This window comes from Pinus tabuliformis, chromosome 1_2 (genome assembly GCF_031772625.1).
Source record: "Pinus tabuliformis cultivar Carrire ecotype Pingquan chromosome 1_2, CPIR1, whole genome shotgun sequence".
NCBI classification, from domain to species: domain Eukaryota; kingdom Viridiplantae; phylum Streptophyta; class Pinopsida; order Pinales; family Pinaceae; genus Pinus; species Pinus tabuliformis.
This window is the reverse complement of record NC_142298.1, coordinates 94431006-94503094: the sequence shown is the minus strand read 5'-3', so window position 1 is coordinate 94503094 and position 72089 is coordinate 94431006. Positions and strand designations below refer to the sequence as shown.

Sequence of the window (72089 nt, the reverse complement as noted above, 5' to 3'; positions counted from 1 at the left end):
TGAAACAAGCCTAAGAACAATACCTATAAACCCTAAAACACTAACAGGATAAAAAATGAAAAGATGAGCATGTAGAGGTGCTTCTTAGGCTAGAGAAGATGTTGTAACAATCACTGATATGAAACCATAGTTGCTTGTTGCACTGTGAAACAATAAACCTTGGCAATATGTCAATGTTATGATGCCATAGATATCATTATCTCATATTGTGGCTTGTAGTCATCGGGGGAGAGAAAAATGCATGGAGTGGAGAGAATGAGTGAATTTGACTCCTCTGGTGGGTCAAAGAGACAAACTTGCGAGTTTGACTCTGTTGATGAAAAACACCTTTCAGAGATGATCTAATCCATACTCACAATTCAGAATGTCTGGAACACAACACTTGTTTCATTGCCTTATACATTAGGCTTTTGCATTATGGCAAGACTACCTTATACATTAGACTTTCGCATTATGGCAAGACTAGACTTTAGCATTATTTTGACAAAAATATCAAGCCTGTGTGTTTGATAGAAATATCAGGCTAATGTGTTTTGACTCAGATGCTCTGGTATTTTTGTCTTTGTTGGGCATGATTGATTTTTTGTCTCTAATGACTTAGATGCGATGATTTTTTGTGTGCAATTTCACATACAAAAGCCGAATTTCACATAGAGAAGCTAAATTACATGTTGGGCATGATTAATTTGTTTTTTGTTGACTAAGAAGCTATGGGTTTTTCACTGCAATTTCACACACATAAGCTAAATTGCACACACAATTTTTTCATATGGTAAATTAATGGAAGATTTGGAAGATTAAAAATAATAGAAAGAAATAAAGGGAAAAAATTGAAGTTTATACCGTAAATTAATGGAAGATTTAAAAAATAGAAAGAAAATACTTGAATTATTCAAACATGATTAAAATTTGCACAGTATTTGATGGAGTGTATCAAGGTGTAGATGAGTAGAATGAAATTTTATGAAGCAATTGTGAGGTGGTTTTATAGATTGTTGTTGAATTTAATTGGAAGGGAGGATTGATATGGAATTTTTTTTCCAAATTCAAATGCGCGTTGTGGATTGATTTGGATGTCATCCAATGGTTGATCCTTGTGCTTTCCTTTGTGTTCTCTTGTGTTTAATTCCTGAATCCTGTGTTTTGGTGCCATTTATTGCTTTGAGCAGGTTGCATTGATGAACATATATGCAGTTATGGCTGACACATACATTTTCTATTCTTGTGCAAGTAGCAATGAACCTTGGTCATAGCTGCTCCATTTTATATTTTTTGGGGTTGGTTAGATGTAATGTGTCCTATTGGATAACATGAGATGAAAGTTTTGCTCATTAATTTTGTCTTGTTTTCTAAATCAGATCTGGAGGTACTTGGGACAGAATGTCTTGTCAAATTGTGATACTAAAAGCTACAATTAGACAATTGTGAACCCAATCAATATATAGGTTCATTTTAGACATATTTAAATAACTTATATTATCTATTTATATTTTAATTATAAATATTTTTTTTTGTCATTATAATTAATGTGTGGTACCAATACTATAACGACTGTAACAACTACTGGTCACACTGGAAACCTCTCCCTAGTAAGCTCTTACCAGAAAGATTCATAGCACGAGTGGTTGACTTTTCGTCCAAGAAAAAATATTTCGATTCGGGCCCAGGTGCGCGTTCGAGGTTGGGTTTGTGCCAATGGAGAGTGTGTTTTTCAAGTATTTGAAGGCCACGCTGCCCTTGCCGGTAGGTATATACGTGGGGGTTCGGTCTCTAGGGGAAATCTCGAACACGCGACGGAATAGTTTTTTCTGTGTAATATGTTCACGTGTGCATGTCACTTACCTATAAAACTCGAACTCGCGACCGAGTGTCTAGTTTTTTCTGTGTGTAATATGTTCGCCTCTACACATCACTTATTTTGCAGTTAGCTCTCTGTAAATATTTTCTCTGTGAGGTTCTGTCCGAACTCTGACTGCAAATTGTGTGGTGTGGGACACTGGCTCTACATAATGTAAATTCCTTAATTCTAGTGTTTGAAAGAAGACAGTGCTCTTCAAGAATGTATCTTGTCACCGAAGAACGGTTCAGAAACTAATTGAACTACGGTACCGACCATTCATACGAGATTATATAATGTTATGTAGAGTAAGCATATGACTGTAGTCTGTAATCTTTATAATACATAATTACAAACAAAAACTGGCAATACGAACAAGTTAAGACATGAAGAAAAGCCTGATGTAAGTCATTTTTTTGATCCATTGGTCTTTGTGTAGGCTTACACCAACCACGTTCTTAAAGATAGTCCCTAGATAAGAATTTATGTGTGCGTCTTCATTATTTTCCTTTGTCGTTGTGGCCCCGCTCTGGCAATTTGCAAGTCGGACCCGACTATGCTGTCGGAGGTCGGCCTTGTCTCTTCCTATAACACCCGTGTACACTAGCTAACGTTGCCACCCGACTATGATAACCTGGAGGTCGGTCCGACTATGAGGTCAGAGGTCACAACGGACTCAAATTTCCATGTCGCTTCACTCCACTCCGAATTAGCTCTTCCCTGTCTTGGGCTCCCTGTAATTTAACCGGTTTCATAAAACACTCTCTAAAATGATTAAGAAATTTGCGTTAATGCCCATGCATTCACACTGGGACTTCAAAATTTACTCGATTTCAACAAACCTTCACCGCTTCTTTGGCGACCTTCTTTCCTCCTAACTTTTCCTTAGATTTAAATCATTATCTCCTTCCTTTCGATTAGAGCGGTGATGCTTGGGCCTTCTACTCTGGTCGAGATGATTCTTCCTCAAAACTTATCCTTTATGCATCCTCTCGAACTCATATTCTACCAATGGTTTTGAAAGTGAAGTCGAAGCCAGTACATTTTTACACTAAACAAGTCATTGAGTCACTCGCCCCTATATTTTTACAATCAATCGATATCTTTTGCTTTTTATTAATTTATATCTTCAGTTTGCTCTTTATTAATTTTAATGAATTTAAAATGTTAATAATTTTTATATTAATGTTAGATAGTTTGCATTGCAAATAGGTTTACAAATTTCATGATGAATGCATTGGTTGGTTCAGTATATATATGTTAATACGGAAAATACAATTACGTCAATGTTAATCAGTATACAATATTAATAGTGTTGGGTTAATGTTAAATAACTTGTATTGTAACTAGTTTGGTATTTCATTATTTGTATATTTCCAGAGAAACTCATGTGTTTTGGATAGCTGTCTTTGCACAATAAAATCTTTATTTGGGAGAATTTTTTTCTAAGAGGCTTTATCATTTGTGCCCTCCGTATGAAGAATTTGAAGGATTTTTTTTCACTTTTTATTGAGGTGCCTAATTGCTTCTGAAGTCTAGAACACAGTCCTTTACACCTTAGAGATTGAGGCAGTTTCGAATGAGGTTTCACTAGAGACATGTCTTAAACATTGGTTTGAGACACATAAGGATTTCTATACATTACCCTTTTACATCTTCTTGGGCATTTGGCGATGTAGGAATCAAAATATATTAGAACATATAGGGGTGGATGTAAGGATTACAATGTTGGAATTGTGGCATATTTCTCAGAAATTGGTCCCAAGAAAATTGATCAGAAACTGAAGAAGATAAAAGCCCAAATGTTTAGCAAAAGTTCTAGGTTGGTGTTTTAGATGGTGCTTTCTCTAATAGACAATGTGGTTGTGACACTCACATAGTCACCTTACTATCATTTTTTATGGGAAGGAGGTAGGACTACCATCAACCAGGGAAAAATCATAGCATTATGGAGTGTTCTCTTCACTGCAAAATGGCTCAACATTAACGATCTATAACTTTATGGGGATTCGAAAAGCTCCAATGATTGAGTAGAGGGCTGTCCTGATTCCACCCTGCCTTGCTAGCAAACTGTATGAAGCGAACATACCTTTCAACATATCTCCTACAATCACATCTACAAGGAGCATAATCCCATCGCGGATATACTCTCGAAAAGAGGATTTGATTCAGCTCCACGGATCATACACTATGTTGCATACAATCATGACGGGTCATACACTATGTTGCCTACAATCATGACTTCAGGATTGATTCAAACAACATATTCACAAATTAGTTCCTTCTCTCTCTGTTTTTTTCTTCAGATTTTGAAGACAAGCATCTCTATTTTTCTTCAGATTTTGAAGACAAGCATCTCTATTTTTCTTCCTCTATTCCACATTTTATGTTTATCTACACTAGCTTTGGTAGACCTGTATTTATTAAAGGATTAGCATTTTGATAGATAAGGATATTTTTCTATGACCTATATTTGCAAAATTTCGATATGAAAAGATATACATGTATTTTCTTGGGGCAATATGAATTGAACTGAAAAAAAACTATGTAACATGTACTATGTTTTATATATAAAAGTTAGTGTTTTCTTCTTCTAGAAAAACAAATTAATAACATTAATTTCATGACTGAATTTATGATGAAAATACAGTTAAAAGTTTGATATAATATATGTACATTTAATCAATTTTGAATTTACCATGTACAATATCAAAATTGGCTCTTAATGCCTCAAATTATATAAAAATGAGTAATTTATATGCCAATGAATAGAATGTACCCAAATATAAACAACTAAACTCTAAAATTTATAATTGAACTTCATTGAACTTCAAAATCTAACATTGGATCGATTAATATAAATCTATCACAACACAACATAAATATATCTATCTATATATATATATATATAAATAAATAATCACGCTAATCCTTAAGCCATGTAATATATTAAAAAATTATATGTATCCTCTTTAAGTCTATGAGGTGACTGGTTATTTTGCGGTAGTGTGGATTTCTTTTGAGGCCTGCGCTCCCTTTGGGTTTTTCCCATTTGTTGTCATGCAGTTTGTAAAAATTGAAGAATTTATGATTAATATATATGTATTATGATGAAGTACTCGATACTTTAGTTAGCATGGACCTAAGTCTTTAAATTTTCAATTATAAAATAATTGATAATTTAACTAAGAGCTGGACATATTCTTTAATATTTATTAAGTAAATGGTATTTGTTTCGGTAAGAAGATTTTGTTACGCCCACTTAAAATAACAAGTAAGCACATAAAGGTTTTGACTCAGAGTTAGTGTGAGAAAACCCAATATGGAAAACAACCATTTCACAAGAGAGCCTTTTGACTCAATGAGAGAGCCTTTTGACTCAATGAGTATTGTTAAACCTAGTAACCTCATATCTAATATCAAGGGCCGTAAACCCTTCATCAAAATCATTTTCTTTAATAAACTCAACTGTTGTCATTAAATTTGATTCGTTGAATGATGATTAACATCTCTCCACCTTAACTTGATGTTTTAAATGGTTAAAAGCAATATGCCTCCCCATACAATTACACTGGTGTTTTAACTATGTGATTATCATTTAATTTAGAAAGCGTTTATCATTGTTCAAGCCTAGGGAATTTTTCCGATACTTAATTTTCATTTCACCATGTTTCTCCGGTTATGGGATACTTCTGTAAAATTTAGGGCGGTTCACGAAGCAAAAAGCTAAGAATTCCCTACCTCAAAAGTTAAAAACCATTTCGACATCGTTAAACAATTCTTAATTTTCGGCTGTCAATACTCTAGAAAATGAGTTGTTGATTGCACAAACATCAAATAAATAAAACTGCTACTTTCCAGGTCATCCATTTCCAGGAACTGCTCCACAGATGATGAATTATTTGTTCAACATTAAGGTATTTTCAATATTTTTTAGGTTTAAAATCATTTTTCTTAATTCACTTGAGAATCTAATCCCAATCACTGGTTAGGTTTCTCCCAGTGTTCAGTTCAGTTTCAGTGCAATTTCAGTTAAGTCCAATTTAGTCGAATTTAAATGTTTTCAATGTAATTTTATTTAAGTAATTTGTAATACTGAGAAAAGAAAAATTCCTCTTCTCCACATTTTATTCTCTTCAATATTTTTGATGATATCAGAGCTCAGCCTGTGTAAGACTCATTGAGAGCAACAGAGAGAAAGAGTTTCGTCAATGAAGAGAAAGCGTAAACCTTTTTGAAAGAGTAGCAACGTCAGTGAAGAAAATTCAATTTGAAGTCTGATTTTTTTTTCAGAAATTTTTGGCGTATACCCTGCATCATTGAAGAGAACGCATTAATGCAGCGCAGAAATTGGTAGAATGCGTTAGCGTTACTAACGCTCAACAGCACAGCAAGAAAACGCCCCTACATCATTGAAGAGAACATATTAATGCAGCGCAGAAATTGGTAGAATAAGTTAGCGCTACTAACGCTCAACAGCACAGCAAGAAAACGCTCCTACATCATTGAAGAGAACGTATTAATGCAGCGCAGAAATTGGTAGTATAGCACAGCGAGAAAACGCGTTAGCTTCAAAAAAAACTTACAGCGTTTTCTCTCACACGCGGCCTTTGCTCATCCCACAGAGCGTTAAGGGAAACACAAATCGTACAGTTCCTTCGTAAGAGACCGCAGCGGATTGGGGCAACTATTTCATTGAAAAGTCAGTAAGTTTGAAGAAGTTCGTAAAAGACCGCAACAGCAATGTCCAGTTCCTTCCGTCGGCTCGAAAGAAAGACCGACCTCTGTCCAGAAGAACGTTGACGGCATTCCAACCAACAAGCGACGAGCCTGGAGTCGAAGCTTCATCATCGTGAAAAGGAAAAGCGGCACCCTCCGAACTGCTGACAACTGCTGACAGTGCGTTATTGTAATTCTTAAAAAAAGAAAAGCGGCTGCAGAGTCTATGGACCCAATGGTCTACATAGACTTCTAATTTTGAAGCCGAGTCTTCATACGGAAGGAGCTTTCCAATCGGGAGCACAAAAGAAAAGGTCAAAGGAGTATGATCGTATTTTTTTAAATGGGCTTATTTCAATTCTTTAATGCTTTTTTGAATTCGAATGTGAGATAAGATTCATATTATTTATAAACTGTGGAGGCAATCTTTTAAAATAGGCTCCACGTGATTTGGAAAAGGGACTATACTTTTATATAAAGGAGGTGCATGTAATGTTAAAAGGGCATTATATTGTGTAAAAAATGTTTAAAAGGGCATTATATTGTGTAAATGAAGTTTTTTTAAAAAGAGAGAATTAAAAGGCAGTTATATTTTTTGGTTAAAAAATGTAATTAAAAAATGGGAGTTACATTTTTTTTTGGTTAAAAATTGATTAAGAAATGGGAAAAACTAAAAAGTTGAGAAAGTCAAAACGAAGATGTTTGAAATATTTTTAGATCTAGAAGTGAAGAGGCAAAAGGATGCCTTTGTATTGAAATGCATAAAAGAATCTGTGGATGACAACATTCTTCCCTTGATTTCAGAAGCCAAGGCAACCAAGGAGGCCTGGGATACCCTTGAGAGGTGTTTTGGTCCAAGGGGGAGTATTGAAGTTGAAGATGAAGGTGGATCTATAGTAGTAGATCTACATCTAGATGAATGGATTGTTGAAACCCACTGTGCTTAGTCACACGTGGATGATGTTTGTGAAGAAGTCGCAGAAGAAAGAGAGAAGGAGCACGTAGATGCTCAAGAACCCCACTGTGCACAGCCATAGGTGAAGGCAAATTTGGTGATTCTAGCAACAGAGCTTGCTGATGAAAGTTTAGTGACTCCAGTAACAAATCTTGTTGAGGACAATGAAACTACCATTGTAGCAATCAATGCTATGGTGAATACATCAATTAATATTCTGATGTAACTTTTGATGAAGAATTGTTGGGTAATGATGAATGGTTGCAGTTGATGCAATAGAAACATCATATTGACATGATGTTGTTTGGTGAGACAATTGAAGACAACCTGTTTGCAGAAACACAGGTTAATACAAAAGTCAAAAAGACAGATAGAGGCAAAAGCAAAGAAGGAAGCCTAGAAAGAGAAAATAGAGACAGATGTAGAAGCAGCAACTGAGAAAGAAGCGCAACAGGAAAAAACTCTCATTGCAGAGCAGAAAGAACAGAACCAATGTGGTTCTACAAATGTTTTCACTTACAATTGATTTCAAATGTGCAGGTACACAGAATAATTTTGAAGAACGGTTAAATTTTCTTGAAACATGGCTTGCAACACCATGTCTAGATGAGGTTTGCATAGAAGCTGCAGAAATGAATGTTGAAGACAACATCAATAATGAGAAAATCAATGAAATTTTCAAGTATTGGAGTCTTGAAGAAATATTATTCTATTATAATCTTATGTTGCAACAGATTGATGATGAAAAGTGCAATACAGAAAATAATATGTGGGAGCAGCCCACATACAACTTGGTTTTTGAAAAAGTCCAGGATATTCTTAGAAAGCCTAGAAGAATGGAAGACCTGCACCAGCAAATGAAGAAACTGAGGTTTGAAGGATACAACAAAAATAAAAAGTTGAAACAATTTAGAGGCTATAGGATCTAGAAAAAGAGAAGAAGAAAAGTTGAAGTCATTTTTTTTAAATTGTATACCTAGCTAAGACATAGACCAGCAGGTATCTTAATTGAATTTTTATGTAAGTCGAGTTTAGTCGAGTTTGACTCCAGTCATTTATGACTGATGTTTCCAATGTAATCTTTTTTAAGTGATTTATAATACTGGGAAGAGTAAGGAGAGAAATTCCTCCGCTCCACATTTTGTTTTCTTCAACTTTTGTCATGGTATCAAAGCTCTATCAACTTATTTAGTTCCCTCCAATATCATTGTGGTTACAACATTTTTGGTTTTGCCAAATTACTATACTAAAATCACGAGAAACAATACAAAAATACTCTCCTATATGCAATTATGCTTAATCATACTCAATAATAATAAAAACCTCTAAATTGATTACCACACAATGAAACAAACTATCAAACATAGCATAAAATGAACCTAGCTATAAAATATGTAAAGACGCTCTGTTTTTTTTACAAATCACAACCAATTCCAAGAATTGATATTCATTAAGAAATAACATAAAATAAATCCATTAAGATTCGAATTGTATACTAAGATCACGAGAAACAATACAAAAATACTCTCCTATATGCAATTATGCTTAATCATACTCAATAATAATAAAAACCTCTAAATTGATTACCACAAAATGAAGCAAACTATTAAACATAGGATAAAACGAACCTACCTATCAAATATGTAAAGAAGGTATGTTTTTTTTAAAAATCACAACTAGTTCCAAGAATTGATATTCATTAAGAAGTAACATAAAATAAATCCATTAAGGTTCGAATTGTTTAGTATGTAAAAAATTCAGCACAAAGAGATAAGTAACGTAAAATAAATCCATTAAGGTTCGAATTGTATACTAAAATAACGAGAAACAATACAAAAATACTCTCCTATATGCAATTATGCTTAATCATACTCAATAATAATAAAAACATTTAAATTGATTACTACACAATAAAACAAACTATTAAACATAGCATAAAATGAACCTAGCTATCAAATATGTAAAGAAGCTCTGCCTTTTTTACAAATCACAACCAGTTTCAAGAATTGATATTCATTAAGAAGTAACCTAAAATAAATCCATTAGGGTTCGAATTGTATACTAAAATAAGGAGAAACAATACAAAAATACTCTCCTATATGCAATTATACTTAATCATACTCAATAATAATAAAAACCTCTAAATTGATTACCACACAATGAAACAAACTATTAAACATAGCATTAAATGAACCAAGCTATCAAATATGTAAAGGTCTATTTTTTTCACAAATCACAACGAGTTCCGAGAATTGATATTCATTAAGAAGTAACATAAAATAAATCCATTAAGGTTCGAATTGTTTAGTATGTAAAAAATTCAGCACAAAGAGATAAACAAAGAAATGATTGCAATCAACTAAAATGGTTGTCTTTTTCAGGGTGACGCTGCCATGAATCAAGGTCTTACAGGTAAATGTGCAAATTAAAATTATTAATAATAGATTAAAAAAATCTGCAGGAATGGAGCAATCCAATTCCCCCCATTTGAACACTGAAAATATATAAAATCTTTGGGCCAAGGTCACGTGCATCTTGATGGCGCAAGTCTGGGAGTCTCGATAAGTTGAAGTCAGTGCACAACAAACTTGAAGCAGAGCACTACCAACTGACTGGCCATGTCTGAGTAGGGGGTTGGGCTTCTCCTCCCTAACCTACACCACAAGTCCCCACCTCACACTAGTCCATGTAGTGATTTTCACTTTATTTTTTCCACGATTTGATTTACAAAAATATATAAGCATATAACTAACAAAAACACGTTAATAAATATGGTTGATATCATAGTTACCAAGTTCGAGTTCGAATTCGAATTCAATATCAATCCATAAAAATTCGGATAAACAAATTTCAATTTGGAAAATTTTTGACAGTGTACATTTTGAACATTCATATATATATATATATATATATATATATTCATGTAACTCCAATACTTGATGTTTATTTTCTTTCCATTCATTTTGAAATTTAAATAATTTTAATCAATATAAATAATTTTAAAACTACAATTTACAAACCAAAACCACAACCACACTTTTAAGCTATCTTCAACATCTATATTCTTTTCAAAGCTCTAAACTATATCTCTATATTCTTATCTAAAATCCTTTGCAATTAATATGTATTTAAAACTTAATATTGAAAACTCAAAACTACAACAAATCTTATTTAAAATATTATATATATATATATATATATATATATATAACCCAAAACTACATCCCTCTTAAATTTCAATTTTTTATCTTTTTTAATTAATAGCTATTTAAAAATTAAATATTCAAAACTTATTCCTCTCCAGGGTTGGAATTTGGATTCTTCTTTACCCGTCATACAATTTTTTTTGACGTTTTAGGTCTTTATGTTGCCCTTCAAGAAACGTTATGTTTAAAATTTTACCCTTCAAGGGTGATGTTTTGATAATAAATTAACCCTTCACTAATAAAGGTTTCATTAAACACACATATCTATCATAATAAAAAAAATAAAATTGACCATAACACAGAAACAACTTATTGAATTCTCAATTTTGTTTGGAAATTGTATGGAACACTCACAATAAAATCTCCATAATTCTGAAATCAAGTGTCCCTTACTCATACATGCCACAAAATTTGTATATATGAGATATTACTAAGGATATCTTATGGGACGTATAAGGTGACCAACAAAGTAAAACTATAAGATGGACTATCCTCTGTATCCTCCCCACGATCATAATCACATGGAATCAATGTGGGTGTCCACCATAGAGAGTTTGTAGTGAATAAAGTGCAATGTATTAAAGTGTTTTAATATTTCATAAGTGGCAGTAGATGTCGTTCTTCATGAGCCATATCTTTCACAACTTTTAAGTGATATGTTGAGAGGCTCGATATATGGTGTAGATTGTAGTCGGAGTGACACTTCAACTATTCCACAGATGACATTGTGACATATGATAACTTTCATAAGTGAGTGGTGAGTCAGTGACACTATGTCAGGCCTCTGGCCCAAATAATCCAATAAAGGTGGATGACCAATACACTCAGGGAGAGCAAGTGGCAACAAGAAAGATGGTGGTCCAAATTTATTATGACAAGGAAGAGGTTTTTTTTTCTTTCAGCTAAGTAGATTCGATATGCACTAACAGACTCATGGATTGGTTGTTTGTCTCATTCAAGTGGAAATTTTAATGTTGTTTGCATAAGAGATATATGTGTATTCATTGGATTTCAAGGAAACTATTTGGACATGGATTCTAATCCAACTTCTCCTGATCAAATGAACGAATTGTGAGTTATTGAATGACATTCCTTCTAAGGAGTATGAAATAGATATGTTTTCTACCCCTTGTCCCTTCTAGGTGACGCCTATGAGAATTCAATCATACTAGATTGAGAATCTGATGAGATCTCATCATGAACAAGACATTTCAAACCAAGCCAAATTTGTTGTTTTGTGAGCATACATATATATATATATGAATGCCATTATTTGATATAAAGTCTCTGTAGACTAGATGCTTATTGATCACTTAGTTTTGTAGATATATATTTAAGGAAACTAGGTAATAACCTTTGTTGAATGGTCTCATATCCATTTTCCATGGTTGTTTTTCCTTAGGCTATAGGTGCTTTTGTGGAAGTTGTAAGTATCTTAATTCCTACTTTAATACAAATATGTTTTTCTTTCTATGTGTGTGCATATCAGAATTCACTCGGGAGCTCTCTTCAGTTGGCATGGTCCACTCACATGCACCATCAACAAGAAAATAAATCAATCAAAGGTGATAAGGGGCCTAAATAGATTTACCCATGGAAAATTGAAAGCTTGCAATATTAATGTCACAAAAAGAAAATAGAGAAAGACTAAGAATGTGAAGCCTAGGAATAAAAATATGCAAAATTGTTATCTATAAGTCTATAGTTTCTATTTGTAATAATTCCTAAAACATAAAAGAGCCAAAGAAAGGTCGTTTCTAGATGGTTTTATCAAAAATGGTTTCCAAGGCAAGATATCTACATTATTTTCATGTTTACAATTGAGTTCTTCAACAACGTTTCTACATTTATTAATTTTAATAAGTTAATAAATAGTTTCGAGTAATGTTTTAGATTCATTTCATTTTGATGGTCAAATTGTACAATTAACAAATTAGATTTTGGTTTATTTGAATGCTTAAGCCACTTAAAGTATTACAAGTATGTGTTTAAGTAACACCCGTGGTTGGTGATAGATAGAGTAAAACATAAACGACAATAATAGTTAAATATATACACATTTCTTACAAATTTTATAAAAGAATTGTGTTTATAAATTGGAATTGTTGACAATTTCCTTTTTTAGTTCTAGAGTATGTCTTAAAATTGCTTTTGTTTGGCTAAGAGTTTGATTTCATGGAATGTAAGGAAATAGGTTAATAGCCCAAATTTATACATTAAAAAAAACTTAATTTAAACCATACAAAACTACAACTTCTTTAAAACATACGATACTTAATTCCAATCCAAAAAAATAATAATTAATAATTATTTTAATATATATATATATATAACACTTTTCAAAATTTAAATTATATATAATAAACGTTTTTTTAAATTTAAATTTTCTATATTCACTGTAAACAAAACAAAATAATAATAAATATATCTATTAATTAAAAAAACCAAAACTAATACTTTTTATAAAATTAATATAAAAAATAACACTTTTTCAATATTAAATTAATAAAAAATTTAATTCTTTTAATAAATATTAAGTAAAATACATTACAAAAAGAGTGTTGTTTAAATTACATAAAATGTAAACGAATTGATTTAAATAGAAATTTATCACAGTGGTGTTTACTCTTCAAAATGTTGGAAGAGTTTATTTATCATAAAAACTGAGCTTCAACTTCAAATGTTAGATTATCACCTTCACTGAAGATCAAAAGCAACTCCTACTCAAAGTATAGAAACAATCATAACTTGTCCTGACGATGAACCACACTGGTTGGTTCGAAACGCGTCGACAAAAGATTGGTTATGTGATTTTGCCGAAGATTATCTAAACAATCATATCTCTATTTTTTCTTCAGGGTCGAGACTTATAATCTATTCGAAGATCGGGAAGTTGCCATGGGCTTATGCCAAAACGCACAGAGTTGTCTTCCATACTAAGAGTCCTCTGGCTATACGCATTATACAACTCCACAAATTTTATGGTTATAACCGCAAGACTAGAATAACTAGGAGTTCCTATACCTATATTTATGAAGATAAAATTACAATGCAAGTCACATCTGATAAGGAAAGCTTTTCAGATTTCAAAATTAAGTGTCTTAGTAGCACTTGGTTTGAATTCCAATGTTTTGTAGTAGGTATTTTAAGATTTTGAAATCTGCAGACCAAGATTCGAAATTAAAGTTTACTGGTCCATAAGATCATTATGGACTTATTAGAGTGTCTGTTCCAGGTTGAAGTGGAAAAATGTCAGTTCGTTAAATAAAATATTAATAACGTTTTCAAAAAGAACCTGGACATCAAAAATAAGTTCTGCAGCCTTCCAAGCACGTCATGCTGGACGGTCATTTAAAAAATTTCAACGTATTTTACGGGCAAAATGACCTCTGACGGGCAAAATGCCCGTCAAATTCCAACTCTGGGTGGGGGCCGTGAATGTGATTGCGGTGTAAAGGAGGAGAGAGCCGTTGTAGATCTCCGTTGTAGTCATTGTGAGACAGAGTAGCTGCGTCTTGACCAGACCGTAGTGTGTTTCGGTTTGGACGGAAGCTCTGGAGCCTTCGTTGGTACAGGCTGTGCAAACAAGGGCACTTAATATTCCAAGGGTAAAGCATACTTATTCCTTGACTGACTTCATAGATCGGTTGCACAATAGTCAAGTCATACTAATCGGAGGAAATCAAAATTGAAGTTTTTTTCTATTCGGTTTTACTCAGAATTAAGTTCATAATTGCTTGTTACCTGGATATTTTACATATTGGGCTATTTACCATAAAAATAAGTCCGTGAATTTCGGCAATCTTTATTGTTAATACAAAGCCCTCATTTTATGCATAGCCTTAAGTTCGAACTTCCGTAAATTATAAACATCGAATGAGGCACCACTTTCAAATTATGTATGACCTACGTTTATGTCCTTGATTGATATAATGACGGAAGGATTTAATGGAAGTAGAAGGATTCTCTATGATCTAGTTTTATTGAGATTTGCTCCAAAGAAATTGTGGGCTTTCTGACATATGGAGCTATGTTAGAATTTTGAAGTGTTTCCTATGTTACTCGATGTTGATCTTTCCAGAGTGTGAGGAATGACGCTTGCAAATAATTTGACATGTGAATCTTCAGAGCTTAAGACACCGGTTTACAGAAATGTAGACTGATATAATTAAGATTTGAGAGTTAGCTTCGTGGAAGAAGTCTCTCTAAATTCATTTGTGGTCACCTGTCCCACATTTAAGTACGAGATGACACTTGCTCGTGAGCTAGTGTTCTCTAGTTGTTGGTGCAGATTTACAATGAAACGAGAAGGAGGTTGGCAGACAAAATCGTGAAGCTTTAAGGCGTGGCTGAGTGTTAGTTCTTGTTCTTGTTGAAAGATTATAGGTGTGTTCTTGCCCAGCGTAAGGAAGTGGACAAATGAGTGGAATAATGTTTGATAGTGATTTTTTTCATAATGTTTTTTCAAAGAGTCCATTTGGAAGTATTTTTGGGCCTCGTAATATTTTTTATTCCGGTAGTATTTTTGAGTCTGAAGAATTATTTGATAAACATAATGGTTTTATTGATGAGCAGTTTATTCCACATGATTCTCCAATCACTCAGGTCAAAACTTTTGAATCTACTTCTAAGATGGTTGCGATAGTGGAGGATACGAATATGGATGTTGTTCAAATGTTGCACATGTTCGAAGATGAGTGCATTTTGGTGGATGATGTTCCATTGGACCAGTTTGTGCCACTTGATCACATACTTTACAAGGCTCCTTCTCATGGAAAGTTGGGAGAGCATGAATTGGATTATTTTTTTCGATGTTGCCTTTCATCCCAATCTAGAAGAGGTTGTTAAGTACGTAAGCAAAGAGGAGTTGGAGTTCAAAAGGAAAGCAAGAAAGGTGAAGATGAAACTGCATCAACAAATGAACAAGCATGGACCCTTTAGCAAGAAGGCGAAAATGAAAGATGTGTTATCAAGCAGTGTGTTGTAGAAAATCTAGATTATGTTGTAAGCGTAGCTGAAACTTAGACCAACAAACATGTCAATTAATAGCATGTTTGTGTCTTAAGTATTGTGCTATAGCGTATTTTGTGTGTTTATCTTATGGTTGGAATTAAGGGGGAGTGTTGGAAAATATTACTAATTCCAACCACGTGCATTAAATGCAGAGTCTAGCTCTTTCTGGAGAATTCAGGAGGAAGTTTCGAGAGTCAGATAGCTTCTTGAAGAAGCCATCGTCATTGACTCTAGAAACTTCTCCACTGTGTATAAAAACCCTCTTTGGCAATCGAATGAGCAAGTTTTCTGTGTGTTTTTGTTCAGTTCTGGTTTTGTGTCTGCGGTCTCTGGTAATTTATCCATATGAATTTTAATATTGAAGGTTTTTTTATTGATCTTAAAGTATTTAGGGGTCTTTGTCATCAAAGTGAGATATGAAACCTATTAAGAGTAAATGTGCACAAAGGAAGGGGTTATAGGCTCTCTAACATTGTCAAATTAGGAAAACAAACTCATAAAGATATTTTTGAATTTCTTGCATTGAAGTTTTTATCCTTGAACCAACATGAGTTTTTTTGTTTATTATTGAATCAACATGAGTTTTTTTAGGATTTGTTTTATAAACCTTTATGTAAGATATAAGTGTGTTGAGTAGGTTTTGTGCATTGGAAATGTGTCTAGATGCCTAAACATGGACAACAAGTTAAATAAGGACCTTACGCTCTAATTAAAACTTCTTAAACTTGTGCACTCTGAATAAAAACTAAACACAATGGTATAAACCCTTGCTATGCGATCTTTTCTTTTATAGTTCGATATTAGTACCATTAGGATGTTTTAGCCAACATATCTAGGTGTGGAGGCCTTAACCATAATTGTGATGGTGTAACAATATCCTACAACCTGTAATAGGAAGGGAAACAATAACCTTGGACCCTAAACATAGTTTTTCAACCTCAATTTATATAAAAAACACTAATATAGGTTAAAGTGCCTTGATATGGTCACGATATGGTCAACATGGGGAGCCCAAGCCCAAGCCCTAGCTAAAATATAATTATTAAAGGAATCCAATTCCAAATACAACATCTCGTACCCCCACAACTAATTTTTAAGCTTTAGGTAATTTGTAGTTCTCAAGGGTCATGAATGATGCCTCAATCCATCATAGATGACTTCTCAAAGGGATCTTTAGCCTTCAAATGGGGATATGGGAATCACCAAGATTTTTTGAGCACTGGGTATGGGTCTTGGGTCCTTAGACGAGATCAAGAGAGGGAACCCACTCCTTAGATCATAATGGATGATTCTAATCATATAGGTCCATTGGTGACATGTTGAACCACCACATAGGACCTTTCCAAGGTATTCTTGGTATCTAGATGGGGATAGGCATCACTATGTATTTTTAAAAATTATGAGTTTATTTACCCTACATATGGTTTAAGAAACAAACCCAAGATTTAGGCCATATAGGAAGCTTATGGTATTTTTTGGCCAAGAATGACACCTTGAACCACCACAAATGACCTAGTGAGGGCATCTTTTTCCTCTAAATGAGCATATAGGTATCACTACAATTTTTGTCAAAAAGTATGGTAATTGAGAACTTGGATATGGATAAGGGAGGAAACTTCAACATTAGTTGCTAAAGGAAGCTTCTAGCCATTGAAGGCTAGGAAGGATGCCTCGAACAAAGGCACATCACCTCTTGAGGATTTTTCTTGACCTATGGATGCAAATGTTGGTACTATTATGTTCTTTTCAGCAATAGATGTGTGTCCTAGGAACCTAGAAATGATATAGGACAGAACATCATGTCTTGGGTCCTAAAATAAAGCTCTGAGGCATCCAATTTTGTGAACATTGCCTCAAAGAACCACACATTGCCTCTAGCGGATATCCTTAGCCTCTAAGAAAGGATGTGAGTTCCCTCAAAAGGTATTGATCATTAGGTATGTGTCGTAAGAACTTGGTATAGTTGAGGTGTCTGTCTCAAGCTCAAGCACAATGCAAAAAAACTAAAATCCATTGTATGAGCCCCTTCTAGGCAACCCTTGATGCACAAGAGGAAAAATTACAATGTTATGAGGTCTTGGGAAACATTGGTGGGTACTAAGTCTATGACCATAGTTTCAAGAAGAAAACAATATCCCTTGGGCCTCAACCTAATATTTTACAATCAAGAAATAAACAAGTCCTCAAATATATACATCTAAGCTCTATTCGTTAATGATCTTCACCAAAGGGTGGTATATGCACCATCATTATTTAAATTATTCTTAAGGAATGTCTAGAGGTCTAAATAAGTTCAAATGAGGATACTAATGGTATTTCCCCCTAAAGGATGCTTATTAGCCTCAAAATCCATGAACAATACCTACCACTCATAAATATTCTATATCCATAGTGATAAACACATCCTCAAACAAGCACAAAATAAAATCATATGACATTTCTAACCCACTAGAGGGATATAAGAGATATGATTAAAAAAAAAAAAACCTTAAATGAGAATGTGTCTTATGCCCAAAACAAAAAACATTCTTGGGGAAATTGATAGCGGTCTTTTGCATTTGAGTGGGATATTCATGTCATAAGTTAGTTTTCTACACTACAAATTAGCTTCAAAGTGTAAACATGGTAAGGGGGTGAATAAGTGACCTTATCCCTAGATGAACCCTATAGAGATTAAGTGTTATCTATTTTTGGGAAAAGAAATTAGGCCTTAGGCCCTAAAAACTATTTTTCTATCTCGATCACCATGAACACAACTTGTTTGTGGTCTTTGGCATGGATATTTAGGTAATTAGGATATTTTGTACATCAAGTAAGGTTTCTAGGGCTTTGAACGTGTTAAAGGTAGGAAGAAAAGCAACTCGAGGTATTGCTGAATCTTTTTGGGTTTAAGGACCTTGAATGAGTCCTTAAACCAACACATGACTCCTATGGAGGCTTCTTTTGTTGGACTTTGTGTCGGATATGAGTATGGCGAGTAGGGTTTGTGATCTAGAAATGGTTCTAATGTTCCGAAACATGGATGAGGTTGTAAACAATGACTTTGATCCCTACTTGAATCTTCCTAATATTAGTCAATAAGAATAAAACTTAAACATAATGGTATGATACCTCACTAGGGTTATTTTCCCTTATAGTTGGATATGGGTGCCATTTAAATGTTTCAAGAAACAAAATTGGGTATGAAGGCCTTGACCACTATCATGGTAAGGAAAAAACATCCTAAGGCCCTTAACATAGGTCAAGGAAGGGAGGCAATTACCTCGCTCCATAAATGTAGCTTCCGAAGCTCTAGTTCCATGAGTAACACCAAAAAGGGTCAAGTTCCTTGATATAGATGAACAGGGGAATCTAAGCCTTAGCCAAAGTAAAAATATTTTAGGAATCTTATATCACTCCCTTGGAACTATTCTTGGGCCCCAAAAGGTGCTACTCTCTCTTAGGCTAACCTCCATAGTCCTATCATGGAAATGGGGTCTTAAAAATTCCCCATTACTCAACTATCTTAAAAATAGAAACTAATACCACCATCGCATCCGACTTGTTGATATCATTTTGGAAATATAAATTTTATCATGATCCAAGCTATAGATCATAAGTTATGTCCATTGAAATTTGACAATTTAACCCTTGGTAAGTCAATGGAGAAAACCACATGACACCCACATGACACTTGTGTGAAACCCATGTGACACCCACATGGCACCCACCTTGTGGCCAGAAGGAAAATCCATGTAATTTGGCATACCCCTGTGGCACATGCCAATTCATTCATTGCGCTACCACTAGACAAGCCCCTCCTTTGCTATGTGGCCACATTATAATCCATATATCTCGCCCATGGACCACCTAACACAAAAAACGCTTTCCAAAGGCTCAAGTTGAGATAAAGATCTTGGCGTTAATTGATAGAGATATTCTCGTCTTAGGTCATGTCAACCTCACCCCTTGCCTACCTTTTCACAATGTGACATGGGTACTCTGATGACCAAGACCCTGAGGTATTGAGTTTTAGTTATTTCCCTTAACCATTAGTAAAATTCACATCTATCTCACCATGTCTCCTCACAGCTCCATGGAGAACACCTCAAAGTCCCAAGTGACATGAATTTGAGGTGAAATTATGCTTTCCATATGGAATACTGTAAGGATACCACATTTCACTCATTGTTGGGTCATTTTGGACTCCAATATGGCGATTTGTATCTACCACGTAGTAGGCTCCTTACACGCCATGTATTCCCTTGATTACACATAACTCTACTCGGACCCCTTTATAGCACTAACATCACACAATTTTTGCCTTCACATAACTCTATTAGGCTCCCTTTGTGGCCTTAACATGGGACAATTTCCCCAAGGGTCCTCTCCATGAAACAATAATGGTAATCCCAAATCAAAAACCCATATTAAAATATGAATCCATTTTTTGTGATGGTACAATTTCAAGGGTATTATGCCTATCAACTGTTAGCACCTTTTACATCATGACACATGTTATTCTCGGCCTTCTTCGAGTCAAGCATATTTCAAATTCTCTAGAAACGTGAATAACACATGTATGTATATTTTGTTAATTATAACACTCTAACATTCAACCATGTACATATATGCATATCAATGTCTCTTGATCTTTGCGTTTACATATATACGTGGTATTAACGAGGTTCCCTCAACACATAGTTAAATAGGGGATATCGTTCCTAAGTTCTCCCTCTCTCTCTCTCTCTACACACACACACACACATTAGAAGAATGACCTCAACACTCTGCCTTAACGACCTATATCTCCCGATAGTTATATATATATATATATATATATATATATGGACAACTCAACACTTAACCTTATTGGCCTATACCTCCTAAGCTTAACAATGCCCTTTATTGACACATATATAATTTGGGTTGTCTCTCCTTAGCTTTAACCCACATATATACATATTTATTTATATAGGGATGTTGTCAATCATCATAACAAAGAATACAACCTCTTAAGAATCTATAGTTGGTTATCATAAACATTGTAGAGTTTTAGAGAGCATCAAACCTCCCACACATGCACATTTATCATTAAATCATTCATACAGTGAATAAGAACATTCATATTAAAAACATATTCCATATGACAACAATATAACATCCTAGTGAAAATTAGGTTCACAATAGCATGAGTAAACTACTTATCTTGTATCATAAACATAGTTACCAATCAAACGAGAACTGTGCTAAGTTTTCACTTTCTCGAAGTAGAAAAAAATCATTTGATTTTGAAAATGTTGATTCAGAATACACATTTCTTTTTCAAGCATATTTATGACATTTTAAATTTTCTTATGTATCAAGAATAAACATTTTTTTTAGTATTACCGATTTTTATGCCGATTTCGAAAAGCTCAACGCCTTTTTTCGGGGGGCTTACCTTTTCACTTTAAATTTTCTAATGTATTAAGTGTGGATAATTATCTTTTAAATTTAACAATTTCTGAAGTAGTCGTCTTCTTCTTGTTCCTTGAGATATTTATTTTTAAGTTCTGTTAGGTTTGCGTTTTTCGTTTTTCCTTTCAAAAATTTTTGTAATGAAATCTTCATTTTTTTTGCATAGTTTTAAAAGAAAAGGTCAATATTTTAAAGTTAGGATTTTCTATATACTTATGTATCATTAATTAATATTTCAATTTACATCAAACAATTGTAACTAAAAAGGAAATAATTTCAAGCATTTGAAAAAAAAATACACATTTAAAGACTTTTTTGATAAAAATGATATGTCAAATAAATGATTTTTATGGGAAATTTTTAACAAAGACTTCTGAAAATAACATTTTTTATGAATTTTATGTCAAAAAATAATAATATTTATAATTGTGCTTTTCGAAAAATAATGATTCACAGAAAAATTAAAGTGAAAATCAAATAATACAAATATTAAACGTATACCAACAATAATTGAATACTTATTCTTCTAAAATTTCCCAAAGACAACATTACAAGTATAACAATTGAACAATTATCAAAATTGAGCTTGATTTGCAAGCATAACGTAAATTTAATCAATAGTATCATATAATCCATGCTCATCATCTTCTAGAGTTTCATTTTTGTCCTCTTCCATAGTATTTTGTGCTTCCGTTTTGTTATTTTCCTCTTCTTATGGATCTTTGATGTCTGCAAATCTCCCAAGATATCCCTTTCCATTCATTCCATCTAATAGGGGTTGAGGTTCCTTTACCTTTCTTTCAACACGATTCATTAAAATCCACTTTCCTCAAAAAAAACTCCTTGCATTACATATGGAATAAATTGAATAACATTGATTTTCTGCTAAATAAAATTGCATTTTAGTGAGACTTTTTCAATGGCTATGCAATTTCTTCCTTTTTCTAGGAAACATACTAGTGTTGTACTTAATCATCAAGGACAAAATAAATAATTAAATAAATTAGTATAAACATATAAAATTAAAAAAGAAATTATTGAAATTCAATTTTATATAATAAACTTACCTGAATGTGAGAACAAATTCAAAACCTAATCTCCTTCATTTGGATATAAATCTATAATATTGTTAATCAATACCTATGGTTTTTGATAAATGTTAATCATCTCTCCTTTTGCATCTTTGTCCTCATATGTTAGTTTTCTTACAACAACATCATGAACCACTTATTGGCTATGACTCTTTCCAACTACTAGATAGCTTATAGCTATCATTTTTTGTCCAAGATTCAACATGAATGAACTCACAATCACTTATAATTGGCAAGTCTTTACAACCAATAAGTTTTGACTTTTTCCTATAACATGAAATATTAAAAGTTCAATTAACTTTTATATAAATAAAAAAGTTAACATTAACCAAAAATACAATTTCAATGTCATACCATGTAAGTTGGATCCTTGAGTTCACTTTTCCTTTAGAGCTTTATAATAACATTGTAAATTCTGTGTCCGAATAAAATGTTGCAAATCTCCAAAGTAGTGATGTTGTGACTTCTTTCAATCCCATAATCACTTTATTTAAATCTTGTGTTTACACCTAATCATTGAGCTTGGGTGAATATATGTAAAATAATATAAATAGTAAATAAGGAGAATAGGAATATGAAGAGACATTGGGAGGTGAAGCTGAGGAGTCTCTCCCTCCATTTATATATCCATGAGAAATCATAATGAAAAATCACAATTCTCATTGTGTAGTTACGTCCTAGCTTCACATGGTATTAGAGCCAACTACATTTTAGCTTTTATGCCCTTGTAACTCCCTCCTGTTCTGCCTATTTTACATAACTAACACCTCTGCCATATCCTTCATTCTTATGCTCTCTTTCCTATGTGTGTTTTATAACCTAGTCTACATCCACATATTTGTTTTTTTATCGCTTCCAATTCACTCCTAGAATAACACTTCTCATTTGCGTATTTCTTCTATCCGGCCTGCGTTGGTTTCACGGGTGTTTGGGCCACTTTCATACCACCATTTGTATCTTATACTTTGTTGCAAATGTTTTATGCTCCTCTCTAATCACTCCAAACTCTCTGGTCCACAATCCTGCATTCGGCTAGATATAGGTTACATGGTGCTGCGTTGTTTGTTTTTGTTATACTATGTTGTTTGGTTTTATTATTTTATGCTCCCACATACCATAACTCCAAACGTTTCCTGCCCACTGTGGTATACCCATCACCGGTCTCGCTGTGTACCACTTCGATCCCCCTCCACATTCACCATTTATGTAGTCTCCCCAACGGTGCACCATACCTCACACCACTCCTCCACACAATTTATACCCTCTGCACAATTTATACCACTTCCATGCTCAATCGCTCTTGTGACGTTCCCTCAACTCTTGGTCACTAGCATCCCCTCGCACCCCTCCCCACTGTGTTGTTGCTGCCATACGTGGCCCCTCCTCCATCCCTCCATACGCTAGCCTCTATCCATATGTTGGTCAGCCAATGTCCTCTCATGACGCTATTTTAATATAACTGCATACATTTTTAATGCGCGTTAATACCTATTGTCATACATTACTATTGTCCGTCCATACACAGTTTATTGCGCTCTCCCCACATACCACCTCCCACAAGTAATAACTCCTCACATACCACTCTCCCCACATACCACCTGCCCCAATTAATAACTCCCCAAAGCATTACCTATGTCCTATATATCAAAGTGAATTGTTTTTACAATTTTACACGAGAATTGCATTTTTTTACCACTAGGAGTGAAATTTTTTTACATATTGGCAATAGAGTGTATCTTTTACACAATACATAGTATTTAAGATGCATTCATTGATATCAATTGTTGGAGTAGGCCTCTCTCTAAAAGAGAACTATCTAGAATGGTCAAGGAAGATTAACACACTCTCATTTTTAATGAGTTGTGGAAAGGAGTTTGTGTAGGAGAAGGAGATGATGAACCTGCAAAGCCCACCTGAGGTAAGGAGATCATCATTTTGGAAAACAAGAAAAGAAACGCCTATGCCTTGATTGAGACATCTATAAATTAAGAGGTGAGTCACCATGTTTCATCATCTTCAAATTGTTTTGAAGCATTACAGAATTTGAAGGAACTCTATGACTCACACTCTAACCTTGAAGTTGTCTAATTGATGATTAAATTTTCTAGTCTTGAATTAAAAAATGATGACCCTCTTGCTTTAGCATAAGAAGTAAGATCTATTACGCATGATATCAAAACCATTGGTGTTCAGATAAACATTCCTATTCTAAATTATTCCAAGGCACTATATTCCACCTATTCAAATTATCTTGAGTCAATGTGCATTAACACCTACTGTCATATAACGTTGTGCTCGCTCCATACACAGTTTATATTGCGCTCTCCCCACATACCACCTCCCACAAGTAATAACTCCTCACATACCACTCTCGCCACATACCGCCTCCTCCAATTAATAACTCCCCAAATTATTACCTCTGACCTATATATCAGAGTGAATTGTTTTTACAATTCTACACGAGAATTGAATTTTTTACCGCTAGGAGTGAATTTTTTTTACATATTGGTAGCAGAGTATACCTTTTACACAATACATAGTATTTAAGATGCATTCACGGATATCAATTGTTGGAGTAGACTCTCTGTAAAAGAGAACTATCCAGAATGGTAAAGGAATATTAAACACACTCTCATTTTTAATGAGCTTTGGAAAGGATTGTGTGTAGGAGAAAGAGATGATGAACCTTCAAAGCCAACCTCAGATAAGGAGATCGTCATTTGGGAAAACAAGAACAACAAGGCCTATGCCTTGATTGTAGCATCTGTAAATTAAGAGGTGAGTCACCATATTTCACCATTTTCAAATGCTTTTGAAGCCTTACAGAAGTTGAAGGAACTCTATGACTCACACGCTGACCTTGAAGTTCTCTAATTGATGATGAAATTGTCCAATCTTGAATTGAAAAATGATGACCCTCTTTCTTTAGCATCAGAAGTAAGATCTATTATGCATGATATCAAAACCATTGGTGTTCAAATATAAATTCCTCTTATAGCTTATGCCAAGGCACTATGTCCCACATATTCAAATTATCTCAAGTCATTGTAAGAAAGTGGAATCCTCAAAGAGATTACCTTGGACTCCCTTAAGTAGAAGTTTGTTGAGAGAGAAAAGGATTTTGGGACGAAGAAAACTCCTCAGTCTTATGAATAATATGTGTGTGTTACACATAGAGAGAAGAATCATGCTCAAGATTATTCTAGAGGAAGAGGTGGTCGAAGAGGAAGAGGAAGAAGAAATTTTATAAGCAAGGTGGGCAGGCATTTCCAAGGAGAAAAATCTGATCTTCATTGGATACGTTGCAATAGATATGGACATGATGCATCTACATGTAAGTTTCCTTGGGACATAATTGGGTGGGAAATAAATGAAACCAAAGGTAAAACCCATGACAAGGGCAAAGGTAAAGCACCTAAACCCACTCACTATGTTGTGGCACATTGTAATATTAAAGTAACTGAAGACTTGTTTAATGCTTCACTTTCTTCTTGGAAAAATGATTGGTTGCTTGATTCAGGAGAAACTTGCGAAATGAATTTTAGAAGATATTTTTTTGGAAAATTTATTGAAAATGTTGATGGAGTAGTATACTTTGCAGACAAATTAAAACGCAAGCCATCAGGGCTTGGCATAATCAAGCTCACATTGCCTGGTCTTCCAGAATTTCTTCTACATGATGTTTTATATCTCCTGGAGTTAAGGACAAACATTTTGTCCTTGGTCCACATCCACCAACAAGGACACTCCATTCATATGTTTGATCTCAAGGTTTAGGTCAGAAAAGAATTAGATCACTCACTTGTCATGATGGGGACAAAAGAAGAAATAATTTTGAGGCTATAAGGTACCTCTGGCTGTGCAACAAAAATCTCACACAGTTCTCATTATGATGAAGATATATTTCCATCAAGTCTTTTATGGCATGCTAGATTTGGACATTTGAACTATGATAACCTTTGTATGTTGAAGAAAAATGGTGTTACTCGTTTGCATACAATTCCTATAAAACTTAAGAAATTTGATGCTTGTATTCTAGGAAAGCACAGAAAACAATATTTTCATGATTCACATTCCAGAGCACATAGAAAACTTGAACTCATTCATTCAGACTATGTGGCCCTGTTGTTTCACTCAATAACCCTGCATTATTATTAAATAAGTAACTTATTTGAATAATGGGGACCCTTTTAAATTTTAAGTAGAGTCTTTTAATAAAATGGATAAAAATTAAGTCTCAAAAATTAAAAATAAAGAACCATCCTAACCTTAGGTCTTAACTCCATTAATGTTAAAAAAAAACTTAAAGTTGAATAGGTCTCAAGTATTTCGCATATCGCTAATCGCAAGCAAGTAAAGTATCATGCTAAGTTAAAGCACGATGCGAGAAACCATGACCTAACTGACGTGGTGAAACTCTTAATTAAGTTTAAAAGAAGAAAAGCCCCCTCACATATGAATAATATTTCATGTCCCATGGTTAAGCCACGTCATATGAAAATCCTCCAAGTTATTACAAACTCAAAACTTTGATAAAGCTTTCCCCATATCACAGAACTCTATCGCACATAACGTTATCGCATCGCATCACAAACATTAAAATGGTCTTCCTTCAAGAAACACCAATAGCGATAAAAATTGCAATAATTTCTCCGTCATATCTCTTAGCGAGTGTGGAAAAACGCATATCGCAAAAGGCCCACTTCACAAAACTATCAATGATCATATCAAAAAACTTGCAATGCGATATATTCAAAAGGGACGTTGACCTGTCCGAAATAGATGTGAAACCCAAATTTCTTCATTTATTATCATTTATATCGGTATTAATGGACCTCATTTATGTATATGATTCGGTTGATTTCAATGAGCATTTTGAGATTTTTGCGTTAAATGCCCGTTTTCACGTTATTTCACCATTCTCGCTATAAGTCTCAAACTCTAAGTGTTGCTCCTTATTCTTACCATATTTTCTCTGTAATAGGCTTGTCCTGAGAAACAAATCTAAGGAGAAATGTCAAGAGCTCTGAAGAAGAATAAGAAGAATGTGGTTCCACCACAATCGGCTCCAACTAGTACAGAAGTAACTGAAATTCCTCGCTTATTCTCAGATACTACATGTACTACCGATTCTGGATGTTCTTCCTGGGAAGTGATACAAAGATTATTCAAGGAAGATGAACCCAGGGTAGTTGTTCGACAGGCTACAGTGGACGATACTAGATTGACGTCTGAAACCACTTGGGAAGATGTCACTAACTCTCATCTCCATCAGATACCTGCAAGGGATAAGATAATCCATATACAAACTTAGTCAAATTGTTAATTGAAAATGTGAATATCATCGAAAGGAATTTCATAACCTTAAGGACGCAGATGAAGATTGGATCGTTCAGAGCCAAAGCCCTTTGAAAGATGTACCATCTACCGGAATCCCAAAAGATATACAATGCCAAGTTTATTTAGAAGTTCGCAGATGAGCATCCAGTTCAATCAAAACCAATCAGGCAGTGGAGGAATGAGTCAGGCAAACACAAACATGACGATAAGGGTATGTATTCCCTAGCTTCTCTCGTTGGTCCTTATTGTCATATCGCAACTATGACGTGTAGGTTATTTGGACAACCTAATAAACATAAATTCACTATAGAATGGGTTTTAATAGAAGCTGCCTCAGATGCCTACATTATGGATTAGGCTACCATTTTGTCAAATAATTGGCCACTCATATTCTAGCATGCAGAAGTAAATATAATATGTCTACTAGGGAGATTCCCCCATTTTTATGAGTGCTTATATTATGGGTGCACCATGCTTCAGCTCTGATTTTCCATCCATGGGATGGAAATGGAATTTAGAAGATCCTAACCCCATCCATATATATCATAAGATGCGATAGGAAAGGAATTTAAGTATGGGGGATTTACGCAGTGCATTATATTAGATATCATTTTTGGGATTCAACTGCGTTAAGTAAGTCATTCAAAGTATGACCATTTCCATGAGAGGTAGTCGTAAAGTGACTAATATCTCATGATTTTTGAATAGTTCACTTAGCACTCATTGCATCGGGTGATGCTCACAGGGGTGAAGAAGTGGGATTGAAACTAGTGAAATGTGGAGAACGAATCACATAGCATCAATCATCACTTGTGGAGAAAGGAATTATCAGACCCATTTTTACAAAATCTGCCATGGGGTAATGCTACATTATACCAAACCACCTTGGATCAAAAACCTCCTAGATTTTCTGGGGAAGCTCTAGACGACCCTACAACCATTGAAAAATGGTTTGGGGAAGAATGTTTCACTTATGTTAGGATCTACGGAAGCTTAGCCAACCCACATGCCCCCCCTCTCTATGTACCAGACAAACTTTTGGCCAGAGAAGTAGAATATCAGACTGTGGGAAATGGTTTGACGAAATATATTAAGGAAGCCAAGAAATTTGTTTGACCATGTTTTCCTATTCATTGTGGAGTTTTTACTCTGGAGAATTTCGGGCATGCAACGCTTGAAATTGAGAAAATTGTATGCATGAAATTGCCCTTTATCCCAACTAGGCAATATGACCCGGTCAAGAAATATCAAAATTTCGCAGCTCAGGTCAAAGTGAGGAAATTCCAACATGAACCAGATCATTTCGATGACCTTTTCGAGACAGCCACAAACTATCACCAAGTAGAGAGATTAGCCGAAGCTCGGTTGAGCCTAGTAGATCTAAAGAAATTCAAAGAATACAAGAACAATAGGTTGGAAAATATCCCCCTCGACATATTAAGTGTTTCCCAACCAATTCTACATCAAGAACCAGTTACAGCTCAAGTACAAAAGTAACTGAAGTTAAGAAGGGAAACACTGAAAGTACATCATCAACACAACATACTGATAAATAAATGTCTACCAACGATTTGGATAAAGTGTGGGAACAGTTTGACAAGATTGTCAATACAGCCTCGGAGGAAACTCAGACAACAAATCCTATAGAAATTCTTAAAACACTTGAGATTACTAAGAAGATTTTGCTCACTATTAGATCTTATGATAAATCAGTCAACACCGATGACTTGGAGGTCATCCGAGCATACCCCACATCTGAAGTTCTACTCAAGATTTAAGAAATTCCTCCCTTGGATGTATTTTACACCTTAAAACATAAAGTTGTCATGACAAGGAAAAATAAGAGGAAGAGGATAGAACAATCTTAGACCTTAATTCCTAGAAATATACCTCTCAATGTTCTATGGAAGGATTCTCGAATCGACCCTGGAAATGATCTCACAAGACTATCTCAATTCTCATGGGCATCTGCTACAACTATTGTTGATAAAGCCTCAGAAGTACAAGTTCTGCTGAGGGAAAAGGATGATAAAATCCTGTAATTAGAACAAGAATTATGAAATGCTAGATAGAGTATTGGTGAAGAATGGCAGGTATAGATGCAACAACTCCAGAAGAGCTTTGATTAAATGAATCTTCAACATGAAGCAGACATCAGAAGCAAGGATGAGAAACTGCAAAAAATTCAGCTTAGGATTGATTAACTCAAATATAATCCTAATATTGAAGAGTTCAAGAAGGAAGCAGCAAAACTCAAAACTCTCATGGCTCAACAAGAGGTTGCATTTTTCCAAAAGATGACAACGGTCAATGATCTATGTAAGTCAAGCGATTCGCTAATGAATTAGTTTTCCGACCCGAGGACATACTTCAATGAAATAGAAGAAAAGATCTCTAACTATATTACTTGGTAAGACAATGCAGAAGGCATGGCAACTAATCCTCCAAGGATTCAGGACACATACAAGGAAATCCTTTTTCGAGATTGGGATATGAGAATGAAATAGGTAGAGGTAGTAATCTTCACTGCAAGGGACTTCGCAAATAATATCATGGAAACCATTCATGAGAACCTTTTCAATGCCAACTTGATTCAAGAATGTCCCATAGATACATTTCCCGATGTCAAGATACTAATGAAGAATTGGCAGGATTGTCCAAGAAAAACGAAGATAACATAAACACATTATCTAAGATAAACTTTGAACACTATTGGCAACACTTGTTTAAACCACACAGCCAATGGCTTATGTTACAACGTTTGAGAAAAACTACTGTCCACATGATGCAAGCACTCTCCGTTACGATTTATGCAGGCCAGGTGCGCTTAAACCTAGCTCATCCTCTAGAGCTAAAGCCCATAATGGATATTTACGAAATCGGGTAGAAAATGAAAACACAACAGGCCTCTCATTCTGGATGATTGGTTCCAACAGACTCTATTTTTGTCTTTTGGTTTTATATTAAGGGGGGCGTTTGAACCACCTCAACATTTTAAGTATTCACTATTTTTGTAATCTATATTTTTATTTATAAATACCCCTTTCATGTATTTTGAAAGGGGTTCTAAAATGTTGTAAGGAAACTTAAGAGACTCGCACAACTGTATCTTCCAAGTATCTTAATAGGAAGGAGGAACCAAGAGTGTTTTCTTTCCATGAGAAGAGCATTGATTTATCAAGTACTATTATCCTTATTTTATCGTTGTGTTTATATTTGATGATAGTTACCCATTTTATTTATTGATTTTTTGTGTATGATCTTATATACTATTGAATACTTATTCACTATTGAAGAGTATGAAGTTATTATTCTTGAATGCATTGTAGAAACAACGAAATCTTATATACGATATTTAAAAAAAAATACAAAAATTGATTAACTATTTAACTAAATTAATTACCTTTCTTGTATTTATTTCTCGAAATTCTATATGATCTATGTTGTTTAGCATATTAAATAAACTTTAAATAGTAGGATAAGGATAAGTTTAATTCCAGGAAATAGATAGTTAGATATATATGTTTGTATCACTTTCATCTGTATCCACCACATCCATTTTATTCACAATTACAGTCCAAATCCCACCATATATACTTAAAGGTAAACTGGACCCTTCATCCCCAGTTGGAGCCACTATTCCAAATGGATACAGAACTATTTTCAAGTTCTCGAATGGGTGGTTATCCCCGATGTTGAGGTAGTGACATTCCAGGCCTTCAACATTTTTGGCGCTAGAAGGAGGGCCCCGACTATGAATGAAAAAAAGGTTTGATCCTACATCAAGAGTCCATCTAAAGATTCACTCCCCCTCAATATCTCCACCAACTTCCAGAGCTCATTCCAAATCACCCACTCCTAGACCAGAAGTTGTGAAAACAACCACAAAGTCTCCTACCGCACTACCTAAGTCATCTGATCAACTTCCTTCTCAGGAGATACCCAAATTTCAAAGTTTAATTCAGAAACTAGAAGGAATTTCTATTTCCAAAGAAAATCCACAACAATCTGAGTTGTTTGAAACTAGTGTTCCCTCATCTTTCCAATCTACTCACATTTTGACTCGTTCCAAAGTTAGAAACTTGGGGTTACTCCATCTGAGTTTCCTCTTCCTTCCCACCGAAGAAAGATGAAAATATTTGAAGAAAAATCATTCACTAGAGATATTTTATCATCAACTCCACCACAAACACCTTCATTTCAAACTGCATCACCATTTTTCTCTCCTTCTCTTAATATCTGAAGAGAAATCATCCACTAGAGATATTTTATCATCAACTCCACCACAAACACCTTCATTTCAAACTGCATTTTTTCTCTCCTTCTCTTAATCCTCCCTTTCACCCTCTCCCTTCACAACCAACTAGTGTTGATTCAACTAGAACTAGCTCAGGGGATGCTTCTTCTTCCACACAGTCAACTTCTTCTACTATTATAACTCCTTCTATTCAAGTTCCCATAATGGCAGGTAGGCAACAAAAGCCACTAGCAGCTAGACCATGGACTAGTCCTGAAGCTTTTCAGATGGTAGCACCTCTCCATCCTCTGTCTAAGCATCATAAAAGATGGTTACCAAAGTTTAATCCTGACGATGGACTCCCTACTCAAGAACATCTCCATAATTTTATGTTGCCCATTAATCTCAATGGGGTAGTAGAAGAAGACTGTGTAGTGAGATTATTTCCATATACGCTTAAAGGATCTACAAGTTTGTGGTATCTCTCATTACCATCAGCGTCTATCACTAGTTGGGATATATTTGACAAACAATTTTTGACTAAGTTTGGTGATGACCACACAACTACTACTCTAATCAATGATCTCTCCAATCTTAAAGCCAAACCCAATGAGAAAATCAAAGATTTCAATTCTAGGTTTAATAAATTGTTAAATAAAATTCCAGATACCTCTAAACCTGGTGTTGACGTTCAAATTGAGTGGTATATTTATGTTGTTCCTTCTAATATGACAATTTTTGTATACAGGGCTAATATAGCCACTTTAGTTAATAATATGAAAGAGTCAATAGTTGTAGAAAAAAGGATTATTCCTTAGAAAAGAAAACTGCTCAAGAAGAAATAAAAACTAAGAAAGTCACCTTGGAAATATGTCAATGTTATGATGCCATAATTATCATTATCTCAGATTGTGGCTTGCAGTCATCGTGGTAGAGAAAAATGCATGGAGTGGAGAGAATAAGTGAATTCTACTCCTTTGGTGGGTCAAAGAGACAAAATTGCGAGTTTGGTTCTGTTGATGAAAAACAACTTTCAATGATGATCTAATCCATACTCACAATTCAACAGGTATGGAACACAAGACCTGCTTCACTGCCTTACACATTAGGCTTTCGCATTATGGCAAGACTGCCTTATACATTAGACTTTCGCATTATTTCAAGACTAGAATTTAGCATTATTTTGACAAAAATATCAGGCCTATGTGTTTTGACTCGGATGCTCTGGTATTTTTGTCATTGTTATTTTTGTTAGGCATGATTAATTTTTTGTTTATGTTGACTCGGATGCAATGGTTTTTTGTTTGCACTTTCACACAGAAAACCTAAATTGCACACACAATTTTTTCATATTGTAAATTACCGGAGATTTGGAAGATTAAAAATATTAGAAAGAAATATAGGAAAAAAATTGAAGTTTATACAGTAAACTAATGGAAGATTTAAAAAAAATAGAAAGAAAATAGTAAAATTATTCAAACTTGATTAAAAACATTTAAAAAAACAGAAAGAAATTACTTGAATTATTCAAACTTGATTAAAATCTGCACATTATTTGATGGAGTGAATCAAGCTGCAGATGAGTAGAATGAACTTTTATGAAGCAATTGTGAGGTGGTTTTATAGATTATTGTTGAATTTGATTGGAAGGGAGGATTGATATGGATTGTTTTTTCCAAATTTAAATGTGCGTTGTGGATTGATTTGGATGTCATTCAATGGTTGATAAACTCTTATGGTTGATCCTTTTGTTTTCATTTGTATTTTCTTATGTTTAATTCTTGAATTTTGTGTGTTGGTGCCATTTATTGCTTTGAGCAGGCATCGATGAACATATATGCAGTTATGGCTCGCACATATATTCTCTATTCTTGTGTATGTAGCAATGAACTTTGGTCATCGCTGCTCCGGATTATATTTATTGGGGTTACTCTGATGTGATATGTGTCATGTTGGATAGTATGAGATGAAAGTTTTTCTCATTAATTTTGTCTTGTTTTCTAAATTAGATCTGGAGGTACTTGGGACAGGATGTCTTGAGAAATTGTGATACTAGAGGGTAGTATTGCACAGTGGTAAGCCCAATCAATATATGGGCCCATTTTGGACATATTTGAATAACTTATATAACTTCATACTATCTATTTATGTTTTAATTATGAATGTGGTTTTCTCATAAATGTATAAAACCAGTACTATAAAAACCACATCCTTACACAACAATAAAAACCTCTCCCCTAGTAACCTCTTACCAGAAAGATTCATAGCACGAGTGGTTGACTTTTCGTTTCAGTTACTCCTGGGAGTAAGAATAAATCTTTCTTTTACACTGAATGCGACCGTGGGATTCGGGCCGAGGTGCGGGTTCGAGTTCGAGGGTGGGTTTGTGCCGTTTCCGGTAGGTATAAACGTTGGGGTTCGGTCTCTCGTAGAAAACTCCAACACGCGACATAATGTCAAGAAAAAGTTTTTTGTGTGTAATATGTTCACCTGTGCATGTCACTTACCTATAAAACTCGAACTCGCGACCGAGTGTCTAGTTTTTTCTGTGTAATATGTTCACCTCTACACATCATTTGTTTTGTAGTTAGCTCTCTCTGTAAATATTTTCTCTTCGAACTCTCAGAGCAAATTGTGTGGCGTGGGACACTGCCCCTGCATAATGTAAATTCTTTAATTCTAGTGTTTGAAAGAAGACAAAACTCTTTAAGAATGTATCTTGCTACCGAAGAACAGTTCAGAAACTGATTGAACTACAGTACCGACCATTCATACGAGATTATATAATGTTATGTAGAGTAAGCATCTGACTGTAGTATGTAATATTTATAATACATAATTACAAACATGGTTCAAAATTTTGAAAGAATGGAGAAATACATAGTGTACAGAGTATAAAGAGTTCTAACCCAATAACAGGATGCCAGATATGTACTATGAATTATTGTGTTGATGCTTAATACCATGGTTAGAGTTACTATTTTAATGTTCTTTAAAGGTTCTAGAATTGCAGACATGGTTGAAGCAATTTTTATGGAAATGGATTCAGCACCATCAAAAATTTTTAGGGCACCAAAAACCTTGAAATTTGACCGGTGTAACTAGATTTACAAAAATCCCTGCTGGATTTTATCAAAATCTTACCATAATTTCCATGATTTTCAGGGAAAAAAACAGTGTAATTAGACTACTGCTTCTAATTTTTACGCCGTAAGGCGTTTCCCTCTGAAATCAACTCTCCTCCCTGCCTATCTGTCATCTTTATATGCCATAGGATTATATGTTAGACGATCTTAAAGATTTCAACCGTTAGATTAGAATGGTTACACAAAATTAATTGCTGAACGGTTTGCGCACTGGTCTAATGGTTAGAGATACCGTCGCATCATTTCCAATGTATTACAAGTCTTCCTCGACAAGCCCAAAGGACGTGTACATGATTTTAGAGCTGTGTGATGGGGCAGATCTCCAGCGTTTTATTGATGCACGTGTCATCATTCTTGAGAGACTAGCAGCCACAAAAATCCAACCTCTTATTCAATCATTTCAATACTGCCACTCATGGAAAATCATTCACAGAGATGTAAAGCCATTGAGTATTTTTTTATCAAACGCTGGAAACAATGCACACCCCTGTACATGGGTTTTTAAACTTGGGAATTTTGATAGGTCAATTTGGAATGGTACGTTGCAGAAAGTTTCTTGAAGATTTATTTGTAAATGTTGTAGAGCCTTGTAGTATATTGATGGCTTATTTATTTTTGCAGGTGGTCAAAATACAGTCATTGAATTCGATAGTGTGGGGACATTGCTATATTCTGCTCCAGAGATGTTGTGTGGAATTGGATACTCGTACGAGGTTGATATATGGAGCGCAGGAGCAGTGTTGTACTGTACGCTCTTCGGGAGGACACCTATTTTTGCAGTGAACGATGCCCAAAGCTGGGTTACCCCTTCTTGCCCTCCATATCGGATTTCGCGAAAGAACTCGTTCTTGGAATGTAGCAGAAGAAACGCAGACACCGATTTTCTTGCGATCAAATCATTCCGCAAAGGAACTCGTTCTTGGAATGTAGCAGAAGAAACGCAGACGTCGATTTTCTTGCGATCAAATCTTGAGTGAGTTCTTATTTTCTTTGAGCTTTCTTGATATCCAAACTCTGTTTAGATTGGGTGAGGTACTAAATTACTGTTTAAACGTGATGATTGGAATGATGTAGATCATCCCTGGATCTTGGATAATGTAAAATTGGACGTGGGTTCTGGCTCCACCATTAACACAGAGATTGTGTCTATCGGCGGGAAAGACGCTGCCCACCAATGAATAAATCGTTGGCATGGTGAATACAGATGATGAAGAACGACCAGGCTATAGTCTGTAAGAATGTAATTGAATCTTGCTTATATCACTGCATATTGAGGTTTAACTATGAGTCAATTGTAGTCAATAGTTAGCCCATGATCTGCTTTGCTATACAATGTGCAAAGTGCACGTCATTGAAAGGATTTATATTATGTACATTTGAGTAAATCATTGAATTATCTTTAAACATTTTATGTTTAGGAATTATTTTGAATTTAATCAAATAGAACATCGAATGCTATCGAAGCAAACGGGTAATGATTTAATGAAAAGCCCAAAGGATGTGTACATGATTTCAGAGCTGTGTGATGGGGGAGATCTCCAGCATTTTATTGACGCACATGTCATCATTTTTGAGAGACTAGCAGCCATAATAATCCAATCTCTTATTCAATCGCTTCAATACTACCACTAATGGAAAATCATTCACAGAGATGTAAAGCCATCGAGTATTTTTATATCAAACGCTGGAAATAATGCACACCCCTGTACATGGGTTTTTAAACTTGGGAATTTTGATAGGTCAATTTGGAATGGTACGTTGCAGAAAGTTTCTTGAAGATTTATTTGTAAATATTGCAGAGTCTTGTAGTAAATTGATGGCTTATTTATTTTTGCAGGTGGTCAAAATACAGTCATTGAATTCGATAGCGTGGGGACATTGCTATATTCTGCTCTAGAGATGTTGCATGGAACTGGATACTCGTACGAGGTTGATATATGGAGAGCAAGAGCGATGTTGTACCGTACGCTCTTTGGGAGGACACCCTTTTTTGCAGTGAATGATGCTGTTGGTCATGTATGAGCAAATAAAAAAGGCAGACCCAAAGCTGAGTTACTCCTTCTTGCCCTCCATATCGGATTCCGCGAAGGAACTCGTTCTTGGAATGCAGCAGAAGAACCACAGAAGCCGATTTTCTTGCGATCAAATCCTTAGTGAGTTCTTATTTTCTTTGAGCTTTCTTGATATCCAAACTCTGTTTAGATTGGGTGAGGTACTAAATTACTGTTTAAACGTGATGATTGGAATGATGTAGATCATCCCTGGATCTTGGATAATGTAAAATTGGATGTGGATTTTGAGGTTTAGATCGTTCTAAAATTGCACATGTCCTCAACCATAGAAAGAAACTTGTCACAGCATGGTAACCTTCTAATTACATGCAACATAAGAATTGCTCATCATGAGTTGTTGGGATAGAAGCATAAGCATGATAATGAACCGAGGACTGTCGGTTGTAGGTGCACATTTCATAGTATGGATTTAACGCTTCAATCCCTTTATCACTTCTCTCTGAAATTTAATTCAACGTATCTACCTAAAGTATTTACTTCTATCTGAAGTATGAGCATAATCAAAACATATCTCAATAGCTATATTATGTGAAGCAAATTGGAAAGATGATTCTCTCTAACTACATGAAAATGGAAAATTCCACAACTTGAAGGACTGAATATAAAAACATTAGTTTATAAATATTGGTTTAGTGGATTGACATTAAATAAAGAAACATTAGTTTATAAATATTGGTTTAGTGGATTGACGTTGTAAAATTTACACGTAGTGCTAATGATTTGACTTCCTTCTCATTTAAAACTACGGAACAGACCAAAGCGGAGACTAACACATAATTTTGTTATGCCTTTTTAGTAGCCGCCTAACATTTCTAGCCCTATTGAAGCACGTGCGGCTTCCTTTCTTGCACTTGATCATATGGCATGGTAAATAAGCTCTGCTTTTCTCCATGGCAAATAATATTTACTCTACTATAGGATATTGTATGTGATTTAGGATATTAAATGTGGTTGGGTTGTAAGCATATACAATTAGAATTATACAGATATAAATTTAATAGTGCATATATATAGCCCAATCAGGCATGGTAAATAAGCTTGACCTTTCTCAATGTGTCTGACGGAGGGAATTGTCATGGTCAGCCTGGTAAGCTGGGTTTAAATCTGTTATTATCATCAAAATAATCCCAGATATTTGTATTTTTGAACATGTATATTGGTGTGTTATACTTTGAATAATATATGAAAATATTGTTTGCCGTATTGGTAAACCTGAGGATGGGTATGTCACCTTTACCATTGACGATTAATTAATTAAGCCCTAAGGCGTTTCTCTCTGAAATCAACTCCCCTCTCTGCCTACATGTCATCTTTATATGCTATAGGATTATATGTAAGACCATTGCAAAGATTTCAGCCATTAGATTAGAATGGTTACAAAAAATTAGTTGTTGAAACGGTTTGCGCACTGGTCTAATGGTTACAAATACCGTCGCCTCATTTCCAATGGATTGCAAGTCTTCCTCGACAAGCCCGAACTGCAGGCTGGACACAATATTACATCTCAGATAGAAGCTGTTGTTCGAGTAGCCTCTGTCCATATAGCCATTTCATTTGCGACCTATGCCGAATCCAGGGGGTGCCTGGATGAGCTGGTCCTCATGGTGGAGTCCAAAGCTATTATTCTTCCGGTCTTCTATAAAGTGAAGCCTTTGGAGGTCTGGTGGACAGGTAAAGATAAAGATGGACCGTACGCTAAAGCCCTATGTATCCACGAAGAGAAGCAGCAGTACGACTTGCAGACTATCCGGACTTGGCGAATTGCCCTTCATCATGTCGCAAATATAAGTGGCTTTGAACTGCAGGAGGGTGATGGGTAAGGATATCCATCGTCTCGATCCATATTAGTTCTAAATTTGTTACATTGAGGCATACATCACATCTCAACTATGCTTTTGTCATTACTTACTTTACTGTCTTAATTAATATTTAGGGACAAGGGCGAAGAGAGACTCTTGGAGGAGCATGAAGAGGATCTGTTGGAGAAGGTCGTGCAAACCGTGTTGAAAAATGTTGCAATGCCATTGGATGTGGCAAAATATCCAACTGGTTTGGCGGAAAAGTTACAAGATTTTGAAGACTGCATCATGACGAGCATGTGGAGGTCAAGGTTGTGGGGATTGTGGGCATTGGTGGAATTGGAAAGATGATGTTGGCCAAAGAAATTTTCAATCGTAAGAGGTCAGATTATGATAGATCTTGATTTCTATTTGATGTGAGGGAAAATGCAAATAGAATGTCTCTAAATAATTTACAAAGCAAACTCATTAAGGACTTGAAGGATAGAGATATCAAAATTGAGAGGTGGGAAGAAGGCGTGGAGATACTTAAAAAGAATCTCTTAGCTTGTGAGGCACCCATAATATTAAATGATGTAGGTCATGTGGATCAAATGGATCCTTTCTTGCCAATTAAGCATGTCCTTCACCCCAAGAGCTTGATTTTGGTTATGTCTAGGGACAAGCATATCCTTAGAAGTGCAGGAATTGCAGAGTCGTCAATTTATCAGTTACCATGCCTCAATATAGCACACTCCCAAGAGTTGTTTTGCTTGCATGCCTTTTTCCAGCCATATCCACTACCAAGATTTGAAAATCTTGTAGATGGGTTTCTAAAGGCATGCCATGGTTTGCCTCTATCATTGAAAGTTTTTGGGGTGCTTGTTTGTGGATGCGACAATCTTTACTGGGAAGAGCAACTGAATGGACTTCACCAAACATTACCTACATAGATAGAAAGGAGCCTAGTTATGACTCTCTCAATCATGAGGAGCACCAAATATTTTTAGATATCGCCTCTTTTTCGATAGGAAAAGACAAGGATACATGGGTAAGAATATGGAGGGGTTCAGGATGGAAGGGTTTGGTAGGGTTTCAAAATCTGCTCAACAAGTGTCTTGTCGAGTTGGACGATGAAAATAGAATAAGAATGCATGATCACCTCATAGATTTGGGAAGAGCTATTGCGGATTGTCCAGAATTATTACCGCGTCGGCTTTGGCGACCGATAAAGAATCTTCATCTTCATTAGTTGTTGCAACAATCATCCTCTGTAAGTGTTTGGGCCATCCTAATTGTTGAATGTCTAAAGAACTTTCGGTATTTTTTATTCAAAATAGTCCGCCACACATTATGTTAATAATAGTTTATTGTTTTCAAACCACAAACAGGTGATAACAGAAGTGCGCGGATTTGTGATGGCTCCTTGGTACACCTTTATTGGGGAGGATGAAGATCAGGAAGTGTTCCATTCAGAATTAGAATTTCCCTTGAATACAAGTTCCAGTCAAGAGGTCTGCGGAATCAGGAAATTGCAACTTCTTGAAGCTGAAGGCAACTTTGAAAGCATCTTGACTTCGGTGCGGTCACCAAAACTCATATGGCTCCGTTGGAATGTGTCGATCTACTCATCACTGCCTTCTTGGATTCCATTGCGTGATTTAAGAGTTTTAGAAGTGTTCGGTTGGGAATTGAAAAGATTCTGGCAATCTCGATCTGAGGTACATACATATAGATGCAGCAATTTGCAGAGCGAGAATCCTCCTATGTTTTCAATTTCTTATATAATCGAAACGTACTTAACATTGCAGGCACCTCTCCACTTGCGGGAATTAAATATTGAAGCTCCACTTTCCGAGTTTCCAACTTCATTAAGGTCGCTGAAGCACCTAGAAACGATTGTACTAAATTGTCCACGATTGTTGACATACACAGATGTAGCAATGCTACCAAAAGAATTTTGTTATCTGAGCTCCCTGAGATATCTAACCCTCATAGGGTGCTCGAAATTGCAGCTTTTTCCAATTTTATTTGGGAATCTAAAAAAGCTCGAATACTTCCATCTGTCCAAGTGCAGCAGTTTGGAAATGCTTCCAGATTCTTTTGGTAATCTAACAAATCTTCAACACATCAATCTAACAGATTGTGGAAGTTTGAAAATGCTCCCAAATTCCTTTAGGAATCTGGTAAATCTCCAACACGCCAATCTTTCTAAGTGCAGCAATTTGGAGATGATTCCAAATTCTTTTGGGAATCTAACAACTCTCAAACATATCAATATCACACTGTGCGGATGTTTGAAGATGCTTCCAGATTCGTTTCAAAATCTGGGAAATCTCCATACCATGAATCTGACATTGTGTAGGAGTTTGAAGATGCTTCCAAGTTCCTTGAGAAATTTAAAAAATATTCAATACGTCAATCTTTCTAGGTGTAAAAGTCTAGAAATACTTCCAAGCTTTTAGGGAAATCTATTGCAACTTAGACATCTACATTTGAGTGATTGTTTGAATTTGACTCTTTCCACACTTGGAGATATGACCACTCTTGAATGTCTAGATCTATCAAGTTGCCTCCAAATGGATTTATTTCCTTCCCAGATTGGAAGTCAACCGTCTTTGAAAAAGTTAAATTTGTTCCATACAAACATCAAAGATTTACCTAGTAGTATTGTGTGCCTGAGCAATTTGGAACTTCTGATGTTAGGTAGCCCTTTGTTGGGAGCGTTGCCATCTTTTTTCGGACTGACTAAGTGTTTATTAAAAACATTGCAATTTTTCAACAAAATGTCAAGAATGTTAGTGTAGTAAAGGTGTTTTCACATCCACTACTTCAGAAGCAGGAGGTGGGTGCTGATTTTCTTCTCCTTCTGCTGCTATGGCTATATTTGCTTCTTCGTCAGAAGATATTTTGATCTGGGTAGCATCGTCTTGGCCTTTGCCCCATAGGAAAACGTAGAGACCAATGAATATAAGAATCGCACCCATCAAACTATTCCAGTGCAGGAAAATCAAGCATTTCAGTTAATTAATTTTGTAAATTTGTAGGTAGAATGGGAGAAGAAATAATAAATTTAATGTAAATTGTTAGGGTACTTCTGGTAAACTTGATTTATTCGAGTTATAAGTAGTTTTCTAGCTCCAATCTATGCTTTCGCCCATGATATTCCTGTGGAATATAACCTATTTAAAAACCAAAAGCCTCCATGTTAATTTCTTTCACTTATGGAGTCTTTTTGCTTTTAAACAGGCTATATTCCACATGAATACCATAGACAAAATTATGGGTTCTCATGAACCCCAAAATAGCTGATAACTTTACCTAATCAAATTTACTTGAACCACTCTAACATAAATTGAAGACTTAAGAATATACTATATTCCATATGAATACCATGGAAAAAACCATAGATTCTCATTAGCCCAAAAACAACTAATAACTTTATCTAATCAAATTTAAGTTTACCTGAACCAATCTAACACAAATTGAATATTGGAGTATATAACAAACCATTGAATTGAATATTTGAGAATATAACAAACCACCCACCTTGCTAGACGCAGCGTGTCTCCCACAACTATAGATGATAAAATTACTGAGCACACGATAGACACTGGGATCAATACTGTAACGAATATTGGCCCTCGTTTCTGTAAACACCATAATTGTAATGGAAATGCCATTGCATTGAATATGATTCCCTGCCAAATTGAATTAATCTTCCACAAATCAGCTTAACCACCTAACGAAAATTTAAGTTATTCATGGCTGGGAAAATTGAGGAAGAACATCATTCATGTATGTAGACTTACTGCAACGAACACAGTCAAAATCTTAGCCCTATCCAGTATCCATGATGTTGGAATGATGCCCCTGTCAAGAATGGTTATTAGGAGAGCAGTTTGGATGGAGCCTAGAATGGCAGTAATTGATGTAAGGGATAGTGTGGCTGGAAAATTCTTCAATGTCTCAACCTGCACATGAAATTATAATCATACATTTGATTGGGTGGGGATCTTTGAAACTTCTAAATAAAGAAAAGGGTTATAATTGGGTATCAATTTAATATGCAAGGTGGTAGGGAGACCTGCAATATCATGGTAGTGGATAACATTATCACTGTTGAGATAAGGTAAATACACCGTCTAATCTGGTTTCCTGAATCTCCCTCGTGTAGAATGGTTTCCACTAGGTGTACTGTATTAGTGTTGGAAGCTGATGTTGAATGTCCCCACAGAGGCCAGAGTTGGGCTAGAGTAGGACCTTGAAGGAAACTCATTGCCATTGCTCCACCCACACAAATTACAGTTCCCAGAATTTTGGCTCTGTTGCGAATACACATAACGTCTACTTTCTCCATCCTACACATTTGACACTCACATTAGATTCTGGTCATAATAAATCTAAATGATATAATCAACTCCAAATGAAAGCATCAAATAGGTGAGCAATTATAAGCTCAAAATAATTTGTTGACCATTAGTAACCTAAATCAAAATAAATTGTTCAGAGTTTCATTTCATTAACCTAAATGAAAGAATCTCCTCCAAATTTCAACTATGTGAATAGTTATAATCTCCTTCCAGTTTAAACAGTTATAAGATAAACAATAGAAAATCTTTTAGCTTTTTAATAACTTCAACTACATGTAACTTCAATCATTAACATTCACTACCAAAATACAAACGATTTATATTTCATTAACCACACATTCAAAGTGAGTGTTGAGTTCCTGATTAACCACACATTCATGTAAACAATTCATATTTGATTAACCACACATTCAAAGCACATTCATGCAACCACACATTCAAATGATTAACAACACATTCAAAGTGAGTGTTGAGTTCCTGATTAACCACACATTCATGCAAATGATTCATATCTGATTAACCACACATTCAAAGCACATTCATGCAAACGATTCATATTTGATTAACCACACATTCAAAGAACATTCATGCTAATTAACCACACATTCAAAGCACATTCATGCAAATGATTCATCACTCAATGCAGAGTTAAGGTTTATAGCCACTCACTTATGGATCAAAAGCATGATCAATTAGTAAACTCTTAGCTGTTGGATGTAAAATATAGGATTCAAGTCTATTCTACATGTTAATGGGTATTTCTATCAATCCAATACATAGATGATGTTTATAAACACCACTAATGGATCAAAAGTAGCTACATATGCCAAGGGGAATCAAGTGCCATATATTTCAACTCAAAATCTTTGATCAACAAACTTTGTATTTTAGAGCTTTTCAACTGCAACTAGGAAAAGCTGTTGTAGTAGAAAATATTTCCCCTCATTATATTTGGTGACTCACTACATCATAAAGAGCAAACTCCATTGGTGTTGCAGGGCTTCAAATCTAAGGAAAAGAGTCAGACAAATGAGCAAATGATTTGGACAATAGATCTGCGGATCCCATGCTTTCATCCATAATGATTTAATTTCTGCATCACTAAATTTGTAATGAAAGAAACTCAAATTTGTATCAACATTCTGGAGATAAGCCCATTTGATCTGCAAGTCATTCATTGTGCTCTCAAACAATTTGTAGTTGCGAGAGAAGAGGAAGAGGAAACAACAAAGTGGTTGAAGGATTTAGGGGATCTTAACACTGATCTGATGGATTAGGCGAGGGAAGAGGCAATGGCTAACTTCACCTGCCCTCTTTTGGGGATGTTCCTCCTCGAATGAATATCAGTAGTTGTAGGCATCTTGGTATTTATGTTTTGGACTGAATTCAATGGATTAAGCGGTTAAAGAAGAAAACAGGTAGTGAATACTTGAAATATTGAATGAACGAAGTGCAAAAGCAAGGGAAAGAGGGTTTAGAGAAATGAGATGATAATGAGTATTTGGGCCTTTTCTAGACTTTACCATACTCTGCTAACTAGCACACCCTTCACATGCTAGGCTGCATTACAAATAAGTCAGAGTGTAGAGGATAAATTGAGGAAGTAGCCTGCAAGCCCTTAGTGATTCTTTTTAGCTCTAATTATTCCGTTCATGAAATAAACTATCATAGATTTAGATTTATTAACACTGAGAATATAATTCAATGACATTGAATATTGACCTTATTTTATTTAATAATCATGGACATCTTTCCCAGGCTTGCTATAGAGCAGCTACCTTTTCTGTGTACAATGTTAAAGAAAATGCAGATTACTTTGCAAAAACACTCAAATTGCATGAATTTTAATTCACAAAAGACCAAAACCTCTGTTATTTTAGTAGTAAGTTCAATCCAAGTAAAACCCATATTTATTACCAAACCAACCTGGGCTATAATTAGCACAAAATCACCTGAGGGTTTAGGGAATCTGAATTTGATGTCACACTTGGGTTTGAATGGGCTTGTAATAATGTCTATATATTCAATGCACCTTTATGTACAATCTAGATTCCATACATCATTACATAGGCACATTCCTATAAAAGATTTCATATCTCATTTCCCCTCCAAACTTTAGACTGCGCCTTGTTTCTCTCCCTTGTAACTTCATTTCCATTCATTCCAATTTCATTTTAACACAACTCACATGCAAAATATTACAAATAAATTTCCACATTTAATTTACATATTACAAATCCTAACAAAATATACATTTTGCAGGTTCATTACTGCTTCTTCAGCTCTTAGCTGCCTCCAACAAATTTCGATGCAACTTCAAATATGGAATGACAACCACAATGTTCTTCAGAATATTGTATTTCTTCTCTAACCTCTTCCGTTACAATTTACTACTTGCATTTTCCAACTGAAACTTGAAAAATGATGTTTCAAGATGAAATACCATTTTGATAGTTTATGTCTTTACAACCAATTCATTATCAATGGGTTTTAACATATTTAAAAAAAAAATCAATTTATTTTAGTGAATATAATACATGTTTTAAGTATATCTTGATATTAAGTAAATTTTTCATTTAAATAATGATTTCTTAAATAACCCTATCCAAATCGATATGGATACCCAGTTGTTGTTCACCTGGATTCATTTGTTTACCTTCACTTTCAACTAGGCAATCTTTATCCAGTTACAAATGTGTTTAAACAACTTCAATGGCTATTTATGACTATTTTTATTCCATTTTATACCCACTTTAACCCCCGAATAGGGTTTTAGGCATGGCTTCCTCAATTGAAACTCATTATCATCGACCTGTTCACCTGGATTCATTTATTTACCTTCGCCTTCAACTAGGAAATCTTTATCCAGATACAAAGGTGTTTAAACAACTTCAATGGCTATTTATGACTATTTTTATTCCATTTTATAGCCACTTTAACCCCCGAATAGGGTTTTAGGCATGGCTTCCTCAACTAAAACTCATTATCATCGACCCTTGCTTTCAAAAATGCCCATTCACATTTCAATATTCCTCCACGCTGTATGCCTTACGACGTTTACATTAGGTGCAAATGCTAGTTTTATTAAAAAATATTTTTTCAATAGAAATAATTAAAACCCATATTGAAGTCATTGATTTTGTTTGTAATAAAATTATATTTATATTTATGTAATAAAATTACTTAAAAATTTATATAAAAGAATAAAAAAAATAAAAGAAATTACTTAAAGGAAATAGTATTTTTCAATTTGTACAAGAACGTGATGTTTTGTTATTTTATTATTTAGCAATCTGAAAAACCCCTAAAACAAAACACTGGATTTCTATAAATTAAATAACTTAAAATCATGTTTTTAAAAATTTGTGCGTTGTTCCGCTGGGGTTCTCCCGGGTTCTCCGATCAGGGCTTCAAACTTCCAACTAATTGAATGGTTTCATCTAACGGGCAGGGCTTATGTTTTGTTATTTAGCAATCTGAAAAAACCCTAAAACTATAAATTAAATAACTTAAAATCATGTTTTTAAAAATTTGTACGTTGTTCCGCCGGGGTTCTCCCGGTTCTCCGATCAGGGCTTCAAACTTCCAACTAATTGAATGGTTTCACCGAACGGGCGGGGCTTACTAAGCACTAGTAAATAACCTCTTTCCCACCTTCCTTCGACGACATCAGGCGTGCAGTTAGACTCGTGAGCCATTCATTTGACATTTTTCGTACATGCATTATGTTACAGAATATATCAGTGTGATTTTATTATTTTACATTTAAAGTATAACTTGTCTATTAATTTTATTTTATTTTTAAATTATAGTCCATTAAATATTAGAAATAAAACTGCCTCTGTTGACTTCTTTCTCGCACTCCTTCCAACGCTCGGAGTATGAATTTTCTTTCCACACTCTCTATGACCCCTTCCCGTGGGGAGTGACTTGTTTGGGGTCATTGATCATATAAATATATAATGATGCCATATTGCTTATTGAAGGTTTTTTTAATTGATCGTAAAGTATTTAGGGGTCTTTGGCATCAATGTGATACGAAACTTATTAAGAGTAATTGTGCACAAAGGAAGGGGTTATAGGCTCTCTAACATTGTCAAAGTAGGAAAACAAACTCTTATATTTTTGAATTTTCTTGCATGGAAGTGTTTATCCTTGAACCATAATGAGTTTGCTTTTTTGTTTTTTGTTTGTTTTTTTTTTCTTGAACCAACATGAGTCTTTTTAGGATTTTTTTTATAGATCTTCATGTAAGATATAAGTGTGGTGAGTAGGTTTTGTGCACTGGAAATGTGTCTAGATGCTTAAACATGGACAACAAGTTAAATAAGGACCTTATGCTCTAATTAAAACTTCTTAAACTTGTGCACTCTGAATAAAACCTACACACAATGGTATAAACCCTTGCTATGTGATCTTCTCTTTTATAGTTCGATATTAGTACCATTAGGATGTTTTAGCCAACATATCTAGGTGTGGAGACCTTAACCATAATTGTGATGGTGTAACAATATCCTACAACCTTTAACAGGAATGGAAACAATAAACTTGAACCCTAAACATTGCTTTTCAAGCTGAATTTCCATAAAAAACACTAATAGAGGTTAAAGTGCCTTGATATGGTCACGATATGGTCAAAGTGGGGAGCCCAAGCCCTAGATAAAATATAATTATCAAAGGAATCCAATTCCAAATACAACATCTCATACCACCACAACTAATTTTTAAGCTTTTAGCTAGTTTGTATTGCTTAAGGGTCATGAATGATGCCTCAATCCATCATAGATGAGTTCTCAAGGGGATCTTTAGCCTTCAAGTGGGGATATGGGCATCAACAAGATTTTATGAGCACTAGGTATGGGTCTTGGGTCCTTAGACGAGATCAAGAGAGGGAACCCACTCCTCAGATCATAATGGATGCTTCTAATCATATAGGTCGATTAATGACATCTTGAACCACAACAGAGGACCTTTCCAAGGTATTCTTGGTATCTAAATGGGGATAGGCATCATTATGTATTTTTTAAAATTATGAGTCTATTTACCCTACATATGGTTTAGGGAACAAACCCAAGATTTAGGCCATAAAGGAAGCTTATGGTATTTTTTGGCCAAGAATGACACCTTGAACCACCACAAATGACCTAGTGAGGGCATCTTTTTCCTCTAAATGAGCATACAGGTATCACTACAATTTTTATCAACAAGTATGATAATTGAGAGCTTGGATATGGAGAAGGGAGGAAACTTCAACATTAGTTGCTAAAGGAAGCTTCTAGCCATTGAAGGCTGGGAAGGATGCCTCGAACAAAGGCACATCACCTCTTGAGGGTTTTTCATGACGTATGGACAAGAATGTTGGTACTATTATGTTGTTTTCAGTAATAGATGTGTGTCCTAGGGCCCTAGAAATGATATAGGACATAACGCCATGCCTTGGGTCCTAAATAAAGATTCGAGGAATCCAATTTCATGAACAATGCCTCAAAGAACCATCCATTACCTCTAGACGATATCCTTGGCCTCCAAGAAAGGATGTGAGTTGCCTCAGAAGGTTCATTAGGTATGTGTCTTAAGAACTTGGTATAGTTGAGGTGTTTGTCTCAAGCTCGAGCACCATGCAAAAAATCTAAAATCCATTATATGAGACCCCTCTAGGCAACCCTTCATGTTAAAGATGAACAACTAGAATATTATGAGGTCTTGGGAAACATGGGTGGGTACGTAGTCTATGAGCATAGTTTCAAGATGAAAACAACATCCCTTGGGCCTCAACCTAACATTTTACACTCGAGAAATAAAGAAGTCCTCAAATATCTACATCTAAGCTCTATTCGTTAATGATCTTCAAGAAGGGTGCTATATGCACCATCATTATATAAATTATTCTTAAGGAGTGTCTAGAGGTCTAAATAAGTTTAAATGAGGATACTAATGGTATTTCCCCCTAAAGGATGCTTATTATCCTCAAAATCCATGAACAATACCTACCACTTATAAATATTCTATGTCTATAGTAATAAACACATCATTAAACAAGCACAAAAGAAAATTGTATGACATTTTTAACCCACTAGAGGGATATAAGAAATATGATTAAAAAAAATTCCTTAAATGAGAATGTATCTTATGCCTAAACCAAAAAACATTCTTGGGGAAATTGATAGCAATGTTTTGCATTTGAGTGGGATATGCATGTCATAACTTAGTTTTCTACACTACAAATGAGCTTCAAAGTGTAAACATGGTAAGGATGTGAATAAGCGACCTTATCCCTAGATGAACCCTATACAGATTAACCCTTAGGCCCTAAACATTACTTTTTTGTCTCAATTACCATGAACACAACTTATTTGTGGTCTTTGGCATGATACTGAGGTAATTAGGATATTTTGTACATCAAGTAAGGTTTGCAGGGATTTGAACATGTTTAAGGTAGGAAGAAAAGCACCTCGAGACACTTCTAAATCTTGTTGGGTTTAAGTACCTTGAATGAGTCCTTAAACCAAAACATGACTCCTATGTAGGCTTCTTTTGTAGGACTCTGATTTTAATATGAGTATAGCGAGTAGGGTTTGTGCTCTAGAAATGGTTCTAATATTCCCAAACATGGACGAGGTTGTAAACAACGTCCTTAATCCCTACTTGAATCTTACTAATATTAGTCACTAAGAATAGAACTTAAACATAATGATATGATACCTCACTAAGGTTATTTTCCCTTATATTTGGATATGGGTGCCATTTAAATGTTTCAAGAAACACAATTGGGTATGAAGACCTTGACCAGTGTAATTGTAAGGAAAAAACATCCTAAGGCCCTTAACATAGGTCAAGGAAGGGAGGCAATTACCTTTTTCCATAAATGTAGCTTCTGAAGCTCTAGTTCCATGAGTAACACCAAAAAGGGTTAAGTTCCCTAATATAGATGAAGAGGGGAGTCTAAGCCTTCGCTAAAGTACAAATATTTTATGAATATTGTATCACCCCCTTGGAACTATTCTTGGGCCCCAAAAGGTGCTACTTTGTCTTACACTAACCTACATAGTCCTATCATGGAAATGGGGTCTTAGAAATTCCGCATTACTCAACTTTCTTAAAAATAGAAACTAATGCCACCATCGCATCCAACTCAATGAGATCCTTTTGGAAATATAAATTTTATCATGATACAAGCTACAGATCATAAGTTATGTCCATTTGAAATTTGACAATTTAACCCTTGGTAAGTTAGTGGAGCACTACCCCATGGCACCCACATGACACTTGTGTGAAACCCATGTGGTACCCACATAACACCCATCTGGTGGCCAGATGGAAAATCGATGTAATCTGGCATACCCCTGTGGCACATGCTGAGTCATATGTTGCGCTACCACTAGAAAAGCCCCTCCTTTGCTATGTGGCCACATTATAATCCATATATCTCGCCCATGGACCGCCTAACACAAAGAACACTTTCCAAAGGCCCAAGGTGAGATAAAGATCTTGACGTTAATTGATAGAGATCTTCTCATCTCAAGTCATGTCAACCTCGACCCTTGCCTACCTTTTCACAATGTGACATGGGTACTCTGATGGCCAAGACCCTGAGGTCTTGAGTTGTAGTTATTTCCCTCAACCATTAGTAAAATTCACGTCTATCTCACCATATCTCCTCGCAGCTCCATGGAGAACACCTCAAGGTCCCGACATGACATGAATTTGAGGTGAAATTACGCTTTCCATATGGAATCCTCCAAGGGTACCACATGTCACTCATTGTTGGGCCATTTGGGACTCCAATATGGTTATTTGTACCTACCACGTAGTAGGCTCCCCGCACGCCATGTATCCCCTTGACTACACATAACTCTATGATGAGCACCAGTATTGCAGCAAGAATGTTGCAACTCCCGGGGCTACCAACTTTACTTTATCAACCCAGGGTTTGTAAAAGCTTGGAGGTGACAGTGTTCTATACACAATAAGATGCGATGGGGCCACTCTTTGTCACTACTAAGCTCGCAATAGACCACTATGGTTTCTCAGACCAACCTTCTATTGGTTTAGAAGAAGCTTGATTACCAATGAGGAAAGGGGAAATTTGCACTATTGAAATATTGTCTACTATTGTAAGGAAAGACTGAAATAAAATGCTTAAACACACTACTCATCTAACTAATTTATAAGAGCCTTTTCTTCAAAATAATGCTAAGTTAACATGTGTGTAATCCTACTGTCCTAGGCATGCAATCTGAAATAAACAAACACTTTATCGCTGTGCATGTAAATGAGTAAAATAACCTTTTTTCCTTTTTGTCCATTTTTGCGTGAAAAATATGAATGCTAAGTCCAATTGCTGATGTGGCAGGTGGGTTAGAGATGGTGGTGAAGGGTCATATGGCTTGGGAGGAAAGCAAGGGTCCTCTCCTATCTTCCTAGATGCTTTTTACACAATTGGGCCTCAAAAAAGACCACTACAGGCCATCCTATAGGATGTCCTAATGCTTCCTACAGGATGTCCTAATGCTCCTACAGGATCCCTTGTATTCCTACAGGATCTGGCCGAGAGAAAGAGGAGTGATTTGGAAGGTGGTATAGGGTTTAGGGAAGGTGAATGGTGGGAGAAATAAGGCAAGGGAGTGGCTAGGACTTCTTCAAAGCTCAAAATAGAGTTTGTAAGATGGTTGGATTTTCTCAACAACCGTGGAAAGTTGTTCTTATGGAATGATGAATTGGTTGAGGGACTTAGTGGCTTTTGGTATTCATGGATGGATTAGGTTAGGATGGGGTTGCTTGCCATGAGATCTCCCCGCACAATTGAAACTCCTGCACTGCATCAATCACTGGCATTTATCCATGAATCATGTCAAATAAGAAAGCTTTTCAATCAACTTAAGAAAAAAAAAATCATTATCTAGTTGCCTAGTTCATGCATGGGAGTACTTGCAGAGTAATGTGAAACATTATGAGATCTAATACAAGCCTGAAGTTATTAGAAACGACAATTGAATCCTATTCTTGAAAATTGACAAAATATTAGCCTAAGTAGAAGAAAACCCTAAATTCCATAAGAAATCTGAATTCTGTCTTTTTGGGGCTGCATAGGAGTTCTTTCCTCAAACCATGGTACCTGAAGGGAGGAGTGAGGCCAAACCTACCTATTATCATCTTTTTGGTCTTCCTCTATCTTTCTAAGCTACTACTACAACAATGCACAAATGGAAGAAAACTAATCAAATTCACAACCGCTTGCAATGTAATAATGCTAAAACCAATTCAACCATTAATCTATGGAATCAACTAAGCATATAAGTACAAGAAGATGAGCTTTTTCTACTAGGATTGAGTCCTAACCCAAGAGATTTAGCCCTCTGAGTCAACTCAGTGTTGGATGAAAGAAATTCTCATTCTCATTATCATATCGGAAAAATTACATAACAAAGTTTTCCACAAGTCTTGAACTCAAAAAGGCTTAGTGCTCTTACATAAAATATCTAAATCCTAATGAGGCTCTAGGCTTCCTTAGTTATCCAACTGAAGTCTCCAACGACTTCCTTAAATCTAGGGAGGCTTGGCTCCCAAACGCAACATGAACTGGCACTTAACTGTCACTAGCTCGACTGCCTTTTGATCTTCATGACTTGGCTGCTTGCAACTCAGAGCTAGTGTGATTTGATGGAGGAATAAATTCGAATGAGTGAGGATTAAATGAGGAGGATCTATCTCCTACAATCTATCCTCCTTGTCTCATTCGATTTTCTACGCTTAATTAGCCAAAATTTCCATGATTTGCTCTCAAAAACCTGCAATCAATGCACATTAGACCACTAGTCATAACATCTTACTTTTACTCATCTCATTAAGCAAAATATGATTAAAATATTTAAAGAATTATGAGAAGTGTTGATTTTAATAAGCTTGGAGGTGTATTAAGGTCCATATAGTTACCCAATGATGAGGATCATCATCACCTCCCTATTGAAAGTGTTCCTCATCCTCTGAGCAACTCAATCTATATCCATGTCCTTCATTGCTCTGGTGGCCTACTTGACATCCCATGCTTCTGTTGTAGTTTCTTCTTCCTGTGAATAAAATCTTGTCTTCCTCTCTACCTCTTTCCACTGCTTTCTTTCTTCCTCTTATTTCCTTCCTTCCAACATTCCTAAGAGCAGTGGTGGACTGAGTCTCAAGCCAATCCAATTGACTTTGAGTCTTTGTAGAGCTTGCTTGTACATGGGTGTTTTGTTTAGTGCCTCTCTCATTCTCTGAGGAGAATGGCATTCTATGATTTTTAGGATGTAGGGAAAGGTGTTCCATCTCCTTTGGAAAGCTTGCATGATGTCATCTCCTAACAACCTGAACACGTCTTCAAAGTGTGTGATTGCTTGCTCTTGGGGAGCAAGGTACCTAGGTGCAAGCTTAGGATCATTTGCAATTAGGTTGTGGGTGCTGATGACAACCGTTTGGTTAGATTGCTCAGCTCTCATCATGAGTGGCTATGTCTCTTCTCTTGCCATTACCTTCTTCATCTTTGTAGCTCTTTCCTCCTCATGATTCATCCATGATGCTAAGGCCATCAATTGCAGGTCCCCTAGTTTTGAATTTTGGTCCCACACATTCAAATCTATCAAGGCCAAGTTGTGTAGGTCAAGCTCAAACATTTTTTCTCTATCTTCTAGGGTGATTTGATCACAGAGATCAATGAATTGCCTCTAGTCTTGGAAGGGGATAATGCCTCTATGTCCTAAAGTCTTAATTTGGAATTGTAGCCATTGTTCCTTAAGATACAATTCATAAGACTTTGTTGGCATCCTGCACTGTATTGCCTCTAAGGATAAACGGGCCATAGTTTCCAATTGGCTTTCACTTTCTTGTAACTATCCTCTTAGCCATGCATTCTTTGCTCCCAACTGAGCTTTCATCATTTCCTCTTTGTCCCTTATGCTGCTCAGTTCTCTGCCCATCTCCTTTACTTTCTCCTCCATGTGGCCTACATCCTCCATTCCTTTCGATTTGGCAATTTGCATCCTCCTATGTGTTCTTTCCCTTTCTTTTTAATCTCAAAGAATAAGGGGATGGAAAATTTATGTGGGATCACCCTACCCCCTTCAATGAACCTGTAGTAAGAGTCGAGGTTGGGTTGAGGACTAGGTTCTCTCAATTCTTGGTCTTCATTCTTTGTTTCTTGCCGAGTGATACCTTCTTGGTCCATTTTATGAGTTTCATGTAGGTTTAGGAGAGTTTCCTGTCGGATGGCCTCTACTTCCTATATGTCCTTCTGTGTCTCATGTAGGAGACCTTTTCCCTTTTATGAGGGAGACCTTGTGATAGGCCTCCTAACATAGATGATGGTAGATTTGGGAGAGGCTTGTCTTGATGACCCTTCTCCTTGATTTTTCTCAAGAGGAGCTATCTTCTCTTGCTACTTTGGTGATTCTTCAATGACAATAGGAATTTTGGTGGGTGTTTGAGGTCTTCCTTGCCTGATCCTTGTGATTTTTCTTCTCCTAAAGTACAATGGGGTTTGTCTTTGTCTCTTCCCTTTTGAATTGATTGGTGTACATAGGGCAGTAAGAGTAGCTGCTGCCACTTTCTCAGTGGGTTCTGAGGATTCCCTTGGTGATTCTTCCCCTTCTTTTCTTGAACTGTAGACCTCTATTCTTCTTTCTATTCTATTTCCCCTTTTCCATTTCCCTTCTCATCCTTGTCTTTCTCTTCCTCTTCTTCCTCCAGTTCCTCACTCTGTCCATCTATTTCTTATTTGTTTCTTCTTCTGTCTCTTCTTCATTTTCTTCCTACTTTTCTTCCTCTTTTTCCTCCTCTGTTTCCTCTTCATCGCTCTCACTAATTGTGGGTATTTTTTCATATTCAAGAGATTTTATTTCTCCCTCTGCCTGCATGTCTCTGAAAGTTTTCCATGTAATATGGAGTCTTAGGTTTTGGAGAGCATCTTCTAGGATAAGTTTGATTAACCCATGATGGGCTAGCTGTTGATGTTTTCCTTCTTGCACTTTGATGCTCATATCTATCATTGATTGAAGAAGAAAGTAGGGTATGCTTAGTCTATTTTGAGGAGGTGTGTCTGCTCCAAACCTCAGTTCTTGGAGAATCCTGAAATGGTATCCATACACCACACTATATCTCCCTTCACATGATATATATTTAATGAGGTGGTAGCTAACTTCATTCCAAGGGTATGGAAGGATTTCTCTTCTAACCCCATTTTTGTCCTCCATTGCCTCCTCCCCTTCCAAAAATAATTTCTTCTTTGCAAGGGTGTTGTTACCCTTATCTTCTTTTCTCCAAGGCAACCCTAAAGGAAGTGTGGTGATTTTGCTTATGACTTCAGGGGTGATTTCTACTGAGAGGCCTTTCACCACAACAGTGGCATGGGTCCTAGTGAGGGGTATGAGTGAGATAGAAAAGTCTCTGTCCACGTCATCATCGTATCCTCTCATTATTTCAAAGAAACCCATCCAATTGTGCCTTGTGAAAATTTCTACTATAGGACGGCGCTGATGAATTCTTATAGCGTTTGTGGGTTTCCTCTTGTTAAAACCGCTTGTCATTTTTCCCTTGGTAATTGTGGAGGCTTGTATGGGTATAATTCTAGAATTCTAGTGGGTGAGACATTTAAATGATAACTCTGCAATATAATTACCCTAGACTTCAACTTCCTTAACCAAATGTAGGATTTTTTCTTTATTTTTAACTGGAAAAGATGGTAAGGTATAGCTCCTACCTCTTGGTGACTATCTGATGAGGAAAACCTTGATCTTTCCTCCCTAAAGCCCATTGATAATCCTATAAATGATTGTTATGCATCGTGTAGGTCTCCCTGTAGGATCCTGTAAGTTTTCTTATAGGATCCTATAGGTGCTCCTGCGCTAAAAAATTCTCATTGCCTCTCCTGTAGATACTATTCAAGAGGCCGAGAGCAACCTTGTTTCGATGAATCCTCGAGATTGCGAATGCTTCCTTTGCATGGAAATTAATTTTTTATTTCCTCATATGGGTGATCGTGTGGGATGGTGTGCTATCTACCTAAGTACGAGCACCCACTTTTGGACCATTGGTCCAACTATCACTCCATCATTAATCCTTACCTCGTAATCATCTCCCACTTCGATCATCCTTAATTTAACCATTTTTGGCCTTACCTCCTTTTTTCTCTGATTTGACTACTGCCACATGTGGAGTGGTCTAACTATTTCCTCCTCGTCGACTAGCCAAAGGTGGCCAAGTTAACTGGAAACCTTTGCTTATAAAACCAACTCTTGCATAATCCTACATTTTTTATCATATTGTGCTAATGAGAGAGCATAAGAAAGATGACATACCTATGGGTAAGATGCTTTGATGCTGCTGCTTGTTGAAGAATGATGTCCCTGTGCTTTGTATTTGGTGCATATTTTTTGTATTGGCCTCTTTTGATGCTTATTTCCTTTGATGTGCAGGTACTGGAGAGTGATGTTGATAATCCTGCTACTGTTGTTGAGCTTTGGAGGAGCTTCCTTGACACTGGGATCCCTATGCTGAAGATGACTGCAACCATGTGAAATTTTCTTTTATGGGATAGGTTGCTACAGGATTTCCAACAGGAAACATACATAATGTTCTGTAGGTGCCTCTCCCATAAACTTTCATTCTTTTCTTTACTTCTGAAACATAAGGATTGTTGTCATGGGTAGAGAAGGGGTCTAGTGATTGATAGGTGAGAGGTATAGCATTCAGGTATTGTCCCTTTGTCCTCTGTTCTCAACCTCTTTTATTTGTTTCTTTTTTATTCTTTGAAAACTGTAATCTTTTTGAAATTGAATTATTGGATGAATGGAGGGGTAACATAGTGGTGAGAAGCATGGTGATGAGGTGGTGGAGAAAACATTTTATTTTTTGACATAGGTTGGTCATCCCCTTGCTCTAGGGTCACTTTTCTTGGGATTCCCAAGCCACAGTAATTCCTACAGGAAACTTGTTACACAACATTTTGTCATTGTCCCCATACTCCCCATTCCTTGATCCTGGAGGACCTCTACAGTGAACCCTACATGCTTTCCCTTCATGAAGAAACTCTCATTGTGTCCCCCTTCATGAGCAGAACAATTCCATTTTTCAGCATTTCCCTAAAATCTTTTGTTTTTCCCAGTTTACAAGACCAACTCTATGTCCCTTGTCCTCCTTGCTCCGATATGAAGGGATTAAAACTATCCCTAGTGTCGACTGAAGTGACTGAGCTTTGTTCTAGTCATGCCAATCCTCTTATGGAAAGTTTTTTAAATATGGAGCTGAAGCTTCCAGCTCTAGAAGCTTCGTAGCGAATGTCTGGTAAATGGTTTGGCCGGATGGGGTCAAGGATGTCAGTTTGGGGTCTTGTCCCCTATAAGGATGGAAGTACCTCAAGAGGTGAGACCTTCCCTCACGAGAAGAGGATCCAACTCCCATCCATTCATGCTATATAAACCTCCATTTTTCCCAAGCACAAGCTAGTGTTAATGTTGTGTGCTAGTGCTAATTAAGTTTGGAGTAAACAACAAGCTATTCATAGTTGTAGCTCTCCAGTTGTGTGAGGGAGAATTGTGAATTTGGTTTAGTGTGAACCCTAAAGGGAAGAGCCTTAAATCTATCATTGTTGAGGCAATCATGGAATGCTAACGGAAGTGTGTGGGAACCTGGTTTTCTCGGAGGAGAACAACAACGTCAAGGAAATGGTTGTAATCTGTTCTTGATTCAATATATATGCAACTATCAATTGATTTCCTACATAATGTTGCATATTACATGTTTATGGCTTAATGTTTCTTGACTTGTTAAGTATGTTGAATTACAATTTATCTATTATCACGGTTGTTGTTTGTTGTTGTTTACTTGTTTTAGGTGTTTGAAGAAGGAAACGAGAGATAGCTAGAGCGAGCAAGCAAGGTCATCATCAAACGGGATAAGCGTACTAAGAGGTAGGCCCTCTTAATTGGTTCTAACCTAAGGAAATCTTCCATAGAATGTATCGGTTGTGGCTAGACCCATTATCAGGCTAGAGGAATTGTTTGTGTCCGCACTCATAATTTTACTTCACCACAAATTGGTGACTCCGCTGGGGATCCAATCCTTCTGTTTGTTTGCTTGGAATTTCATGGTTTTGTGTGAACTTTTCTAGTTCCACTTTTTCCCTTTGGTTCTGTTTGTTTTCCTTTTCTTACTGGTCTGAGTTTGAAATTCATAGTAGCAAGTCTGGTCCCAACTTCAATTTGTTTTTATTTTTTTTCTTGGCTTCCTCGCTCAGCGTGCTTAATTCCTGACAGTCATGCCGATCAACATGATATGATTAGAAACAGTCACGTAGACCCCCTTCTGGCACTTGTTGTGAGTTAGGAAGTTGCGCCGATGCCTATAAGTGAAGATTAGGGTTTGCCCCAAATCTTGGCCAGTGTGTTTTTCTCTCATGATTTCGACCCTATAAGGCTTTTAGACTGTCTTCTCCCTGACTAGAAAGTTGCTTTTCATTTGGTTTGTTTTCTTGTTGATTTTTCATATTTCCACTTGATTTATTGGGCCACTGGATGGTTAGTGGAACTAGGGAATCTAGATTGTCATCCATTCATATGATTGCAAACTTAGTGAGTCGAGTTGTTGGTACATTTACTCCTTGCATTTCGTTTGCGGTCCTACTACGACTTTGACCTCCATTACACAAGTTCGAAAAGTTTTCGTTTGCTTGTCTAAACATTTATTTTTCGACATGGATCACATTGCTTGTCTTGTTTTTTGTAAAGTCGGCGTTTCATTAGTTTGGAAGAGATTATCTTTTAGTGTTTTCATCTGCTTGAAGAGCTAATTGTCTCGAAAACGTTTTCATTGAAGTGTTGTATCAGAAAAATTCGTTTCGTCATTTCATGAAAAGTATAAAATTCTAGTTTTTTGCAATAGTATGCTATGGTAGTTAGCATCATTGAGGACTAGGATTGCATTGGCATTTGAAAAGAGAAAATAATTTTGTTTGTTGTTGAAAGGAGTTCTAGAAATGTACTTGTCAGGAAATTAGGAATTGGAATGTATTTTTCATTAGTTTATTTTCTCAAAAAGTGAAGTAGTGAAAGATCATTTTTCTTTTAGTTGCTTGTTGTTTGCATTTGATTGTGTGTTTTATACCCTCTCCAGTGTAGACAATTCATTGAATTGAAGGGGTCTTGTCTCATTTAGTTGCATTTAGGGTTTTTCGAGTCACATAGCTAAGGCCTGAAAACTGAGACATAACTAAAGATAAACTTTAAAATGAACTCAATTAACCTAAGGCACATTTGAAATCTAATGATCACATCTAGAAGGTCTAGGCTAGAGACATGTTCCGACGTCTTTAAACCTAGCAGCTGTCATTAGCTTCAGCACTAGACAACACTAGTACGGATTTATGCTCCCTGTACCGTTGAGTATATAACGGGAGACCCCTCTAGGCTGCAATCCTTTATCCATAGGAAGGTGAGTCATCCACCTTGCAAACGTGATACACCGAACACGACATTCAGGGAGATTTCCTATTTGTACTTCTCAGTTCACCGAGAGGTATTCTTTAGCTCACATTTTCCTGGTAATCCTTTTTACCTAGACCATCCAGAGTATTCATTTGATCTTTGTGACGCATTAAACTTAAAATATCATTCGAGCGCTTGTCCTTTCGAGCTCGTTTCAATCGAAAGTGATAGAGTCATCTTTGTTTCTTTCTCGACTCTTAAAACATGAAAGAGCACCAGTCTATTTATGCGTCTTAGTAAATTAATTGCCCACAATATTATAACATCCTGTTAGTATTTTCTAGATCAAATCATGAGCTTCCCTTAAAGAACATTTTAAAGCCTTGAAGTTTCTCTCTCTCTTTTCAGACCTGTTAACTAAGACTAGGTCATCATGGTTGAACCATTTGGTTCACCTAGTTCCTCTTCCTCTCCTCCGTCTGAAAGATTGCCTAGGGAGTCGTTTCCTGAATTACCAGAGTCACTCGAGGACCAAGGTTTTGAACTCGAAATTGTTCTGAGCATTCAACCTTTGTCATCTCATCCTCCACCTACATCAGATGCTGGGCCACCTGCTGATTTTGGCCTGGAATCTCCAAACAATCTTGTTCAAACTCATGAGAGTTCGCCGACCACTGATGATCATCTTCAACTGGTTATCTAGCCTCCGAATCCTTTGTTCGAACCCGTTGTGATATCACTGCAGCATCTGTACAGTCCGTACGATTAGTCGAGTGTTCCTTTGGAATTATCCCTTCGTACCTCTTCGGTCATTTGTTCCCAGTTATGGAACCTGAAGGTGATGCTCCAGTCACCTCTCTAGATGAGTCAAAAGTTTCTACTCCACATGTTGTCGAGGAGGAATAACATCCTTTTCCTCTTGAAGTTTTCCCCTATACAAGGAGAATTCCCTTCAGTGTACAGCGGGAATTTCCGCCTAATTATGTATCCTTGGCACAATTGGTTTCAAGTACACCTAGTGCCTCATCGCTTTGCATAACCTATTTGGGTGTGTGGCGCCATGTCTACTACAGGTCCGTTCATTGTGAACTCGACCTCCCAACAGGCCGTTACCTAGGTCCTGGTGCAGCCCACCCTTTCGAACCCTCTTGTATCATCCGTCCCAGTTACCCGTCCGGTTCAACCGGTGGTCCCTGTTAGTTCCTCAATCCCTCTGGTCAGTGTCCAAGATTTTCCACGGCATGGGGGGCAGAATCTGAATGTTTCTGTGATGTCAGGTGCCACCAAGATGAGTAGCTCAGAGGCTCACATGCTTGGTATGAACTAGCCTTCTTCTAGGGTTATTCAAACCCTGCTGGTCCTACTGGATCGAGCAATGTCCAGTACCAACAGGTTCAAAATCTCGTTGGTCCATTTGGGTCAAGCAATTTCCAGTATCAGTAGCCTTATGAGGCTCATGTTCGGTACCAAACTCCTTACGTTCCATATGGTTCTCAAGGAATGGTCAATCTGTATTACGTCATTCAGTCTAGGTAGTACGTTCAACCTGGCTCATCCACCTTCCAGGGTGGCTATGGCCAGATCCAGTTCGAAAATTTTCTAGCCACTGTTCAAATACCCTTGCAACAACAAGGACAGCCTCTGCAGCAACAAGGGCAACCTTTGTTGTAGCAAGTGCCATCCACGCAATAACAAGTGAAAATGATCCCGTAGTAAGGTCAATTGCAACAACCGTAGGGGCAGCCCTCACAACAGTTGCAACAAATCGTGCAGCAATATATGCAGTATGCTTCGCAGACCTCCTAGCCTATGTCTTCATAGGGCCAACCTCTATAGCCCCAGGGACAACTTTTGCAGCCGCAAGGCCAACCCTTGTAGCAGCAGAACCAACCCGGACAATAGCAACCCTTATATACATATGAATGGCATCAACCCTTGCAAGGACAAGGCCAGTGTCAAGTCCTACAACAGAAGGCCCAAAATCCTAATGTCCTAGGTCAATAGGTCCATAATCCTTTTGTTCAAGTGTAGCAGGTACAAAATCCTAATGTCCTAGGTCAACAGGTCCAGAATCCTTTTGGCTAAGGGCAACAAGTGTACAATCCTTATGCCTAAGGGCAACAGGTCCAAAACCCTCTTGTTTAGGGGCAACAGGGTCACAACCCATATGTTCAGGGACAATAGGTACAATACCCATATGTCCAAGGTCAATAGGCTCAATAGCCTCTTAACCCGTATGTTTCGTATCAACAACCTATCACTGGACAGTTCCAAGGTATTCAAGGTCAAAATCCTCCTTATGGCCAAGGTAACCCACAATGGGGGTAGAATCAAATTCCATATGGCCAAAATCCATATCAACAGGGATGGGCTCCTCCAGTTGGACGCGCTTACCGACCTCCAATGAATTTTAATACTCAATTTCCATTCTTGGCCACACTAGAGTTTCTAGATGTGTCTCGCCTTACGAATGATCCAATTCTTCATTCACCATACTGGCCTCTAGTTCCGTCCAAGATCCCGAGCGATTGTCCTAAGTTTGATGGGAAAGAAAAAGAAGATCCTCAAGCCCACGTGATGACATATCACCTCTAGTGCTCTTCGAATTCTTACGTTGACGATTCTATTCGTCTCTGTCATTTCCAATGAACCCTCATAGGTGTTGTAGCCAAGTGGTACATCAAGCTTCCTCGAAGTAATTACCATGACTTTAACTCTTTAGCCATGGCTTTCCTCACGCATTTCCAGCTGCCGGTTCGCTATGAAACTAGAACCTATTTTCTCACATCGCTTAAGCAAGATACTGCGACACACATCTCCAATCACATCCATGAATGGAGAAGTAAACACCACCTGATCAAATTCGAGATTGATAATTAGTTTCTCACCAAATGGTTCACTAAGTCATTCGTGGTTCCAATTGCTCACGATATAACTATGGGTGGGTGCGTTACTGAAGAACAAGCCATTCCTCGTGCCTAATACATAGATCTAGTTTACTCTTAGTTTGTCACTTTGTATGAGTTATTACCCGATGCTCTGTGACCATCATCTGATCCCATGGCATTAAAGTCACACGCTACACCCCTTGTTGATGGAGTCATTGGTTCAGTGTCCCAAACCCCTACTAAATCTTCTTCCAAATAGAAGTCGGTCTCAAACACTGCCTCCAATAGTTCCTCAGAGAATCCACCTAGCCCTGGTAAAACCTCAGAGGTCCACACTGTCCTGTCTACCACAATGGACAAATCCTTGAAAGGTAAGAAGCAAGGAAAAGGAAAGGGTAAAGACGATGCCCCAAAACAGGGTCCTCCTAAGTCGTCTGCTGGTGATTCTTCACAACGGAAGCCTAAGTATCCATGCCTCTTTTGCGAGGAGGATCAATATACCAGGGATTTTCCTCGATGATCTAAAGTGAGTCGTTTAGTCAAAGGGACCTCAGCTGTCCTAAAAGATCCATTTCCGTCTCAGCAAACCCAAATGGTAGACCAGCCTCAATCATTTGCTTCCTCAGGATCTCAAGTGTTCACGATGAGTACACCTATTAATGTTGCTACTAGATCAAAATATTACCAAACTCCTACTCCGACCGTTGGGAAAGAGAAAGAGGCCACCCCTTCTTCTTCTGCCTCGAGTTTTGGCCCTCTTCATATCGAGCGCCCTAACCCTGATTCCGTTATACGACCACCCTCTCGAGGTGTGCTAAGAAAATCCTCGTACAATCCCAATGCTTGAGCTGCTTAGCAATATAATATTGTTGAGGATTTGGCTCAGGCGTCGTCATCTATGTCAGCTCTCAAGGTGCTCCAAAGCTACCTATCATAGTGGAAATATTTGCTGTCAGCTATTGGGGGTATTGATCCTACCGATTCCAATTTGATATGTTTTGATCTAGAGAACCATGTTCTGCACCTGCCTCATCAGATTTCCTTTCTCATTCAGGTAATCATCAATGAGAAGACCATCCACAGGACTGTCATCAATGAAGGTGCTTCCACCTGCATCATGTCAATCGCATGCTGGAAGGCCATTGGTTCTCCTGCTTTGAACCAATCCCTGAACACTTTGGAAGCTTTCGATGGGCGCGATTCATGACCCTTCGGTGTCTTACCTAACCTTGCCATTACTCTGGAGGGCAAGACAGTACAAGTCGAGGTAGAGATTGTTGATGCTAATCTCAATTATAATCTTCTACTCGGCTGAAGCTGGACCCATGCCATGCATGTTGTAGCCTCCTCCCTATTCCACATGATTCGTTTTCCCCATCAAGGGAAGATTGTCACTGTCGACCAGCTGTCCTTCTTTGCCTCTTCCTCTTCGGATGGCAATTTTCTATACATCAATCACACTGGTGCTCCCTATGAGAGTGTGGGGGCAAGTCTTTTTAAAGATTATGTGTTGATGGGAATTTTTCCACTCCCACCTCCTCATGTTGCCTCTGTGAACATGATCTCTGTCAAATCTGACCCTTGGGTCATACCTTCACCAGATCTTGTTGATACCTAGGGCAAGGTTATGCCACTTAGTCCTACTGAAATCAATTACATGGAGATTGTTTCGGCCTCAAGTTCTGCATCCTCTAATTCTCTTGTTTCGAGAACATCTCTCGATACGTATTCTCAATCCCCATGGTTTGGTGCTTTCAAATCTCTTGATCCCTTAGCCAAGACTTTTCTTGCTGATGAAGGTATCATGGAGGTGATGTCTCTCAAGGAACCACCTTCGCACGATTCTCATCATCGTTCCTCGTTCCTAGCCTGGCTGATGGTCACGTCTACCGGTCTCGAAGAGTTATCTTCTCCATTTCCTTCCCTCCTGCTTCCGCCACCGATCATGACTCATGACATATGGTCGGAATGAAATTTGCATAATATTACCCAAACAATACCGTTTGATATTTCTATCAAGCCTGGTATCATTGAACATGTCCATATTGGGGTAACTTGTTCTTCGGATGAGATCAAGACCTATACTTGTCTGCTTCAAGAATTTTGTGATGTGTTTGTGTGGTCCTATGAAGAAATTCCTGGCATTGATCTTAGCATTGTTGTGCACGAAATACCAACTTATCTTCACGTGAAGCCCGTTCGCCAACGACTCCACCCATTGCACCCTAAGAAGGCCGCCGCTATCAACGGTGAAGTTGAAAAACTTCTCAAAGTTGGATTCATCTATCTGATCCCTCTTACAGATTGGGTGTCAAATATTGTCCTAGTGAGGAAAAAAAAGCATGATCCGCATTTGTGTTGATTATCATGATCTCAATCGTGCCTATCCTAAGGATAACTACCCCACTCCCTTCATTGATCAGATCATTGAGGAATGTGCTGGGAGAGAAATGTTGTACTTTATGGACGGTTTTTCTTGTTACATCCAGATTAAAATTGCACCGACCGATCAAGAAAAGACAAATTTTATCTGTCCATGGGGTACGTTCACGTACAAAAATCTCCCTTTTGGCCTCAATAATGTTGGAGATACGTTTCAGCGGGAAATGTCCTATGCGTTTCATGATATTCGCAACATCGTCCAACCTTACTTGGATGACCTTCCCACTCATTCTCGTAAGCACCAAGATCACCATGACCATCTTCAGAAGATTTTCCTTCACTATAGACACTACATCATTCATTTAAACCCACAAAAACGTGTTTTCTGCGTAGAATCTAGACGACTCCTCGGATTTAACGTTTCCAAGGATGGTATTTGCCTTGATCTGCTTAAATTCGAGGCCATTGTAAATTTATCCCCTCCGTATTCATTGCACCAACTCTAGAGCCTACAAGGAAAGGAAAATTTCCTCCGTCGTTTCATACCCAATTATGCTGGGCTAGCTATAGGATTTAACCGGTTATGCAAACAAGGAACGCCCTTTGTCTAGGATGAGGTTGCCCAAAAGTCTTTTGATGACCTTAAGCCCGTCCTCATAAATTCTCCTTTGCTGCATCCCCTGGATTATCATCGAGAATACTTCCTTTACCTAGCTATAGCCCCTAGCACCATTGCTATGGTCTTGGTTCAAGACGATGATGAAGGCCACGAACATGTTATCTACTACCTTAGTTGTAATCTCCTCGACACCGAAACATGTTATGCTCATGTCAAGAAGTTGTCTTTGGCTGCCGTCCAGGCTGTTCAATGCTTTGGGCACTACATCTTCTTACACGCTACTACTATGATTTATGAATGCAACCCCATGACCTACATCCTGACTCGTCAGTTGATGGGGGAAAAGTATTCTAAATGGATTTTCATCCTGTAAGAATTCAATTTGGTATTTACTACTGCCAAATATAAGAAGTCACTAGTTTTCGCCGAGTTGATTTGTTCCCTTCCTTCTACGTCTCTCCCTATTGGTGCAGATGAACAACTACCAGACGAGACTCTTTTCCTGATCAGCAGCCTTGACCCATAGTACGGTGATATCATCGTGTATCTCCAGACGTCCATGTTCTAGTCCACGTTGACTAAGGATGATCGCCGATGGATTCGACATCACTCCCAACCCTACCGTATTATTGGCGATACTTTATACCATGTTGGTGTCAATTCATTTCTTCGCCGATGTCTTACTCTCGAGGAGGTTGAGAGAATTCTCAATGAATGCCATTCCAAGGCTCGTGGCAGTCATATGTTTGGCTATGCTACCTCTCAAAAAATCCTTCGCGCTGGTTATTTATGGTCATTCATTTTTAAGGACTACATCCTTACTATTTGCATGTGCCATGAATGCCAAATTTACCAACGCAAGATGCACACCCCACCCGCTCACCTACGCCACGTCATTACCGTTGGTCCTTTTTCCAAATGGGGCATCGACCATATGGCGTGTAACCCTCATTCGGCTAGGGGGCATGGTTATATTATTTTTGTTGTAGATTATTTCACCAAATGGGCTGAAGCGATGCCTACATACTCTATAGATAGTAAAACAACGACTCAATTCCTTTTCAATCATGTTATTTCCAGGTTCGACATACCTCAAGCCATTTTCACAGACCATGGCTCCCATTTCAGAGATTACATGATGGCTGAGCTGACCTTCGCACTGGGTTTTCACCACGATGGTTCAACCTCGTATTACCCTTAAGACAACGGCCAGGTTGAAGCTGTGAACAAGGTTTTGGTTACAATGCTTTAGTGTACTATTCGGATGCACAAGTCAAATTGGCATCTCATGCTCTTTTCAGCTCTGTGGGCTTACCTAACCTCGACCAAAGACACAACTGGTTTCACACCATTCCAACTTGTCTACGGTCTGGAAGCAACAATTCCGATTGAATGCAAGATTCCTTCACTCAAGCTAGCTATGGAACTTCTCCCTGAAACATCACCTCAGGAAGAGCACCTCTTATATTTAGAAAGACTGGATGAGACTCGTTGTCTCGCTGATCTAGTTATCGAAGCACAAAAGAAATGAGTCAAGTCCCATTTCAATTAGTCGATCTCCCGCCACGCGTTCTCTGAGGGTGATTTGGTTTTACTATACGACCAAGCTAATGATATGCCAGGGGCAGGCAAGTTCGAGCCCATGTGGCATGGGCCCTACATTGTGAAATGTGTTTTGCAAAAAGGGGCCTATGAGCTTATTGATTATGAAGGCAATCCTCTGGACAAGCCTCGAAATGGGATTTACCTCAAGAAGTACTATGCTTAGGTCATCTTGCATGGTTACTTGTGTACATTAGTGTGTCATTCATTTTTGTGCAGTGTTAGTTTTCAAACAACTTTCCTGTTTACTATGTTTTCCCTGATTTGCAGATGTCTGTGACTCCCCACATCGGTTTCGCTAATGGTGCTTGTTGTAGTACCCTCATGATGAGTTGATTAATCTTCAAGGTATCTATATAGGTCGTACAACTAACAACATTGCTAAATACAGTGTGGTCATCGAACTGTTGTTAGAAGGCATTTATCTTGACATTCGAGATTTGGTTGTCAACCTAGATTCACAACTTGTCGTCCTTCAACTCAACGGGAAATATTCCATCAGAAACCCTCAGATATTGAGAATTTATCTCTGTATTCGTCTACTGGAAAGCAATTTTGATTACATTACATATCATCATATTCCTAGATGCGTGAATACATTGACAGATGCATTAGCTAACAATGTGTTGGATAGACATTTACGAAACATGTGAAAAAATAAAATAAATCATTTGTACCATAGTAAGCAAGAAAATACAACATATATATATATATATATATATATATATATATATATATATATATATATATATATATGGTGATAATGTTTGTTACATTAGAACCCCAAAAAATAATATGTATGTCCAAAATAAAATTGGTGGCTCGCAGGCCTCATATATCCGTGGAACGTAGGCCTCAAAAATGTAAAATGTTGGACCTAGGAACTAATCAACATGGTGATTGAGGTAGCATGACACGGTTTGCACAACATGAGTCAGCAATCGGGGGATCTGATCCGATATTCACACCATGTGTCTTTGGTACTGGCAAGGAATGTCTCCCACCCGAGCATACTCTGGGATACCATGAGTCAACCCTTAAAGGTTCCTCGCGATCTCCTCCTCGTTGTCACTCCCCTCCTAGTAAGGAGCGACAACATCAAACTGGTGGGTGATGCACCTAGCTATTGGGGACATCCCAGCAGGATGCTATGGTCCAACATCTGCATTAACAAAACAAAATGTAATAAACACATATATAAAAAAACAATTAAAAAATCACAAAATTGAAAAATTGATTTTTTACCTTCATCGTCAAAATCCTCTCCATCTGGCAGCAGCATGTCCGGATCTCCACGAAAGTCGGTGTGACTGTATATCCTGTCCTCCACGACGATCAACAATCATCGTAGCCATGAAAAGAAGGCAGGCCTGTATGACATGTGCTGGCCCCTAGTGATCCTAGGCATCAAACGACTCCAGTAGGCCATCCGCGGGTTGCGTGGCATGGGAGGATCTACCTTAGTTAACTATTACTGGAACAGTGGCACCCGTTCCAAGAAAAATGTCACTAGTACAGATCCAAAGAAAAATTACTTCAGATTTCCAGCCTTAGCTTTCATCAGCTGGCGTTTTATGTTTATATTCATGGCTTCCACCCAATTGAAGATCGTCGGTGTTGTGCAGTCGATGGCATATAGGAATTTCAACTTGTTAGTATCATGCACTGCCTGGGACCCCACCACTCTGTTGATAGTGAACAGTAGCACTCTCAATGTCATGTCTTAGACCGTGGCAATCTCAATCTAACCACTCTTGGATTTGAGGGCTTCAGGGCAATGTTTGGCAAGCACCATGGATATGATTTCCCCAATCGGTCATGGCCCATATAAGTTTATTGGTTCCCCTCTCCAGGACAGTGCTGTGATGAAATATATGTCTGAAGTTTCTAACTCCAAATCTTGGTCACCGATGATGAATATTTCCCGATTTATATCCCAAATACTAATCAAGTATCGAAGTAGCTTAGGCTGGGCCAGCATCCCTGGTGTGAGAAAGAACTCTAGGAGCCCACAATCCGTCAAGGTGTTAAGGCAATTTGGATCATTCACTGCCCCAGTGTCCACATCTTCGTGCTCAAGTTCTTTCCAGTCTACCATTTTGGACGATTCTTTCCTACAAAAACCATAGATTTAAGTTAATAATCCTTTTTGGCCCATAAAATTTAGATTCCAACAGTGGTTTTGAGGGGAAATTGTTTTTCTTCCCTATTCACGACGCTGATGTGCCTATTTTAAAAACAGTTGTGTCGACCATGCGATAGGCCGTTTTAATTACCCTCAGCCGATGTGATTCCGCGCCCAAAAGTCGCGCCGACCGAGGGTGAACAACTTTTGAGAAATCCTCCCTCAAAAATCCAAAAAATGATTAAAAACAGGAACAAATGGTATGAAAATGAATCTTAGGGCTTTCGCTCTTACCTGTAACTAGCGACTTGGTGAATGACCTCCCGGATCTCCCACAATCTTCTCTGGAACAATTAGGGAAAAGTGGGTGAAAAGTCTTTCACAACAAGGTAAAATAGTAAATGGTAAAAGATATTTACTTTTCCTCCCTTTTATTCAATTTTTCAAGAAATATTAGGTTTTGTAAATATTTTGACCTATTTTGCCTCAAGAATTGGATAATACATTACCTTTTTGCACAATGACAGGTGATGGATGTTCGACGATGATGCTAAGTCACATTTCAACTCTTTTCTCGACTCGTAAAACTCATATGAAAATATTACCGAGTATTTTTCCCTTTTGACTCGTAAAAGAGAATAAAATGGGGGGTCTGCTTTCAAGCTCTTTTCCGATCCTTTAAAAACGAAAAGATCATCGATCCCTTGTCATTTTGAACTCGTTAATGGATGCGAAATGTCATGTGCCCAGTATAATTTTACCCCTTTTTCAGGCTGGGATGCACTATTTACGAAAAAGGTACTCCTTGATTGAAATGGTCAAGCGGTTCTCTCAAGTATCGTTTTCTACCTTTTCGGGCTCGAGAGACACAAATATACAAAAAGGGACCATGTGGAGTTTTCTTTTCTGTGTCTTTTTCAAACTCTCTAAACATGAAAAAGATACCGAGTTACACCTTTGTCGGACTCGTTAAAATATTAAACGACATTGGATTCATCACCATGACGAACATGAGCTTCTCCTTCCTAGGGTTCATTAAACTTAATAGGTCGGATTTGTTCGAAGGATGAAATTACAGTGCAAGCATATGCTATCCCCTTCAAGCTAGAAATTAAAAAATAATTGGGTTACCTGTGAGAAATGGTGGGGGGAAATTTAGAAACATAATCAGTTGTGTCGGAAGTTCACTCTTGAACATGAAACTTTCTACTTCGTGTCAGGATGGGATATCCTCGTTTTTATTGTTGACCTCCCTGGGTTGGGCCGTTCATTTTTGCCTTCCATTTGATCTCTGCCACATCATCATGACCCCCGAACCTATGGATCCAAAAGCTGCCAAACTTCCAGTTGTGTCGTCGATATGTTCAAGAGTTGTCCTTCTACAGTTACACTTACCTCTAATTCTTTGTATCATCCAAAATAATTTTTCATCCCTTTGTCTCATGTCAATGATGTGGGATACATTATGGCCATCCTTCGACATGGTCACTTCTTGTCGAATTCAACTCATTATCTAGGAAGTTGACTGAGAGACTCCCTTCCAATACCTTAGAGCTTGCATGCCCTAATGGAAAGTTTTACGCACTTGACGACAAGTTCATATCATTGGCTTTCGATCGAGTGATTTCACGGGTGTTCGACTTCAGTTCCTCTATTCACATTCCATGGATTGTGCTTATAGTACCTTGATGACCATTGTCATTATTGGTGGTTTATCTTGTGCTTGTTAATAGTTTACATCATTGAATGGTAATCAAGCGACTTTCTAGCATGTTCAACGTCAACACATCTATTCACATGTTAGAATTTGTACTTTGATTGGGTCATGTTGGAGCACAAGACCCTGGGCTCAGATCACAAAAGTCCAGGTTGCGAAGTGATGTGACATGATTATGTTGATATACATGTCTCTTTGATATGGATGGCTGCGACCATACCATGAGTTATCATATGTGATCCTTCTCATTATTGGATGGTTGCGACCATACCTTGGTTTTGATATGATCCTCTTTATAGGATGGTTGCGCCCATGCCTGGATCCATTTACATGATCATTCTCTGGATGGCTACGTCCATACCACGATTCATGTATCATTTTACAAAGTTTTCAGTTATGTATATGTATCTGTACTTTCTTGCAAGTTTTTTGACGACAGACTTTGGTTACCCACACTGATTCATAAAGCATTTCATCCCTCGCTCTAGTTCGGCCTTCACATTTTAGGGGGCATCTATTACACATCATTTTGTCACTGTCCCCGTACTCCCTATTCCTTGATCCTGGAGGACCTCTACAGTGAACTCTACATGCTTTCCCTTCTTGAAGAAACTCACATCGTGTCCCTCTTCATGAGCAGAACAATTCCCTTTTGCACCATTTCCCCAAAATCTTCTTTCTTTTCCCAGTTTACAAGACTGGCGCTAATGATCCTTGTCCTCCTCACGCCAATATGCAGGGATTAACACTGTCCCTAGCACCGACTAGAGCGACTAAGCTTTGTTCTAGTCACTCTGATCCTCTTATGGAAAGTTTTTTAAATAAGGAGCCGAAGCTTCCAGCTCCAGAAGCCTTGTAACGGAAGTCTGGTAAATGGTTTGGCTAGATGGGGTCGAGGATGTAAGTTTTGGCTCCTGTCTCCTATAAGGATGGAACTACCTCAAGAGATAAGACCTTCTCCCATGAGAAGAGGATCCATATCGCATCCATTCATGCTATATAAACCTCCATTTTTCCCAAGCACAAGCTAGTGTTAATGTTGGTCTGCTAGTGTTGATTAAGTTTGGAGTAAACAACAAGCTATTCATAGTTGTAGCTCTCT

General features: G+C 36.9%; 2 protein-coding genes across 2 annotated transcripts; one reads left to right on the top strand and one right to left on the bottom strand.

Moving 5' to 3' along the window:
* The first annotated feature begins 35201 nt into the window (after nt 1-35201).
* LOC149204622 (uncharacterized) lies at nt 35202-36161 on the top strand. Its single transcript, XM_089397169.1, has 3 exons — nt 35202-35520; nt 35605-35898; nt 36058-36161. Exons 1-3 carry the CDS (start codon nt 35202-35204, stop codon nt 36159-36161), a joined length of 717 nt encoding a protein of 238 aa, XP_089253295.1.
* Nucleotides 36162-41631: 5470 nt separating this feature from the next.
* Nucleotides 41632-68865, bottom strand: LOC149204621 (WAT1-related protein At2g39510-like). Its single transcript, XM_089397168.1, has 5 exons — nt 68681-68865; nt 43032-43194; nt 42646-42807; nt 42383-42534; nt 41632-41824 (listed from the first exon to the last, which is right to left on the bottom strand). The coding sequence occupies exons 1-5, from the start codon at nt 68863-68865 to the stop codon at nt 41632-41634; spliced, it is 855 nt and encodes a 284-aa protein (XP_089253294.1).
* Between the last annotated feature and the right edge of the window lie 3224 nt (nt 68866-72089).

Excerpts from the sequence above, each read along its gene's own strand:
- LOC149204622 (XM_089397169.1), top strand. The coding sequence starts at position 35,202 with ATGGTTAGAGATACCGTCGCATCATTTCCAATGTATTACAAGTCTTCC. Across the intron at positions 35,521-35,604 it reads TGATAGGTCAATTTGGAATG|GTGGTCAAAATACAGTCATT; the intron begins GTACGTTGCAGA and ends TTATTTTTGCAG. Across the intron at positions 35,899-36,057 it reads ATCATTCCGCAAAGGAACTC|ATCATCCCTGGATCTTGGAT; the intron begins GTTCTTGGAATG and ends GGAATGATGTAG.
- LOC149204621 (XM_089397168.1), bottom strand. The coding sequence starts at position 68,865 with ATGACATTGAGAGTGCTACTGTTCACTATCAACAGAGTGGTGGGGTCC. Across the intron at positions 43,195-68,680 it reads GCTAAGGCTGGAAATCTGAA|GATGGAGAAAGTAGACGTTA; the intron begins GTAATTTTTCTT and ends TCAAATGTGTAG. Across the intron at positions 42,808-43,031 it reads CAGCTTCCAACACTAATACA|GTTGAGACATTGAAGAATTT; the intron begins GTACACCTAGTG and ends TTTCATGTGCAG.